We start from the raw sequence: 71766 nt of genomic DNA on the forward strand, positions 1-71766 counted from the left end.
TGAAGATTCTCAAAGACATCGCGGTCTCTCCTGGGGACTCTAGGTTGATGCAGACTGAAGTAAACACTGACTGTCCCTCTCTGAGCACTGCAGAGTTGGATTTTAGAAGCAGGACTTGTCCAACCATGGCATGGCAGCCTCTGAGAGGTTCAAATGTTCCCCTCTCTTAACTCCCTTAATCCCTCTCCCTGTCCCATTGCCAGGTAGGGCAGTGCAGCAGTGAGAGGGATTCAGTGGTGTCCATCAGGTATCTCCTCTCCAGTGAGTAGTCTGGAGATGGGAGTGGGATTCAGCTCTTCCCAAACACCCTATGCACCTACAGGATGGTGGGATTCCTCTTGTCCAAGCTCAGCATGCACACCATCCAGTCAGTTTAAAGGAATGACCATTCTTCTCCCTCAGCAAGAGCTGAAGCCAGCAGGATGGTTTCACCTCTGCCAACTGTCTTCATTCAACTTCTCCTTTGGCAGTTTCTGTGACTTGTCATTGAGGCCTCTATAGAGCAGCCCTCCACCTCCGTTGTTTCCCTCACAGGAGGGGGTGCAGCTGTAAACAGGGTCTATTGCTTCTTAGTGGCTGGTAGTTTCTTACACAATGGGGCCTCTTCAGCATTCATCATCTCCTCCTCTGGTGACATTCCAAGGGAATCCCTGCTCAGGAACATGTCCTTCCCTACACTGGAGAAACTGTCAGAGTCCTTCTGAAAGAAACTGCAGTCCAAGCGTGTTTTGCACATCTTCTCCTGCCTAGACTGGCCTGAATGCTGCTGCTAAAACTGTCAGCTTGTTGCTGCTCATAGCCCCATTCAAAGCCATTTTTCTGGGTCACTTGAGAAAAAGGCCTTATGATCAGACCTGGAATGGGCATTCTCCAAAACCCCACTAGACTTTGGAAAGCTCGTGCTTCTGGTTCATGAGTTGGTGTTGTCAAATCTGTTAGTTTATTGATCTGATCACATCCATTGGGCTGTAACAATGTCCATCTCAATATTTTATTCTTAGAAACTGGATCTCCTGTGCAAGTCCTTTGCTCGTCCTTTATTTCATGGTATAAAAGCTTTTAGGAGAATCTAGATGATTCTTCTCCCTTTCTCAAACTCTTCCTCTTCTGTGGTGCCCTAGACAATGATCAATATGCTGTAGGTGTTCAGGAGGCTCAGCCTGTACCAGCGCAGTCTGGATCAGACCAAGGCCAATGGCAAGACTCTGTTTCCACCCCTGGGCAGTCAGTTCCAGGTGTACCGGACACCTCTCCAGGTCTACCTTTGACTCCAGTTGGGATTGGAGGCCTGGCATGTCCAGCGTGGCAGCACACAGCAGCAGCATGACTTTGTTCAGACCACGTTAGTCCACGGTTTCCCCTACTTCCCCTTCCATCTTCACACTGGCCACATGGGACTGTTAAAGGGGGAGTGAGTTCTGCTGATCACTCCCTGCCTCTCCAAATGCTGAATCAGCTTTTGGATGGAAACCCAGAGATCTCCCTTGGTGCAATGTTGTCACCAGTGTACTGTCATGGTCTCAAATGGCACCTGCTGTTGTTGAACCCACAGCAACCCCACAATAGAAGGATCTACCTAGGGACCTGGCAAGCTCACCACTCATCATCTTCTCCTTGCTCAAGGCAGCTACACCAAAAGCCTATCAGTGCCCTTTTGGGTCTTTCGTGTACACTCTTGAGAGGTGGCCTATGACAAGGGTGCTGCTGAACTTGTCACAGTAACATGCTTCTGTCACTCTTTCCCTGTTGGCTTTTCCTCAGCCTCCAACACTTCACTGAGCAGAGAAAGGCCAACTATTAATAGGTGAAGCGTTGGTTCGTATGAGAGAGGAAGACATTTTCTTTTAAATGCTGGGACAATTGTTAGGACAATAAAATATTTCTATAAATACATTAACAGGAGGACTGAGGGGAATCTCCATCCTTTCTTGGATGCAGGGGAAAACATAGTGAGAAAGGCTGAGGAAAAGACTGAGGTGCTTCATGCCTGCTTTGCCTCAGTCTTTAGCAGTAAGGCCAGTTGTTCTCTGGGTATCGAGCCCCTAAGCTAGAAGACAGGAATGAGGAGAAGAATGAAGCCCCCATAATCCAAGGGGAAATGGCTAGTGCCCTGCTAAACCACTAAGACACACACGAGTCTGTGGGTCTGATGGCATCCACCCAAGGGTACTGAGTGAGCTGGAAAAATAGCTCACCAAGACACTTTCCTGGAGGTTAGCCAGGGATGTCTGTCTCCAGGAAGAGCTGGAAGGAGGATCTGGAGATTGACACTTCTCTCAGTTTGACCTTGCTGCCAAGGAAGGTTATGGGGCAGATCATCTTGAGTTCCATCAGGTGGCCTGTACAGGAAAACCTGGGGATCTGGCCCCCTCAGCACGGATTTATGAAAGGGAGACCCTGCTTGATTCACCTGATTCCCTTCTGTGACAACTGTACCTGCCCAGTGGATGAGGTAAAGGCTGTGGCTAATGTCTACCTAACCTTTAGCAAAGCTTTTGACCCCGTTTCCCACAGCATTCTTCTGGAGAAAGTGGCTGCTCATGGCTGAGATGGATATACTCTTTCCTGAGAGGAAACCTGGCTGGAGTTGTTTGTGGCTGAGCCACAGATTCAGCTGGTGGCCGGTCACAAGTGGGCTTCCCCAGAGCTCAGTACTAGGGCCAGTTCTCTTTAGTATCTTTATCAATGGTCTGGAGGGCAATCGAGTGCATTCTTAGTAAGGTTGCAGATGACACCAAGTTGGTCAGGAGCGTTCATCTGACTGGAGGCAGGGAGGCTCTACAAAAGGATCTGATCAGGCTGGACTGATGGGCCAAGGCCAACTCTCTGAGGTTCAACAGGGCTCAGTGCCAGGTCCCACTTTTTGGCTTAACAACCCCCTGCAACACTCCAGGCCTGGGGAAGTGTGGCTGGAGAGCATCCCAGAGGAAAAGGGACCTGGGTGCTTTGGTCAATGGCCATCTCAATATGAGCCAGCAGTGTTCCAAGGTGGCCAAGAAGGCCAAGAGCATTGTGGCTTGTATCAGAAGCAGTGTGGCCAACAGGACTAGGGCAGTGATGGTCCTCCTGTGCTCAGCACTGGTGAGGCCACATCCTGAGTTCTGTGCTCTGTTTTGGGCCCCTCACTACAAGAAAAACATTGAAGTGCTGAGGTGTGTCCAAAGAAGAGCAACAGAGCTGGGGAAAGCTCCAGAGAACAGGTCTGCTGAGGAGCAGTGGAGGGAACTGAAGGAAAGAAGGTTGAGAGGAGACCCTCTCGCTCTCCACAGCCACCTGAAAGGAGGCTGCAGCCAGATGGGGGTCGGGCTCTTCTCCCAAGGAACAAGCTGTAGGACAAGAGGAAATGGCCTCAAGTTGCACCAGGGAATATTTAGAGAGGAGAATAGGGAAACATTCTACACTGAAAGGCTTGTCAATCACTGCCTGTCAATCAGGCGACCCAGGCAAGTGGAATACAAACATCCTCACAGCATATGCAAATAGGATCCTTAACACTGTGTCACTTTGCTGTCTAATTAACCACACACTAAGCTGAGCAGTTCAAAAGGAAGATCTTCCAAGTGGCTTTGGACAATTGCCAAGGAAATATTCACGTCAGCTGCCTTCAATCTTCTCCCAACTGATCCACAACAGATCTCTTGTTCATAGCTAGCGGCCCGTGAAGATAGACCCATAATCCTTAAAAACACATATAATGTCAGTGAGGAGTCCCAGCCAGGCTCAGTTCTCATGCCCCACTTACCAGTGTATTTTTATTTCTGGGAAGCCACCACAGCAGCCCGTATCATCATGGGAACAAGACCAGTGACTCCTTGGTTTCACTGAAACTCCAGCGAACCTCCCACTGACTTCAAACCCCAAACCAGATTTTTGCCACCAGCCTGTGATTCCCAGCTCAGGTCTCATAGAAACCAACTCTCCTCGCAGCCCCAGAGACACAGGCTGGTCACTACGTGTGGTCACTTCTGACCCTCAGCTACCAAAAGAGACACGTCAGTGTGTGCTGCATCTCCTGAGACCTTCCAGCCCCACCTCCTCCCAGGGCTCTCTCACACCACCAGTAAACATGCTGGTCTCCTTGAGAGGTGGAAATAACTAAGCACAGACATGTCCTGGTAGCTGTCTCTTCTGATAGCTGTGGGCATCTATGGGGAGGCAAACCAGGGGTGCCTGAGCTTCCTGATCCGGAATATGCCCACTGCCATTGTGAGCATGTCCCTGTTCACAGAGGTACCGGCTGTTCCCTCTGCTCCTTGGGGCACTTGCATCCTTGGGGGTTGGACTCGATGATCTCTTGAGGTCTCTTCCAACCCCTACAATTCTGTGATCCTTGGAGAGAGCAGTGATGGCAGCTGGTGTGAGTGTTCCACTGGCACACGATCCCACACTGCCCTTAACCAACACTGGTAAAAGATGCACCCCAGTCCCCCAGGATGGTGATGGTTGGACCTAACCCTATACCTGACCCTAACCCTGACACTGACCCTGACCCTAACCCTGATTCTGAACCTGAGCCTAGTCCTAACTCTAACCCTAACTCTGACCCTGACCCTGACCCTAACCTAACCCTAACCCTAACCCTGACCCTGACCCTAAACCTAACCCTATCCCTGCTGTGAAGGAACCCCCCATGAAAGCCTGGCTTAGCTGCAGGGCAGGCAGGGGGTCACAGGGCAAGGGACACAGTGATCCTGGGACACAGCTCCATCTGTTCAGCTGCTCTGAGCTCCACTCCCACAGATCTCCCTTGCCACCAGGCTTTCCCCAAGGACAGCGACACGCTGGCTGTCATGCTGCTCCCCTGGGACTGCCCCCACCTCTGGGCCCCAGCCTGTCCCCAGGGGAGTAAGGGAGTCCCAGGGGTGCTTGCTGCCTGGGGACCTGCTCCTCCCCAGTCCCCCCATCACTGTCCTCATCCTCGGGCTCTTCCCATTCCAGGGCTCGAGGGAGCCCAGACAACCAGGCTGCTTCACCTCCTCAGGGTTTAATGCCCAACACGGGGCATTCTCGTGAAGCACCAAGCTTGCTGAAAGGGTTCCTTGTGCCACAGGCCCAGGGCAAACACAGCTTATCAGAGATGCTGTGGAGACAAACACACCTTCTCTTGCCAGGGGAATTCTTTCCCCAGAATTATCTCTGAGTGGCTGCCTGGGGACAGTCGCCCACTTCATTGTGTCCCTCTGGACAGCCACATCCTGCTCAGGGAAAATGCTGGCCTAGGCTGAGTATAAGGGCATTGAGGGGACACTTCACGGGGACATGAGCCTGTGGTGAGCTGTGGACAAGTCCCAGCCAGGGACAGGGCTGGAGCCAGAGTCTTGCTGGGGACGGGGTCACTGGGACCCACTGTTTGGGGGCAGCCCTGCAGATTAGGACCCATATTATCTGGGAGGGCATGGTGGTCCCAGCAGTGGCAGGGTGAGAGCCAGGGCTGGGGATATTCCCCTCTGTCCTTTGCTCTGGGAAGCCTGTGGCTGGGGACTGGACCAGTTTGGGGGCTGCTGTGCAAGGGAAATGGGGGGGCGGGGGCTGGAGCTGGGCACTGCAACCACCACAGCACTGCCCCCAAGCTGAGCCATTTTCTCCCCATGCCCAGCATCCTCCAGTGCTGCCCACTGCCTCCAGTGACTGAAGATTACAGTCACCTGGCTGTTCTCACTGCCCATGACCCAACTCTCCGCTCACCTCCCAGTCTTTCCTAAGCCTTGGGTCCATGGTGCACCAAGAAGAGGGCTCAGTCTGAGGGGCTGGAGAGGGGTCAGAGACAATTCTGCTCAGAGAACTTTGCTTTGAGGTTGGCATCATGTCTGGGAGAGTCCCAGAGAGAAAGATTGTCCTGGGAGGTGAGGGGCACTGGGAGATGGCAGCGCAGGGAGGTAGAGGGGGATCTGGCATTGGGGGGGCTGTGAGAAGAAGGTCTTGTGTTGCAGCAGTGGGTCATCTCTGTAGAGTGTCTGGCTGTCAGAGGTGCAATGCCCATCCCCCTTGCAATGTGCAGATTCCTGGGCCCTTCCCTGGGCAGCTGCCCCACGTGGGAAGCTGGGCTGATGCTGGGGATGGTGGTTGGGTCATCACTGGAAGCAGGAGTGACTTAGTGCTGGGCTGGCTGCCAGGGCTGGTGTCTCTGCCAAGCCTGGCTTTGCCCTGGGGCTATCAGGTGTGGGAGGGGCAAGAAGGAGTCTGGGGACAGATAAATCTGCCCCTCACCTTCTCCAGAATCACCCAGGACTCACCACACTGCAGAGGAAGATGAAGGTCGCAGTGCTCAGCGTGGCCATACTCTTCACCATCCTGCTGTGCACCCCAGCAGATGCCCAGGTGAGTCCCCAATGCTACGGGGAGGGGCTTGAGGCTGGGATTGGGTCTAGATCAGCCTGGAGGTTGGTGGTCCTGCCTGTGTCAGGGGGGTTGGAACTCTGTGATCCTTGGGGTCCCTTCCAACCCAGCCTGTTCTATGACTCTGTGATTCTATTGCTGCAGCACAGCAACTCTCCTGTAGAATGAAATTGAGTGGTGAGCATGAAACCCCTTGACTTGGCCTTTCCCAAGCAAGGAGCTCCTCCAGGCTCCCCTGCACCTCCAGCCCTGGGCAATGCAGCTCTCTCCCTCCCACAGTTCTGCCTGTTCCCTCCCTTCCCTGCAGTTCACTGCTGAATGGTGGGACCTGCCCCTCCATGGCAAGGTCCACAGCCATCACCTGAGAGGGTGTTATGTTTTTTCTTGGTGCCCCTACATCTCCCTTTTCCAGTTTCCCCATCCCATCCTTTTGGCCCCACCAGACTTCTCTGTGGGATCTCCTCTGTATCCTATTTAGGGTCTCAGCATGGCCTCCCTGTCATCGTTCCCAACCCCTTTCTTTTGTCCTTTCCCTCAGTCCTTTACTTTTCACGCTGTCCACTGCAGCAGTGTCCCCAGGTCCCTTTCCTTGAACCCCCCCTTCCAAGCACTCTCCCAATCCCCTGGTTTCTGTCTACTTTCCTCTTCCTCAGTCCCCAACATGTACCTTGTTTCATGTCTTTATGTCCTCTCCAGTTCAACTCCTTTACCTCTCCCTTGCATCCCACACAGACCTGTCCAATCAAGACCTTCATCCCAGTCCCTGCTGCTCTGTAAATTCACACCAGAGTCCTCTCTTTATGTCCCCCCAACACTCCCATCCATCCTCTTTGGACACCCTGCATTCCTCACATTACCCTTGTCTCCATCCCATCCACTGGTCCCTTCATGAACAGGTATCCCACGTGAAACGTGGAGGAATGGGGCTGGTGGGGAGCAAAGTGAATTCTCCCCCTCAGACCAGGGGGAAGCCATGGCCGTGGGGCACAGGAAACTTTTGTGTCTCAACTACAGCCCCACCAAGGTCCAATTCAGACCAGCACTTCTCTCTTCTTCCCTAGGGACTCTTGGAAGGAAGTGAAGATGACGTCCTGAATGTAAGTAGTGGGGTAGACTTGGAAGGCATCCAGCCTGAGGAACTCTAGAGCACTTTGATCCTCCCATCCCTTGCTGGGACCAGGGATATCACAGATCAGTGAGGTCTCATTCCCTCTACAAGTGGGGTTAATCAAAGACAGGTGAATGAAGAGGGCTGAAGTGGGTACCAGGAGTTCTGTTAGCCCCAGACTCTCCCCTCCATGGCTAAAAAACTCCAGGGCATCCCAGTGTGTGCCAGTAAACCACACTTTACCCCACTGCAAGGCCAGAAGACACCCCTGCACACCAGTGGTTTCCCATCCCCTTCCCCAGGGCCCCACTGAATTCCCATTCGTCCCATTGAAACCCAGAAGACCCCAGGATGCCCCAGTACCCAACCGCACACCATGGCTGGCCCCTTCCCCAGGACCCCACTGCCTTGTGTGCACCACCAGACCAACTCATGGACCCCATCTTCCCCAAGCACCTCATTGCCTGCCACCCCAGTGCCCCAAGCCTGTCCTTAACCTCCCTTTCTTCCCAGCGTCCCGTGCTTGACTCCGAGACTCTGAGGCATTTGCTCAGCAAACGCATGGTCCCACCTGTAGACCTGAACGCGAAACACGTGGCTGCATCTCTTGATGTCTAGGTGAGCAGCACCAGGGCATCTGCACCCCTGAGCCCTCTGGGGTGGGCAGAATGGGGGGACTGGAGAGGGAAACAGAGGGACATGGAATTCCATGATCCAGAATGAGCTGGTCCCACCTGTGCCCCTGCCTTTTCTGGCACCCAGTAGGGCTGTATGGACCCAGAGGGTCACCGTGCAGGCCAGGCAGGGCATCTGGTGCCAGAGAAACCCTCAGAATCACCATCAGGGCTGGGCTGTGCATTGAGAGATTTCGGGCATCCTGGGGTAATGTCAGACTGGGCAAGGGGCACCCATGTGGACCTCAGGAGAGCGAAGTCCTGTCCTAGCTGTATTGTGGTCTGCAAGTCCTGTCTCCTGCCATGTCTCTGCAGAGAGAAATGGTGAGGGCAAGGCCCCTCACATGTCCCTACCAGCGCTGGGGGTCACATTTTGGTCTCTGTCTTTCAGCACTGGGAGTGGTTCTTTCCTGTCCGCCCCTCCAGAGGCATGAGGAGATGATCATCCCTGGATGACCCCACACAACCCCTTGGGAGCCCTGGGCCATTTCCCTCAAATCAATCAAAATCAATAAACCCCTTCAGCAAAGCCTTGCTCTGGGTGTCTCTGTGTCCATGTCCATGTCCATTTTCTCTGCAAATCCTGGACTCTGGGGTCCTTTCTGTCTTCACCACCACCATGAAGAGAGTGGCTGAGGGAGTCCAGACACCTGCAGTGACACTGTAAAGGAGATCCCCTTGCACCCATCACATGCCCCCAGAGAGTGGCACATTAGGGCAAACTAATATGGGCTGCAGATGCTGCACAGACCTCTTCCTGCCACGTGTGGGACTTGGTGTTCATTCTCTCTTGGCCGTGGTTTCCCCTCTCCGGGCACTGAATTACCACCGACTTTTCCATCAGGAACTGTTGGCTCAGCCCACTGCCTGTGATGATCTGAAAGGGCCTTTTCCAACCCCAGTGACTGTACGAATCTCTGATTCTCTGACTTCATGTCCTCAGTGGGGCTGCCTGCTGGGAATATTTCCCTGAGGGCTGGGGGGGACCTGACAGTCTTCAGGGCAGCAGATGGCACTGAGGATGGAGTGGAATGGAGATGCCACTGCCAGGCTCTGTGATATATGGGCACTCTGGACACAAGCTCCCAGTGCCAGCTCAGGCACCAAGGAGTGCCAGCAAATGGTTGCTACTGCCCCGTGACACAGCACAGCCAGGGGATGGGGTAAGCAGGATTGGCTGAGCAGAAGAATGCTGCCTGCACAGGCCTGTTTGCCTGTGCTGGCTCTCATGGGGTGACACTTGAAGAGCCATGAAGTAGCCACAGGCCAGCCTGTTCCTCTGCCTATGCCCAGTGCTCCTCGTTTCTGAGCAACCCTTCTGCTTTGGGGCACTCTTATCTTCCAGGGATCACAACTGAAAAGGCCCCAGACAACTCTGGGCCCTTCCCTGGGGCTAGGAGTGGCTATGTGAGCTGCTCTCAGTGCCCTGGCATAGGGGAACCAGGTCTCAGGGCTGCCAGACAGCTCCTGTGTGAACAGAGGGAGAAAGTTTGGAACCAACAAAACTGCAGGCCAGGATGGGCACCCATCTCCCTGCCCCAGGTACCCACAGAGGGCGGGATGAACACAGCACCACCTCAGGGGGCAGGCAGTGCAGGTTCCCACTGGGCTTTCCTCAGGGACCAGGGAAACCAGCAGTGACAGACCCAGCTCAGCGGTGTGACCAACCACACGGAGCCCTTCTCCAGTACCACTTTGTTTCCCTGAGGGCACAGCCAGGTCCTTCCCCTACAAAGGTGAGGAACTGGATGGGCCCCTTACCTGAACATGTCACTCCAGCATCCCGACTGTGATCACAGTACTGTTGAGCTGAGCCTCTCTTTGTGCACTCAGACAGGACAGACTTGGCGCCATCACACTTAAACATCCAAATCGGGCCAGATCCTTCTCCAAAGTGTGCATACCAGTGGATTTCAACAGCAGACCCACAGCCCAGCTGCTTATGAACCACTGCAGCATCAGCCTTCTCCCATAGCGCACCACACACAGTCCCCCACTTTTCCTGTTGTTTCACCTCCACTCTTCCAGTACAGCGTCCACCACCATTTTCCAGCCTCACCTCTGCAGCCCCTTCAATCACCAACATAGGACCAGTCAGTAGAGCAGTGAGCCCCAGACCACACGTCTGAAGATGCCTCCTGCTCAGGCTGATTCACAGGAACAAGCATGGAAGCCCAGTCCACACAGTCCTCAGGGCAGTGTGGGGGTCCTTTTTCTCCCCAGAATCTGAAAAGTGATAGAGGTGGCCAGCTATGGCCCTCCTGAGCCATTTAACAACCAGAAGCATGTGGCATCTTCTCCCACATCAACCGCCCCTGCCAATGCCCACCTGCACACCGTGCCTGGTCCTGCACAGGGTACCATCTCCTCACCAGCCCAGACACCCCTGCACAGCCCCATGCCTCCAGGCCCACAGCTCCCTCTACACCCAGAGAGGCACAGGGAAAGGTACAATTTGACTTGAGAAATGTCTGCCTTGAGAGTAGATTTGTTTTGGATTTCAGTAGGATGTGGCTGTACCTGTGTTTTAGAAACTATTGAGAAAACTGCAAAGAGCACATGCTGAGAGAGAAGACATCCAGCCTTCAACCCTGAAGACCACCAGAAGACCCCCTGAGTGTCACTGAGCATGCTCTGTCTGGGAGGAGTTAATGTAAATGGATTCCTGGAAGTAATTTGCATAACCCTGCCTTTCCTTAGAAATGTACTGACTGTGTATATAGATACAAGTGCAACAGCAGCTGAAATAGATTTAACTGCTTTCCACATGCTGATCCTTCTTTTATAACCAATTAGAGCCAGTCCTAAGCAAAGTGCATGAGAGAGAGCAGAGGGGATTTGTCAGCACCGCTCAGGTACAACCTCCAGAGCTCTGTCTGGCTCCCAGCTGTGGTCAGGGTGTCCCACGTGATCCCTGAGGGGCAGGATGGACCGAGACGAACGCTGTTTCCAGCGACCTTCTTGCTCGTGGGAATGAACCAGATGCTCCTGGACCCCCCAGCTCAGGCAGTTTAGTTGGAATAAACTTTGGAACTGAAATGGGTGTTGGGTGCTTTTTCCCCTCCGTGTTTTCAAATGCAAACAGGAAAGTGTCATAGTGTGGAGACTCCCTTCTAAAGGGAACAGAGAGCCCAATCTGCCGGGCTGAGCCTCATCACAGGGAGGTCTGTAGTCTTCCTGGAGCTCAGATCAGGGCTGTTACTGAGAAACTCCCCAGCCTAGAGCGATCATCAGACTATTACCCACTGCTCATCTTCCAGGCAGGGGGGAAGGAAGCTGCATCCTGTAGCCTGAAGGGATTGAAAAGAGACTTCAAGGCCTTGGGATGGTTGGTGGAAGACTCTGGGGTGCAAGTTATTTTCTCTTCCCTCCTTCATGTTCTGGGAGAATACATGGGATGTAATGGAAGGATCATGTCTGTAAATACATGTCTCAGAGACTGGTGCTACAGGCAGGGTTCTGGCTTCTTTGGTCATGGCTGATTTATTACACACTAGGCCTGGCAGGGGTATGTGGGAAGAGCTTATCATCCAGGGGGAATAGCGTTCTAGGCTTGCTCCCTGAAATGCCTGTACAGCAATGCACGCAGGATGGGGAATAAACAGGAGGAGCTGGAAATCTGTGTGTGCTCAAGGGGTGATGTTCTAGTTGCAATAACAGAGACTTGGTGGGACAACTCACATGACTGGAGTGTGGCCACAGATGGCTAAGTCCCTTTTAGGAAAGACTGGCCAACAAGGAAAGGAGATGAGAGTTGCTCTTCCTGTGAAAGAACAGCTGGGATGTCTTGAGTTCTGTCCAGGGGCAGCTAAGGAACGAGTTGAGAGTTTGTAGGTGAGAATTAAAGGACAGGCAAACATAAGTGATACCGTTGTGGGTGTCTATTACAGGCTGCCTGATCAAGAGAGCCTTCCCCTCATCCATTTACCCACTTAATGGACAAGGGGAAGGCTGTGGATGTGTCTACCTGGACTTCAGGAAAGCCTTTGACACAGTTTCTCACAGCATCCTGACTGAGAAACTGGCTGCCACTGGCCTGGACAGGGGGACCCTCAGCTGGGTTCAAAAGTGGCTGGATGGCCGGGCCCAGAGGGTGGTGGTGAATGGAACCAAATCCAGCTGGAGGCCGGTCATGAGTGGCATCCCCCAGGGCTCAGTCCTGGGTCCAGTCTTGTTCAACATATTTATTAATGACCTGGATGAAGGGATTGGATGTTCCCTCAGTAAGTTTGGACATGACACTAAACTAAAGAGGAAGTGTTGATCTGCCTGAGGGTAGGGAGGCTCTTCAGAGGTGTCTGGACAGACTGGACCAATGGGCTGAGACCAACGGGATGAGGTTTAACAAGGCCAAGTGCAGAGTGCTGCACATGGGAAAGAACAACCCCCTGCAGCACTACAGGCTGGGGGAGACTGGCTGGAGATCTGTCAGGCAGAGAGGGGCCTGGGGGTATTTGGTGACTGTCAACTGAACATGGCCAGAAAGGCCAATGGCATCTTGGCTTGTATCAAAAATAGTGTGGACAGCAGGTCTAGGGAGGTGGTTTTGCCCATGTACTGGGCACTGGTGAGGCTGCACCTTGAGTACTGGGTCCAGTTCTGGGCTCCCCACCATAAGAAGGACATTGAGGTCCTGGAGTGAGTCCAGAGAAGGACAACCAGGCTGGGGAAGGGGCTGGAGGGCACATCCTCTGAGGAGTGGCTGAGGGAGTTGGGGGTGTTCAGCCTGGAGAAGAGGAGGCTGAGGGGAGACCTTATCACTGCCCTGACAGGAGGGTGCAGAGAGGTGGGCGATGGACTCTTCAGCCATGGGACAGGAGATGGGACAAGGGGAAATGGCCTCAAGCTGCACAAAGGCAGGGGCAGAGCAGATGTTAGGAAGAAAATTTTTACTGAAAGAGTAGTCAGGGCCTGGAACAGGCTGCCCAGGGAGGGGGTTGAGTCACCTTCCCTGGATGTGTTTAAAAAATAGGTAGATGAGGTACTTAGGGATATGGTTTAGCTTAGGATGGACACAGTTGGACTCGATGATCTTAAAGGTCTTTTCCAACCTTGTGATTCTGTGATTCTTTTCAATGTTTTCAGAAATGACCAGACAACTGGACTGGAGGGTGTTTTAAGTACATTTGCATATCACACCAAATTGGGAGGAGCTGTTGACTCTGCTGAGCGTGGAGAAGCCTTGCAGAGACCTGGACAGATCAGAGAGCTGGGCATTCACTAACACCATGGAGTTTAACAAGTGCAAGCACCAGATCCTGCACCTGGGAAGGGGCAGCCCTGGCTGCACATACAGACTGGGGGGTCAGACGCTGGAGGGATTTGGGGGTCTTGGTCGACAGCAAGTTAAACACGAGCCAGCAGTGTGCCCAGGCAGCCAGGAGGGCCAAGCGTACCCTGGGGTGCATCAAGCATGGCATTGCCAGCTGGCCCAGGGAGGGGTTTGTCCCGCTCTACACTGTACTGGTGCAGCCTCAAGTTAAGTGCTAGGTGCAGTTTGGGGCACCACAGTACAAGTGGGACATAAAAATATTGGGAAGTGTCCAGAGGAGGACAATGAGGATGGTGAAGAGTCTGGAGGGGAAGTCTCATGGGGAGAGGCTGAAGTCCCTTGGTTTGTTCAGCCTGGAGAAAAGGAGGCTGAGGGGAGACCTCATTGCAGTCTGTGGAATCCTGAGGACGGGGAGTGAAGGGGCATGTGCTGATCTCTCCTTGGTGGCCAGTGATAGAAGCTGAGAGAACAGCATGAAGCTGTGGCAGGGGAGGTTTAGGCTAGATATTCAGAAGAGGTTCTTTACTGACAGGGTGGTCAGGCCCTGGAACAGGCTGCCCAGGGAAGGGGTCACAGCACTGAGCTTGACCAAGTTCAAGAAGCATCTGGATGATGCGCTCAGTCCCGTGATCTGACTTGGCTGGCCCTGAGTGGAGCCAGGAGGTGAACTTGATGATCCTTATGGGTCCCTTCCAATTTAGGAGATTCTATGACCATGACTGAAACCACCACTTAGCAGTGGATCTGCACACCAGCACTAGTGGTTGCTCTCTAGATTTCCCTTCCCCTTGGACCACTGAGACACCTCTCAACCATCCAGCTGCTGCTCTGAGTTTCAGGGAGTTAAACCCTTGCCTTTCTGGAAGTTGTCTGACTCATTCTGTCTTCAGCCAACACTTGAGTTGTGGTGATTTCACAGTCTCCTTCCTCACTAGAACATCTCTCACATGGTTAAGCTTTGTGGCAGGTGAACCTCATGGGTGGCATCTTGCACTTGGCAAAGAGTGAGGAGTGTTGAATGTAATGGTGAGTCTTGTCAGGTTTCTTATGCTGTTGGGAAAATAACTCCCTGTGTGCTGCCTGTGTGCAGCCAGTTCTCTAAGGAAAGCAGGGGAGCTGGTACAGAGGGGCTGTAATGCCCCACTGTGGAGTGCAGCAGAGAGACCTGATGTAAGGACAAGGGATGCAAGTCTCAGTTGGCTGGTGAGAGTCATGGTGGCCTTGTGGAGATGTGCAGCAAGGTTGTCCCCACTGCCTCAAGGGACCCTTTTTCAGAGCAGTCCAGACCTCCTTAGGAGGCACCCTGGATCAATCTCAGTCAGAGGTTGTCACCTCTCCTCTACAGTGAAAATAGTAACCTACACCCTTAAAAAGAAATCAATTTTACTCTGAGCTCCCTTTGAAACAGCTTCAATGGTCTGTACATCTCTTGAAGACTTGAAGAAAATTACATCAAGAGACATAGCTCATTAGGGCTTGCTTTTTATTTTTAATGAGCCCTGGGGTGCATTTGGTGCTGAGTCCTTGAAGCTCAGGTACTGAAAGGAAATTACACAAAAAACTCCATGTCAAAAGCAGAAGCCAAAGTACCCTGAAGTATTAATGAGTCCCGCCGAGAGCCATTGCTGGCTGAGCCTCCCCAGGGACTCGTTAGAACAGGTAATTGGAGGCCATGTTGGCTGGTAGGCAAAGGCAATGTACAAACAGCTGAAATGCTGAAGAAAGCCCTGTGTTGGTTTGATGAAGCAGAAAGGCCAAGCCCTGACCTCCAGTCCCATGGAAGACAGGTCCTGTCCCACAAGCATTGCTCAGGCTCTTCCTGGGGCAGCGTGGGGTGTGTAATGCTGAGGGAAAAACAACAGGATGAGAATTTCTCCTCATTGTTGGTCCAAAGCCCAGCTAGAAATTCATCTGTCCTTCATTTAAATATAAGAAAGAGCAGGGAGACCCTCCATCCCCTATCAGATTCAGGAGGAAACATTGTTGAAAGACGAGGACAAGTCTGAGGTGCTTAATGAAATCTTTGCCACTGTCTTTAGTAATAGGAGCAGTTGTACAGAGAGAATCCAATTCCCTGAGCTGGGAGACAGGGACAGGGAGCAGAATGAGCTCACCTCAATCCAGGAGGAGATGGTCCTGCTGCACCACAGAGACGTGCACAGATCTGTGGGCCTGAATGGGATGCACCCAAAAAGGTGCTGAAAGAGCTGGCAAGCCACTTCCCATCAGTCCTGGCTGACTGGAGAGGTACCAGCAGACTGGAAATCAGTCAATGTAACCCCATACATAAGAAGGGACAGAAAGATGATCAGGGAAATTACAGGCCTGATAGTTTGACTTCAGTCCCAGAGAAGGTGATGGAGCAGATCATCCTGAGTAGCATTAATCAGTTCATGAAGAACCCCCAAGTGTTCGGGTCCAGTCAGCTTGGGTTCATAAGGGCACGTCCTGTTTGACCCACTGAATCTCCCTCTATGACAGAGTTACCTGCTTCTTGGACAAGGGAAGGGCTGTGCATGTTGCCTACCTTGACTTTAGCAAGGTCTTGGACACAGTTTCCCACCACCTTCTCCTAGAGAAGCTCACTGCTTGTGGCTTGGAAATGTGGTGGTTCAGCAATGGTTGAGCACCACATGCTGCTCACTCACTCCCGGAGGAGAAACAGACAGAGCCCCTGTGGGTTGGGATAAGGACAGTTCACTGACAAAAGCACCATAAAAGGGGAACAATTACAACCCCAATTGCACTCACACCCAGTGATAGCACAGAGAGTACCTTACAAACCCAACAATAACAGAGTGCTGCACCTCTTCAGCACGTCACCTTTTCCTCTGGTAATATTCCAAAATCTTTGCCTTCTGGCCAGTTTGTGATCACTTCCAGGGTTCCTGGGTGATTGGGGTTTCTTATTCCAGCCTACTGTGTGGTAAATGTGACCCACTTGCTCCACGAAGCAGGAGTGGCATGTTGTGTAAGAGGGGCCTTCCCATTGAACATCCAGCCCAGCACCAGCAGTTGGGGTGCCAGGAAGAGCTGGGCTTCAGTCCCAATCACTTCTTAAGTGGCTCAAACCCCTTCCTGTGCTGCCAGTATTTCCTTTTCTGTTAGAGTGTCAGGATCCTCTGTAACCTCGACTCCAAAACCCCAGAGACTGACCTTGAGCCTCCCCTCTCTGGCTTTCTGCCAGAGACTCCAGGTAGGACCATTCTCCCAGGCTGACCCGTAGAACACATTTTTTACATCTGGCCCAGTCTGGACAGGCCCAAGAGCCACTGCATGGACCATCTCCTGTTTGATCTCTTCAAAGGCTTCTCACTGCTCATTGGAAATCGTTCTCTTACCAGGTTACACAGCAGAGAGGGCTGACAATGAGACTGTGGTTTGGGATATGCATTCTCCAGAAACCCACAGTGCCTAGGAAAGCTTGTGTCTCCTTTTTGTGGGTGGATGGAGACATAGCTGCTATTATACTGATAACATCCATCGGGATCTGATGACACCCATCCTGCTATTTTATTCCTAAGAAGTGGATTCCTTAAGCAGGTCCCTTGCCCTTACTTTGTCTGATGGCAAAACCAGCTTTAGCAGAATTCAGATATTTTCTTTCTCAAAAAATTCCTCTGCTGTGTTGTCCCATGCCATGAAACATCAGTATACTGTAGGTGCTCTGTGGCTTCACCCTGCTCTAATGCAGACTGGATCAGTCCATGGCAGATGGTGGGGCTGTGTTTCCAGCCCTGGGGCAGTCAATCCCAGGTGTACTGGATTCCCTTCCAAGTGAAAGCAAAGTCTGGCCTGCACTCTGCCACCAACGGAATCAAGAAAAAAGCATTTGCAATGTCCATTGTGGCGTAGCATCTGGCTGCATCTGAGTCCAGTTCACACAGGAGTTCCAGCATGTCTGGCACTGCAGCACTCATAGGCAGCGTGACCTCATTCAGGGCACGATAGTCCAGCCTCAGCCTCCACTCTCCATTGGACTTCTGCACTGGCCGGATTGCACTGTTGAAGGGTGAGCGGGTTCTACCAATCACTCCCTGACTCTCCAGTTGATGATCAGTTTATGAATGGGAATCAGGGAGGCTCTGTTGGGTGTGGTATTGTTGCCTGTGCACCATCATGGTAGCAATTGGTACTTGCTGTTCTTCAGTCTTTAGAAGCCCCACAACAGAAGGGTCTTCTGATGATGCAGGCAGAAGAGAGAGTTGTTCAATTTATTCTGTCTCTGAGGCAGCTATTCCAAAAGCCCTCTGGTACCCTTTTGGGTCTTTGAAGTGCCCTCTCCAGAGGAAGTCTATGCACAGAATGCACAGTGCTGCAGATCATCAGGATCATACTAAATCATCTCTCACATGGCTAATCCCCTCAGATAATGGATATCTCTCTCCATGGTCATCCACTGGTCTGGACAATACACAACATCTTCAACGAACTGGTACCGTGCCCTTACACTTGATAGAAGTCACCTCCAGAGGCTGAGGGCTTGAGAGTTCCTTCCAATTGCCTTGTTACTGCCTCCTTCTCTGGACAGGGATCCCAGCTGCTTGGCCTCCCTGCCTTCTCCCTGCTGCGTGCCCCATTGTCCCAGCATCAGAGTAGCCAGGTGATGATACACTCCCCTGGAAGGTAGCTGAAGTCTTTTCTCATGTCTCTCAGCTCAAGGACAAGGATCAGATGATAACCTCTGGTATTGCCTTCAGGTCCTTGCAATGGTCCCAGTTCATCATCATCTTTCACGATGAGGACTGATTTCTCAATGTATTTCTTCTTCAGGATAGAAGTGACTGAGAGTCGTACTGGTTGGCTGTCTGGATCAGCTCTGGGGTTGGCCTCTGAGGTTTGAGTAGCCATGGTGCTTGTTGGGGAGACTGGAGGAGCTGCACTCTCTGAGGCCTGGGTAGCTCCAGTGCCTGTTGTAAGGGTTCTTTCTGGCTCAGCTGTGGTGTTGGTTTCTGAGACCTGGGCAGCCACAGTGCCTCTGGATCTGTTTTTCTTGTCTAGGTATTTTTTCATGCCCTCTCACACACCATGCCACCCCTGACCCTTCAGTGCAGGGAAAACCTCTTGGCAATATGCTGGTCTGAACATCCCAGGGATAGTCAACATTCTCAACAGATGCTCTAAGAAGCCTAAAGGGAAAATGGGAGGAGAAAGCACCCCTCACCTCATCCTCTACCGTTATCACAAACCTTCAGGCCCCACCTTGGGCTCCAAAAAGGGCTGTGGTGGTCCAGCTCCAACCAGTGGCTGAGCAGCACATGCTGCTCTCTCACTCCCACAGAAGAAACAGACAGAACTTCTGGCCTAAGGACGGTTTACTGACCAAATCACCATGAAAGGAGAACAAAAACAGCCCGCAGTGAATTTCACTTATACCCAGTTATGACTCAATAGCTGCACAACATGATGACCAACCTGATGAATTAGCTGCACTTGGACTGCCCAGGAGGCACCAGGAGTGCCCCTCCCCAACAAGCCCTTTTTATAGGGGAGTGGTGTCAAGTGGTGTGGAAAACAGCCTGGGCTAACTCAGCTCACCTGTGCTGCCTGCCTGGGGAGGTTAATTCTGCCCTGGCAAGATCCAGGACAGATGGGATGGGATTGGGATGGGGAGGGGATGGGATTGGGATGATGTAGTCAAGGCACCCATCAATCAGGTGGTGTGTCAGTTTGCCAGGGTCGTTTGCCTGTGCAACTGAAAAGTCACAGGCTGTAGGAGGTGATAACTGCCCTATGACCTGCCAAAATCCTTCCACAAACCCTGCCATCAAGGCACTGGCTGCTGAGGGAGGGGAAAATGTTGGAAAGACTGTAACAATGATTGTTAAATTGTTGCCCAGAGGAGCAGCCAAGGAGATTTCCAGGAAGAGCCAGAAGTGCAAGAGCTGCAGCTCCCATGTGTCTGCAAAGGCCAGGAGAAGGAAGCAGCAGGTGGAGCTGCTATTGGACATGTGGTGTTCTGGGTATGGATGGTCCTAACTGTGATCATTCGCTGTCATGTTATTTGGCCAAAGGAATTCCCCACCAGGCTCAAAAATGCTGCTCCCAGGCAGCATTGCTCTATTGGACCTTGAACTCACCCATGTCTCTTGGAACACCTCTGGCCCTTCAGGTGACAAAAGGGGTTGGTGTCTGAGCAACTCTCTCCTGGCCTCCACCCTCAGTAATTCCCATGGACACTGGGACCAGCAGGTCCCAGGCAGCCATGCTCCTTAACCTACGCAGGGGGTCAGAGACCCCTGCCTGTCCCTACCTGGGTGTCCTGTCTCATGGGGAGACAAGAAAAGGGGATTGTCCTGCCCAGCTCTGGTTTGATCAGGAGAATGGACTCTGCTGGACAGAAGGATTTCTCCCCAGCCAAGGGAGGGAAACTCAGTAAAGACTTAGTGTCTTTCCAATTAGGTTCCCTGGAGCTCCAGGGAGGAGCTTCACCTGCTCCTCTGCTGAGATCTGGGCTGGGCTCCTGGGATGGACAGTAGGAGCTCAAGAAATATTGCAGTACTGCAGAGAGACAGCTCTGGCCAGGAGCAGCTCCTCTGCCAAGCACACAGGGCTGGGGACACTGCCTGTAGGCACCGAGGGGAGACCTGTGAGGCTGAGAGAGCTGATGGATGCTGAGAGCTCACTGGAGGAGAAATCCCCACAGCACTCTGCCTGGTATGTCTGTGGGTGCAGGGCAATGCAGGTTCTGCTCCTGGAGGCATCTCCTAAAGCTGGGACATGGGGACAGTGTGTGGGGTCTGTCAGGAGGACAGGTTCTCCATAGGACCAGAAAGTGCTGCCTGGAAGAGATGCCCTTCTGCCCCATCAGAGGGACAGGGCAGGACAGCTGTCTTCTCCTGGGCATGGCTGCAGAGGTGGGAAGCAGCGTGTGCACCCAGGGGTGCCCAGGGCTGTCTTTGTGAGCAGGGTCCCTGCACCCCAGGGCCTGTGTGCTGGGGCAGGGACTCTGCTGCTGCCAGGGTCAGCACCCAGCCTGCCTGGTGAGCTTTACAGAGGGATAGAGAAGGACCTCTGGGTTGAAGGAGTTGAAGGAGTGACCCAGAGAAGAGCAGTCCTTCTGCAGTAAGACAGTGCTGCCTGGTGCGCTTTCCACAGTGATAGAGACAGCAGCTGTGGGTTTGAGGAGAGACACAGGGAAAGGCAGTGTAAGGTCCTTCTTCTATAAGAAAGTGCTGAATGGGTCAGGTTTGCTCCAGGATCCAGCTGATCCTTGAGAAATTCCAAAGGGACTTTGAAGAATAACACCAAGGAAGCATTTTCCTGCCAGGCTGAGTCTTTGCTTTGACTTTTCCTCTCCTGTGGGCTGTGCTAACTGTGGATGATGAGAACTTATTTCTCCCCTCAAGAATACGCAATGAAAACTTGATTCTCATGAAGATGTTTGAGCTTCCCCTGAGCCCTGCACACACAGAGGTTCCCTAGGGCAGTGCCCTGATGCCAGGAGGGGTCTGCAGAGCAGAGCTGAGTGCAGGGTAGATTGGGTGAGGTCTGTGAGCACAGAGCAGGAGGTGACATGAGCAAAGAGAAGCAGCTGCAGGGACAGCTCCAGGCAGCAGAGACATTGTCAGGGAGGGAGAAGCAGCTGCTCCCAGAAAGGCCCTGGCAGTGGGGATTTGGGACCTCCATGACATCCCCCACAGTGTCAACATTTTCCCTCAGTGACACCCTGGTTTCTTCCACCCAGAACAGACTCTGACCCAGAGTTCCAGGGTTTCAGGCTGTATCCTCTCCTTCGCAGTCCAACCAGCAGTGAGGAGAAAACCCTGAGTGCCTGTCTGTCTGTCCTTGTCCTTCCAGACTTGGCTGGAATTTTTCTCCTGTTTCCCCTCCTGTTCGTTTTACCTTTGTCCCACCATTACCTGGGGCATGTCCATTAGTGGGGCTGGCACTGAGCAGACCCTCGCTTTCAGGACCCCCATCTATAGGACTGAGGACTGGATTCCTCGGCTCTCCGTGGGGTCCAGTTTCTTTTACAGGGAACACCAGGGTGTGATCACAGAGCACCCAGCACAGGGAAGCTGAGACCAGGACAGATGGACACAGCAGCTCTCCCCACTCTGCACTCAGGGGAAGGTTTCACTGGCACTGCAGCAGCAATGTCAGGGGGTTCTGGGAGAAGAAACACTCCTCAGGTACAGTCAGAAGAAAACCAAAGCTCCAAAGCTCTGCTCTGCCTTCGGGTGAAACTGGAGTGACAGTGCTGAAAAGCTCATTCCTATTCACAGGGGATTTAGTCTGAGATCACACCATCCTTCTACTTACTGACTGCTGCCAGGCAGGACTGAGTTCTTGAGAGTCCGCAGCTGACCCTCCTCCCAGCAGTGGCATGGAATACAAAGCAGAGCTCCCAAAAGGGACCTGCCAAAATTTTTCCTGAATACAGAGAGTCAATCTCAGGTTATTCAATAAGAATTGGAAGATGTTTTCCTCAAAGAAGAGTTCCTGAATTCTCACTGTGCCTTTTCCTCCTTGGACAGGTCTCCACACTTGATGGCAGCAGATGTCCAACAGCAGCTCCATCAGCCAGTTCCTCCTCCTGCCCTTTGCAGACACACGGGAGCTGCAGCTCCTGCACTTCTGGCTTTTCCTGGGCATCTACCTGGCTGCTCTCCTGGGCAATGGCCTCATCATCATCACCATAGCCTGTGACCACCACCTCCACACCCCCATGTACTTCTTCCTCCTCAACCTCTCTCTTACTGACCTTGGCTGCATCTCTACCACTGCTCCCAAATCCATGGCCAATTTATTGTGGGACACCAGGGCCATTTCCTACACAGGATGTCTGGCTCAAGTGTTTTCCTTTGTATTTTTAATTGCAACAGAGTACTATCTTCTCACTGTCATGGCCTATGACCGCTACGTTGCCATCTGCCACCCCCTGCACTACGGGACCCTCCTGGGCAGCAGAGCTTGTGTCCACATGGCAGCAGCTGCCTGGGCCAGTGGGTTTCTCCATGCTGTGCTGCACACAGCCAGTACATTTTCAGTCCCCTTCTGCCATGGCAATGCTGTTGACCAATTCTTCTGTGAAATCCCCCAGATCCTCAAGCTCTCCTGCTCAGATGCCTACCTCAGGGAAATTGGAGTAATTGTGGTCAGTGTCTGTTTAGATTTTGGTTGTTTTGTGTTCATTGTGGTGTCCTATGTGCAGATCTTCAGGGCTGTGCTGAGGATCCCCTCACAGCAGGGACAGCACAAAGCCTTTTCCACCTGCCTCCCTCACCTGGCCGTGGTCTCCCTGTTTCTCAGCACTGCCAGTTTTTCCTACCTGAAGCCCCCCTCCATCTCCTCCCTACTTCTGGACCTGGTATTGGCATTTCTTTACTCAGTGTTTCCACCAGCAGTGAACCCCCTCATCTACAGCATGAGGAACCAGGAGCTCAAGGATGCTGTGTGGAAACTGATGAGTAGATGTTTCTAAGCAGCAACAATCTCCTCATCTTCTGCATATCACTGACCGTGTAACTCATGTTACAACCAGCCTGTATTCTGTAGTTTTTTTAGGGTTTGGGGTTTTTTCCTTTTCTTTTCTCTGCCATGTAATGGCATATTTCATGTTCATCCCATTTCTAATGCAGCATCTTCTGCTCTCGTGTGACCCAGATGATGCGTAATGATGGATATAGAATCATAGAATCATAGAATGATATGGGTTGGAAGGGACCCCAGGGATCATAGAGCTCCATCCCCGATGAGCTGTGGTCTCTGTGCATTCTGTCTGTCTTCAAAGAGCCACGATTCTTCTGACTTTTTCTTTTCTTCTTCCCTTACATTTATAAAAATCTTACAAGCACTTCTTCATCAGCTGAATCATTTGACTACTTCTCTGGCATGGCAATGCTTCCTCACCATGATAGACCATGAATTTCCAGGATTGGAACTGATGGCAGCTGAAGAAATACTCTCCTTCCCCTGTACCTGCATTACCTCCAGTGTGTCTCTTTCATCTCCCTCATCATTCAGGTGTTTCCACCTATCCTGATGACACAGCCATGCCTAAGGACATCTTTTCAGCAGGCTGTCTGGATGTCTGCACTTTACTTTGATCACAGGATTCCACCTCCACTTGCTCTTTGGTCATTCAAATGCCACTCAGGTCTCTGGTTTCTGCTTTGAGCTTCAGAGAGTTGGAAAATGTCCCATCTTTCAGAAGTCTAATGAACTGTTCTGTCAGAAGGTCAGTGTGTTGGTAAATGACCTTTCTGAATCTCCTTTGAAAGCTGACCCCCTTCACACGCTGCTTGGCTGTAGCAGGCAGCTGAGGAGAGAGATTTCATGGTTGTTAAACCATGAAATCATGTTTAACTGCAGTTTGTTTTCAGAGAAATCTGTCTGTGCCTGTGAGCACAGATGTTGCCAGGAAAAGTGTTGGGAGTCCCAGGAGGCCAGTGAGGGAGCTGCTGGGTTTGGGAAAGAGCAAAGTTCTCCGTACAGGGTTGGATCTCCAGAGACTGCTTTTCCTGCCTGTCCAGATCTCCTTAGAAGACCGATATCCATCCCAGAATGCTGCTGTCACTTCTTCTATCAACTGAGCCATGCCAGAAAATACCTGTGAAGTTAAAATATCCTCTGTTGTAATATTCCTTTGAACTGTTCATCATTAAATACCTAACTAAAATCCAAGTAGTTGTACAAGTCCTGGGTTCTTTAATGAAAATGCCTTGAAGAGACACGCTTGACATCGTCCAGGCATTTTTTTCCACTCTCTCTCATCAGTGTTTCCCTTCCTATGTGAGAATTCCTCCTCATTCCTCCAGGCCAGGGAGCCCCACACTGAGTCTGACTGCTCCAGAGATGTCCACACCAGCGCTGACTCCAGATGCACAATAAAGGTCTTTGTGGCCAGGCTCTTCCAGGTGCAGACCAATGTGCTCAGGGCCAGATCCCTGTTCAGCACCTTTGCCTGCTACAGCACCCCCTGCAATGCCCAAATTCTTCCCCTAGCAGCCTGTTCTCCACCCCTCATGTCTCAGGCTTGATGTGCAGGGGTTGTGCTGGAACCTTTTGTCCTGTTTTGTCCCCAGCCGAGGGCTGAGCGCCGCAGCCGCTCTCCCTCTTAGAGGGTGTGGGGGGGTAATGGGGTGGAGGGGAGGGATGGAAAAGGAAACCAAAAAACACCAAAACTCATGGGTTGGGATAAGAACAGGTTACTGGGACAGCAGAGAGGAAGCAATAACAACAATAGGATTTTGTAGGAAAATATACAAACTGGTGCTGCACAATGCAGGTTCTCACCAACCCACACAGCTCAGACCTCACAGCTGTCCTGAAGCTGGACAGTCCCCAAAATCTTGTGTACCCCACATATGTCACCAAAACACCACCTTAAACCCGTCCTATGCTTCCCTTTGGCAATCATGGGTGCTGCCCTATGCCTTAACCCGGCCCCCCAGCCTACACTTAACCTTTCAAAGCAACCCTGGTTTTTCCCTAACACCCCCCCTTATCTCTGTCAAACCACCTTTACCCCACATACCCCCCCATTACATCTATTGCTGCCCCCAAGGTCCCTCACACACACATGGGTACCCCACCTCCCTCCCCAGGCCTATCATAATCTCCCAGCCCCCCTAGGTGTCCCCCAACACCCCCATACACTCAATGAAATGTGAATGCTGATATAGATGGAAAATATAGCACCATATGACTCCCCTAAACTTCCCCTTTTCCCCACCAAATCCCCCCATATCCACCCCCAGTTCCCCCCTACAACATCCCCACGCCCCATCCCAACACCCATGGGTGCCCCCCCAACCCCTTAAAACCCTCCCCCAGCCCATCCCAAAACATCTCATCACCCCTGGCTGCCAGCCACCATCCCCCATAATTCACGCAGACCAGCCCTTCTCCCCCCAAATTCTCCAATATCCCCCCAGAATCCCCCTATGCCATCCAACGCTCCCCCACATGCCAATGGATTCCCCCACAGCCATATAAACCCCCAAACCCCAACCTTACCCACCTAGTACCCTCTTTACCCCCCAGCCTCATATTACTCCCCCAAACCCATGCCTTTTCCCTTCCAAATACATACATATCTCTTTCAACCTGTTAAATGTCCAGCAGTACGTCCCAAGCAAAAGGTGTGAGGGAAGACACATGTTCCTGGCCTGAAACCTTCCCAGGTAGCACACTAGGAGCAACAGTAAGCTTTGGACTCAGGGCATTCCTAACCATGAGAAAGGTCTTAACAGTTCCTGATGTCATTTTCTGGGTTTTCTGTAGGCCAACATTGAACATCCTGAATGTCCAGCAATAGAGTCCCAAGCTCTTTACCACCTCTTGCTGTCAATTTGTTAGAGGCACCACAAGTTGGAGAGCCATAGGCAAGCACATGTGAATGGTTAACAAAATGGAACTTCCCTTCAAACAGACCTTGAGAAACTCTGAGATTGGATGAACAGGAATATCAAGAAGGTTTCCAACGAGAAGAGATCTTCTCCTTCTGACCTTATTTTAGTTGGGCTGGAATTAATTTTCATAGTGGTGGCTCCCATATTTGGTGGTTTGGATTTGTAAGCCAAAAAGTCTAAAGAAATGTGTTTCTTCCTTGCTGAGCAGGGCTTGCACAGCATCAAGGGCTTTTGTCTAATTCTGCTCCAGAAATGAGTCACCTGGGAGTGCACAAGTGCCTGGAAGGGGACAGAACAGCCCCAGATGACCATAACTGATCAACGGGATTATCCATACTGTATGACTGCAGGAGTGAGCCCACCATTGTTTTGCACATATTGTTGTCTACAAAGGTGGTGAATTTTCTGTCTAGCAGAGGATGGACTGGCATGTTTGGGAGTCTGGGTGAGAGCAGTGCTGATAACACAGGGATGGCTTAGTTGTGTCCAACCAGTCATGGACTTTTCAGCTTTTCATGCTGCCCTGCAAACGAGAAGGCAGGGGGCACTCAGGGACCTGGGAATCACAGAATCACAGAATGACAAGGTTGGAAGAGACCTTTGAAGATCATCAAGTCCAATCATTCCCATCCTATGCTAAACCACATCCCTAAGTACCTCATCAACCCTTTCTTTGAACACATGCAGGGAAGGTGACTCAGCCCCACCCTGGGCAGCCTGTTCCAGGCCCTGACAACTCTTTCAGGAAAAATTTTTTTCTAATATCCAATCTGCCCCTTCCCTGGCCCAGCTTCATGCCATTGCCCCTTGTCCCATCCCCTGTCACCTGGCTGAACAGACCATTGCCCACCTCTCTACACCCTCCTGGCAGGTCAGTGTAGGTGGGGAGAAGGTCTCCCCTCAGCCTCCTCTTCTCCAGGCTGAACATCCCCAGCTCCCTCAGCTGCTCCTCAGAGGATTTGCCCTCCAGCCCCTTCCCCAGCCTGGTTGTCCTTCTCTGGACTCACTCCAGGACCTCAACATCCTTCCTATGGTGAGAAGCCCAGAACTGGACCCAGTGCTCAAGGTGTGGCCTCACCAGTGCCCAGTCCAGGGGCACAATTACTTCCCCAGACCTACTGGCCACACTGTTTTTGATACAGGCCAAGATGTCATTGGCCTTCTTGGCTGCCCGGGCACACTGCTGGCTCATACTCAGCCTGCAGTCACCCAACACGCCCAGGTCCTTCTCTGCCTGACAGCTCTCCAGCCAGTCTCCCCCAGCCTGTAGCGCTGCAGGGGGTTGTTCTGTCCCATGTGCAGCACTCTGCACTTGGCCATGTTAAACTTCATCCCGTTGGTCTCAGCCCATCGGTCCAGCCTGTTCAGATCCCTCTGAAGAGCCTCCCTACCCTCAGGCAGATCAACACTTCCTCCCAGTTTAGTGTCATCTGCAAACTCACTAAGGGAACCTTCAATCCCTTCATCCAGGTCATTAATAAAGATGTTGAACAGAACTGGACCCAGGACTGAGCCCTGGGGGATGCCACTCGTGACCGGTCTCCAGCTGGATTTGGTTCCATTCACCACCACCCTTTGGGCCCGTCCATCCAGCCACTTTTTAACCCAGCTGAGGGTTCACCTGTCCAGGCCAGTGGCAGCCAGTTTCTCAGTCAGAAAGCTGTGCGAAACTGTGTCAAAGGCTTTCCTGAAGTCCAGGTAGACACATCCACAGCCTTCCCCTTGTCCATTAAGCAGGTCACCTTGTCATAGAAGGTGATCAGGTTAGTTGGACAGGAATGAACACAGTCAGGACAGATGACCCAAACAAGCCAAAGAGGGTCTTCCATGTCCATTACATCACACTCAGCAGATGATGAGAGGCTGGTGGGAGCTGGAGGGTACCCCTCCAGGACAGGTGGTTTTGTGTACTGCCCAGGTTCAGGACAGCTCTGAGCTGTAGGGCCTGAGCTGTGGGGTTCAGTGAGAACCTGCATTGTGCATCACCAGTTTTGTATGTTTTACTACCAAGTGCTATTGTTGTTTTTTCTCTCTCTACTGTCCCAGTCAAATCTCCTTATCCCTACTCAAGAGGTTTGGGTATTTTTTCGTTTCTTTTTCCCTCCCTTCCCCCTGCCACAATTTCCAACCACATCCTCTTAGACAGCGAGCAGCTGCAGGGTTCTTTCCTCTCAGCTGAGGCAAAACCAGAACAGGTTCCAGCAAAACAGCAAATCTGTAGCTTTGAAGGTCAGAGGCTGAGAGACCCGGGTGTCTTTAGCCTGGGGAATGGAGGCTGAGGGAAAGCCCACCTTGTGCTATGTGGAAAGAACATAAGAGAAGAAGTCCATGTGAAACTGTTGCGTTAAAAATCAAAGAGGACGTGAGGATAAAGAAATGTCATGCTGAGGGTAGTGTTGTGGTGTTAAAAGTCCCTCAGAGGAGGTATGGATGAGCTGGTGGCTTTGTGTTGTAGGAACATCTGTCAAGAAAAGAGAGACAACAGTACAGGCAAGGTGTGAGAACCAAGTGGAGAAGGGCGTTGGGTGCCTGCAGGGAAACAGGCAGAGGTGTGGGACAGTGTGGATGGGCTGTGGTGCAGATGTCCAAAGGTGCTGGCCAGGCTGAAAGGGCCTGATAAAAACGAAGTCTTTACCCACTTGTCTATGGCTGATGTCCCTGCCACAGAGGCCTTAGGGGAGACACGTTGTCCTCATGGCCATGGAGCATCATTGCCTCCTTGCACCCGACCCAGGGAAGGCCACTATGTGTCTTGCCACTCTTCTTCCCTTGGTGTCACACTCCCCACATCCTAAAGAAGAGACCTGAGACACAGGTGAGGGTCAGGATTTCCCTGCCCAGGGGCTGGGGGACAGCTCTGGGCATTTCTGATTCACCAGACCAAGCCAGGGTAAACTCAGCATCAGAGCTGCCTCTGCTTTGCCTGTATTTGTCCTCATGGCCTCCAGCTGTCTGCTCTAAGGAGCCCATGGAGAGGCTTTGTGAGTGATGGCTCCTCATTGGGCCTGTTAATGCTTCAAGGTACTTTGGGCATTACTCCTGACTTGGACTTCTGGAGAAGTTTCTTCACTTTCCTCTTGGTATCTGAGGTCTGTGGATTCAGAAGGAAAAGTACCATGGGGCTCACTCACATCCAGAAAGCCCTTACAAACATGTCTCTCTAACTCACATTCATTAAAAATCTCAGCACTTCTACAACTACTTGGATTTTAGTTAGATCCTAAGAAGATCTGGACAGGCAGGAAAAGCAGTCTCTGGAGATCCAACCCTGCATGGAGAACCTTGCTCTTCCCCAAGCCCAGCAATTCCCTCACTGGCCTCCTGGCACTCCCAACACTTTTCCTGGCATCATCTGTGCTCACAGGCATAGAGAGATTTCTCTGACAACAAACAGCAGTTAAACATGACACAGTTTAATACCCATGAAATCTCTCTCCTCAGCTGCCTGCTACAGCCAAGCAGCGTGTGAAGGGGGTCAGCTGTCAGAGGAGATTCTCTCCCAGGACAGTTTTAACCAGATACATAGAAAGGTCACTTATCAACACACTGAGCTTCTGACACAACAGTTTATTGGACTTCTGAGAGATGAGATGTTTTCCACCTCACTGAAAATCAAAGAAGAAACCAGAGAGCTGAGCAGCATCTGAATGTCCAAAGAGAAAGAGGAGGTGGAATCCTGTGATCAAAGGAAAGTGCAGACATCCAGCCAGTCTGCTGAAAAGATGCCCTTAGGCACGGCTGTGCCATCAGGAGAGGTGGAAACACCTGAATGATGAGGGAGATGAAAGAGACACACTGGTGGTGATACAGGTACAGGGGAAGGGGAGTGTTTCTTCTGCTGCCATGTCTGAGTCAAACAAGACCAGGAGATACTGCATGAGGAATGGGATGAACGTGTTTTTACATCAGAGACAAAATAGAAGGAGAAAGCCCCACAGCACCTAAAAGTCCCAACTAAATACAGAGTGGTCCTAATGTGAGTTACATGACCAGTGATACACAGAAGAAGATGAGCAGTTTGTTGCTGCTTAGAAACATCCAGTCATCAGTTTCCACAGGGCATCCTTGAGCTCCTGGTTCCTCATGCTGTAGATGAGGGGGTTCACTGCTGGTGGAAACACACAGTAAAGAAATGCCAATACCAGGTCCAAAAAAAGGGAGGAGATGGAGGGGGGCTTCAGGTAGGCAAACACACTGGTGATAATAAACAGGGAGACAACAGCCAGGTGAGGGAGGCAGGTGGAAAAGGCTTTGTGCCGTCCCTGCTGCGAGGGGATCCTCAGCACAGCCCTGAAGATCTGCACATAGGACACCACAATGAACACAAAACACCCAAAAGCTAAACAGATACTGGCCACGATGGCTCCAATTTCCCTGAGGTAGGCATCTGAGCAGGAGAGCTTGAGTATCGGGGGGATTTCACAGAAGAACTGGTCAACAGCATTGCCATGGCAGAGGGGAAGTGAAAATGTACTGGCTGTATGCAACACAGCATTGAGGAACCCACTGCCCCAGGCAGCTGCTGCCATGTGGACACAAGCTCTGCTGCCCAGGAGGGTCCCGTAGTGCAGGGGGTGGCAGATGGCAACGTAGCGGTCATAGGCCATGACAGTGAGAAGACAGAGCTCTGTGGAGATCGAAAAGAAAAAGAAAAAGATTTGACCCACACATCCTGTGTAGGAAATGGCCCTGGTGTCCCACAAGGAATTGTCCATGGATTTGGGAACAGTGGTGGAGATGCAGCCAAGGTCAGTAACAGAGAGGTTGAGGAGGAAGAAGTACATGGGGGTGTGGAGGTGGTGGTCACAGGCTATGGTGATGATGATGAGGCCATTGCCCAGGATTGCAGCCAGGTAGATGCCCAGGAAGAGGCAGAAGTGGACGAGCTGCAGCTCCCGTGTGTCAGCAAAGGGCAGGAGGAGGAACTGGCTGATGGAGCTGCTGTTGGACATCTGCTGCTGTCAAGTGTGGAGACCTGTCAGAGGAGGAAAAGGCAATGAGAAGTTAGGGAACTCTTCTTTGAGGAAAACCTCTTCCAATTCACATTGACTCTCTGTGTTCAGGAAGACTTTTGTCAGGTCCCTTTTGGGAGGTCTGCTTTGTGATGGCTTGCGCGTGCCACTGCTGGGAGGAGGGTCAGCTGCGGACTCTCAAGAACTCAGTCCTGCCTGGCAGCAGTCAATAAATAGAAGGATGGTGTGATCTCAGACTAAATCCCCTGTGTGTAAGAATGAGCTTTTCAGCACTGTCACTCCAGTTTCACCTGACAGCAGAGCAGAGGTTTGGAGCTTTGGTTTCCTCATGTCTGTACCTGAGGAGTGTTTCTTCTGTCAGAACTCCCTGACATTGCTGCTGCAGTGCCAGTGAAACCTTCCCCTGAGTGCAGAGTGGGGAGAGCTGCTGTGTCCATCTGTCCTGGTCTCAGCTGCCCTGTGCTGGGTGCTCTGTGATCACACCCTGGTGTTCCCTGTAGAACATATTGTTGGCACTGCAGGGGATGTCAGAGATTTACCAAATCCCCACTTCCATGGTATTTCTGGGAGCTGCTACCTCTCCCTCCTTGACAATGACTCTACTGCCTGGACCTGTCCCTGAAACAGCTTCTCTCTGTCCATGTCACCTCCTGCTCTGTGCTCACAGACCTCATTCAACCTGCCCTGTGCTCAGCTCTGCTCTGGAGACCCCTCCTTGCATCAGGGCACTAGACATGCTCTGACAAGTCCTAATGACCAATGAGTTTGCACTGCCTTCTGTAGAGTTATCAAGAAAGGCTCAGCTCTCACTTCCCACCCAGTCCACAAGAGCAGAAAATTCAAAGCAAAGTCTCTTTACCTGGAGTAGAAAATGCATCCTTGGTGTTCTTGAAAAGTGTCTGGGAAGTTGCCAGGGATCCACTGGAGCTGGGAGCAAACCTGGTCCACACAGCACACTTTGACAGCAGAAGAACCCTACTCTTCCATGGGTCACACTTTCCACCCAGAGCTTCTTTGTGGACCAACACGGATGGAAGCCCACCAGGCAGGGTGAGTGCTGATCCTGGTAGGAGCAGGGTCCCTACCCCAGCAAACAACCCTTGTGGTGCAGGGAAAGCCCTGGGCACCACTGGGTGCACACGCTGCTTCCCACCTCTGCAGCCATGCCCAGGAGAAGACAGCTGTCCTGCCCTGTCCCTCTGATGGGGCAGAAGGGCATCCCTTCCAGGCAGCACTTTCTGGTCCTAGAGAGAACCTGTCCTCCTGACAGACCCCACACACTGTCCCCATGTCCCAGCTTTAGGAGATGCCTCCAGGAGCAGAACCTGCATTGCCCTGCACCCACAGACATACCAGGCAGAGTGCTGTGGGGATTTCTCCTCCAGTCAGCTCTCAGCATCCATCAGCTCTCTCAGCCTCACAGGCCTCCCTTCGGTGCCTACAGGCAGTGTCCCCAGCCCTGTGTGCTTGGCAGAGGAGCTGCTCCTGGGCAGAGCTGTCTCTTGTAAGGGCTGCTGGGTTGCAGTGAGCTCCCTCCATCCCAGGAGCCCAGCCCAGCTCACAACAGAGGAGCAGGCGAATACGTCACGTACTCCATTCCCCAGAGTCTCCTGTGAGGTGTCCCTGGAGCTCCAAGTAACTAACTTGGAAAGACACTAAGTCTTTATTGCCTTTCCCTCCCTTGGCTGGGGAGAAATCCTTCTGTCCAGCAGAGTTGTTTCTCCTGACCAAACCAGAGCTGGGCAGAAGAATCACCTTTCCGTGTCTCCCCATGAGACAGGAACCCCAGGCAGGGACAGGGAGGTGACTCTTTCCCCCTGTGAGAGTCACTCCAGACCCCTTATCCTTGCTTTTCAGCCCTGGGGCTGGAAGGGGACGCAGCTCTGACCTATGACTGCCACAAACCCATTGCAGCTGGGATTCCTCTTGCCACAGTTTCAGTGGCACAAAAATCAAAACCTTCTGCCATGGAGCTGCTGGTCCCAGCTCCCATGGGAATTACTGGGGGCAGAGGCAAGTTTCCAAGATCCTCTTCTCCATGACAGTGGACTTGATCTGATGGAAACTGTGTGTCACCCCCACTCACCTGTACCCATATCTGAAGACCAGGAATGACTCCTTGGGATCCCATGGGAGAGGCTTCTGCTCCTCATACACACCTGGGAGTTTGTGAGACAAATGAAGATTGTAGTTTTCCTTGTTATAAATCTCTCCTAACTCCTGTCTTTTACTTCTGAAAACACTTTCCCATACCCAGAGTCAGCAGATGTCCAACAGCAGCTCCATCAGCCAGTTCCTCCTCCTGCCCTTTGCTGACACACGGGAGCTGCAGCTCCTGCACTTCTGCCTCTTCCTGGGCATCTACTTGGCTGGTCTCCTGGGCAGGAGTTTAATGATCATTATTGTAGCCTACGACCTTTGACTCCACATGCCCATGTACTTCTTCCTCTTCAACCTCTTTTAGAATTGGAATGACCCAGGTGCTCACCAAAGCTGCTCTATCACTCCCCCTCTTCAGCTGCATAGGGGAGAGAAGATGTAACAAAAGGTCAGTATAAGGACAGGGAGAGATCATGCAGCGGTCACTCTCCTGAGTTACTCTCAATAAACCCATGTAATTCATTACCCAATCAAAGAGAGCAGAGGAATGAGAAAGAAAGAAAAAAAAAAAAAACCACCCCCCACCATCCCTCCCTGTTTTTCCCAGGGTCCCCTTCACTCTCTAATTCTCTCCTTCCTCTAATTGAGCAGCACAGGAGGATGGGGAAATGGGCACTGGGGTCAGTTCATCACACATTGTCTCGGCCGCTCCTTCCCCCTCAGGGGAGGACTCCTCACAGTGTCCCCTTGGTCCAGCATTGGGTTCCACCCACAGGACACAGTCCTGCATGAACCTCTGCAAGTCCTTCCCACATAGCTTCAGATCATCACCAACTGCTCCAGGGTGGGTCACTTGAATGGGCTGCCCTCCTTCAGCAACAGAATGCTCCAGCCTGGGTCCTCCACAGCCCTTCCAGCAAACCTGCTCCAGCACAGGCTTCCTATGAGGTCACAGCCTCCTTCAGGTGTCTGCACCTGCCTGAGCATGGTGATGTCTACAGGCTGCAGGTAGAATCACTGTTCCACATCATCCAGCATGGACTGATGAGGAATAGCCTCATTCACCATGGTCTTCTCCATTGGCTGCAAGGGAATATCTACAGCCGGGCTTGGAGGACCTTCTCCCCCTACATCAGTGATCTTGTTGTCTGCAAAGTTCCTTACACTTTCTCACTCTTATGTCTGACAGAATAAAGCAGCAGATAATTTTTATTTCCTTATTAAATATATTGTCATAGCAAATATATTTTCACTCCCCCTCTGCCAGGGCAATGCTGCTGACCAGTTCTGTGAAATCCCCCAGATCCTCAAGCTTTCTTGCTTACGGGCCTCGCTCAGGGAAATTGTGGTCAGAGCTTCTTTAGCTTTTGGCTGTTTTGTGTTCATTGTGGAGTCCTATGTGCAGATCTTCAGGGCTGTGCTGAGGATCCCCTCGGAGTAGGGATGGCACAAAGCCTTTTCCACATGCCTTCCTTACCTGGGAGTGAACTCCTTGTTTGTCAGCACTGACATGTTTGCCTACCTGAAGAGCCCCTCTCAATCTCCTCCCTATTTATAGATTCACTGATTCACAGAATTGAGGTTGGAAGAGACCTCCAGAGATCATCGAATCCAACCCCCCTGCCAAAGCAGCTCCCCAGCACAGATCGCACAGGTCAGTGTCCAGACAGGTCTTTAATACCCCCAGAGAAGGAGATTGCACAACCCCCCTCGTCAGCCTGCCCCAGGGCTCTGTCACCCTCACTGTGAAAATTTCTTCTCCATTTAGGTGTTGAAACTCCTATTCTCCAACTTGAAGCCATTGGCCTTTGTCCAGTCTCCACAGACCACTTAACCTGGTAGAGGTATTTCTTTAATCAGTGGTTCCACCAGCAGTCAACCCCCTCATCTAAGGATGATGTTCCAGGAGCTCAAGGATGCCATGTGGAAACTGATGACTGGATGTTTCTAAGCAGCAACCAACTGATCATCTTCTTCATTGTATGGCTGGCCCTGTTGATTCAATGAAATGTAATCATGCTGAATAGATTGATGTAGATGTCGCTTAAGAGACAATTAATATAACTTTAATATAAGAATTTTCATGTTTTTAAGAATAGATTTGTTTTGGATTTTAGTAGATGTGGTTTTGCCCCAGCTGAGAGCTGAGCACCACACAGTCACTTGTTCTTTAAAAGGAAGAGGGTGGGGGGACAAGTTGGGGGGGAGGGAGAGGGAAGGGAAAGGGAAAAAACCCAAATAAAAGGAAACAAAACCTCACAGGTTGGGTAAGGATAGTTTACTAGGTTAGCAGAAAGAGAGATCTAACAATGATAACAGGACTTTGAAGCAAAATATATGAAACAGGTGATACACAAATGCAGTTTCTCATTGAATCACACAACTCTGGCTGTGCACAAAAATGCACGCCCTGGAGCTGCCTCCTCCTCCTCCCACCAGCCCCCCTTTTATATACTGAGCATGATGTAATTGATATGGAATCATAGAATCATAGAATTGTAGGGGTTGGAAGGGACCTCAAGAGATCATCGGGTCCAACCCCCCTGCCAAAGCAGCTCCCTAGGACATATCACTCAGATAGGTGTCCAGACGGGTCTTGAATATCTCCAGAGATGGAGACTCCACCACCTCCCTGGGCAGCCTGTCCCAGGGCTCTGTCACCCTCACTGGGAAAAAGTTCTTCCGCATGTTGGTGCGGAACTTCCTGTGCTCCAACTTGCAGCCATTGCCCCTTGTCCTATCCCCACAGGCCACTGAAAAGGGGCTGGCTGATTCCCCCTGAATCTCCTGCTTAAGATAATTATAAACTTTAATTAGGTCCCCCCTTAGTCTTCTCTTCTCAATGCTGAAGAGTCCCAGCTTACTCAGCCTATCCTCGTAGAGGAGATGTTCCAGGCCCCTAATCATCTTTGTGGCCCTTCTTTGGACTCTCTCCAGGAGATCCCTGTCCTTTTTATACCAAGGAGCCCAGAACTGGACACAATACTCCAGGTGGGGCCTGACCAGGGCAGAGTAGAGGGGGAGGATCACCTGCTTTGACCTGCTGGCTATACTCCTCCGGATGCACCACAGGATCCCATTGTCTCTCTTAGCCACCAGGGCACACTGCTGGCTCATGGCCAACCTGTCATCTACCAGGACCCCCAGGTCCTTCTCCACTGAGCTCTTCTCCAGCAGGTCATCCCCCAGCCTGTACTGATACAAACGGTTGTTCCTTCCCAGGTGCAAGACTTTACACTTGCTTTTGTTGAACTTCATCTGGTTTCTAACTGCCCAGCTCTCCAGCCTGTCCAGGTCTCGCTGGATGGCAGCGCAGTGTCCTGCGTGTCAGCCACTCCTCCCAGCTTTTTATCATCGTGTACTTGCTGAGGGTGGGTGCTATTCCCTCATCAAGGTCGTCAATGAAGATATCAAACAGGACTGGACCCAACACTGAGCCCTGGGGAACACCGCTAGTCACAGGCCTCCAGTCAGATTCTGCTCTTCGAATCACAACCCTCTGGGCTCGGTCCAACAGCCAATTCTCAACCCACCTCACTGCCCACTCATCTATCCCTTGTTCCCTCAGCTTTGCTATCAGGGTGTCATGGGAGACAGTATCAAAGGCCCTGCTGAAGTCAAGGTAGATGACATCCACTGCTCTCCCTCCATCCACCCAGCCAGTGATGACATCATAGAAGGCTATGAGATTGGTCAAGCACGATTTCCCCTTCGTGAATCCATGCTGACTGCTCCTCATGACCTTCTTCTCTTCCAATTGCTTGGAGATGGCATCCAGAACAAGCTGTTCCATTACCTTTCCTGGGGCAGAAGTGAGGCTGACTGGCCTATAGTTACTAGGTTCCTCTTTCTTGCCCTTTTTAAAGATGGGAGTGACATTGGCTATCCTCCAGTCCCCAGGCACTTCTCCTGTCCTCCAAGACCTGTTGAAGATGATAGAGAGCGGCTCAGCAATCACCTCCTCCAGCTCCCTCACCACACGTGGATGAAAACCATCAGGGCCCAAGGATTTGTGTGCATTAATCCCTTTGAGCTGCTCCTGGACCTCCCCTACTTCAACCAGAGGGAAATTCTTCGTTTCCCAAACACTCCAACTTTCATACAGGATCTGTGGGTCCCGAGGGGCCTTTGAAGTGAAGACCGAAGCAAAGGCAGCATTCAGTATCTCCACCTTCTCAGCATCCCCCGTTACCAGGACACCCTCCTCATTCAGCAAGGGTCCTACATTATCCCTGGCCATCCTCTTACTATTAACACATCTAAAAAAACCCCTTTTTATTATCCTTTATGTCCCTTGCCAGCTTCATTTCCAAGAGGGCTTTAGCCTTCCTAGTTGCATCCCTACAAGCCCTGACCACATTCCTGTATTCTCCCCAGGTGCTCAGACCCTTTTTCCACAATTCATAGATCTTCTGCTTCCCTTTGAGTTTACTCAATAGCTCTGTGTTCATCCATGCAGGTCTTCTGCCTCTCTTTCCCAATTCCTTACTCAAAGGGATGCATCATTCCTGTGCTTGGAAGAAGTGCTGTTTGAATAATAGCCAGCTCTCACAGGCTCCCATTCCTTCAAACAGAGCAGCCCACGGGATAGCCCCTATTTGATTTCGGAGGAGATCAAAGTTAGCTCTTCCAAAATTCAGGGTAGCTATCCTACTTTTTGGCTTGTTTCTTCCGCCCAGGATCTTGAACTCGACCATTTCATGGTCGCTTTGTCCCAAGCTGCCCCCGACCTTCACTTCCCTAACGAGCCCGTCCTTGTTAGTGAAAACAAGGTCCAGCACCCGCCCTCCCCTTGTAGGCTCCTGCACCATCTGTAGCAGGAAATTGTCTTCAACACACCGCAGAAATTGTCTGGACTGCATACGACTGGCCGTGTTGCTTGCCCAGCAAATATCTGGGTAATTGAAGTCCCCCATAAGGATCAGTGCCCGGGATCTTGAGGCTGTTTCTAACTGTTTATAGAATGCATTATCAACCTGCTCCTCTTGATCAGGGGGCCTATAGCACACTCCCACAACAATGTCACACATAGCAGTTTGCCCCTTGATTTTAACCCACAAGCACTCGACGGATGGTTCATCCTTCCCCAGGTGGAGCTCAATGCATTCTAGGTGCTCTCTCACATAAAGAGCAACTCCTCCACCTCGCCTCCCTAGCCTGTCTTTCCTAAAACGCACGTAGCCATCCAGGACAGCATGCCAGTCATCCAGGTTGTTCCACCACGTCTCTGTGATTGCAATGAGATCGTGGCCCTGCGACCGCACAAGGATCTCTAATTCTTCTTGTTTGTTCCCCATGCTACGTGCGTTTGTATAAAGGCATTTTAGTGGGGCAGCAGATGTAGGTACCCTCAACAGCCCACAGCGAGATTTCTGACAGGGGATTGGCAAAAGTGGCTCCACTGAGGAGTAATCAGGGCAATCCACAGAATTTTCCCTACTGCCACGTGGAAAAATGTCACAAAGTCCACCATTGTGCTTTTGGTATTTACCTTTTTCCACCATCAGCTCCCGTTGTGACTCCCGAAGTACATGCCTAACCCCAGCAGCCTTCGTGGTATCCCCTTCCCCCTTCCTAACTAGTTTAAAGCCCGATCGATGAGCCCTGCCATCTCCTGGGCAAGGATCCGCTTTCCTTTATGGGAGAGGTGAGCCCCCTCAGCAGTCATCATGCCAGGAGCCGAGTACACCATCCCCTGATCAACAAACCCAAAGTTCTTGTGTGGGCACCAGCCTTTCAGCCACACATTCAACTCGTGGGTTCTCTTGTCCTGCTCTGAGCCCCTCCTCCCACAAGTGGGGATAGAAGAGAATATTATTTGGGCTCCTCCTCCCTCAATTAAGTGTCCCAGGTCCCAGAATTCCCTTTTGACAGCTTGCAGGCTACACTTTGCGATTGCGTCCCTGCCTGCTTGAACTATCAGTAATGGAAAATAGTCAGTTGATCTTACCATCCCTGGTAGCCTTCTGGTGATGTCCCTTATCCGGGCTCCAGGGAGGCAACACACCTCCCTGCATGTAGGATCTGGTCTACATATAGGGCCTTCTGTCCCTCTAAGAAGGGAATCCCCTACTACAACTACCTTTCTCTCTTGCCCAACAGAGGCAGTCTCAAGGCGTGTGGATGGTCGCCTCACTCTAGGCTTCTGCTTTCTCTGAGGCAGAGGGGCTCCATTCACCTCCTCACATAACTTCTCCTCAACTACTAGGGCCCCGAACCTGTTGCTTAGGGAAACCTGGGGGAGTGGGGAAGGTAGGCAGGGGGAGTGCCTACAACGACAATTTGGGACTGTCTTCCAGGCACCCTCGGGGTTTGGGTCCCTCCCATTTACCAGGCTAGGGCAGGTGCGAGGTGTCTTCCCGACTCTCATCTTTTTGGGATGCCAGGGAGCTACTCCACCAGTCAATCTGTCGCTCACAATCCCTGATTGCTCTCAGTCTTTCATTCTCCTCCTTTAGTTTTACTACCAAAGCAAGCAGATCATCGACCTGCTCACACCTCCCACAGGTTAGGTGCTTGCCTCTTTTCTCTGGCAACTGCAGACTCCAGCATTGCCTGCAGCCTGAGACCTGAACCGCAGCATCTCTAGGCAGGCCCTCCGTCAGGGTTGCCCCAGATTTGTAGGGGGAACCTCTCCGCCTGGTGGAGACCATGGTTCGACAGTCTGAACGCAGAGCAAACAGGAATCCCTTGGCTCCACCTGTGTACCCTGTGAGCACTAGCCGGTCCGCTCAGTTTACCCTGTGAGCCAGAAGGGTGGGCTCGCCCTGCCTGCTCGCCGTGCCACGGCCTTCTGACATGCCAAGCCCTGTTTGCCCGTCCTGGTCGCCCCACTCCTGGTCGCTGGCGCTCCCAGAGGACCCTCTTGTATAGAGAGGGATAATTGCTGTCGCCCCTAGCTCCACCCCCGATGAGTCACCGCTCCAGGCAGAGCAATGGCTGTTGATGGGTGCTGATGGCCGCTGATGGGTGCACCCCCTGCCTCTCTCCTTTTGATCTTTGGTGCTTTAAGATTAGTTGCCCTCGTGGATCTATGTCCGGGGGTTGCTGCTTGCAGAAAGGGGTCCCTCAACAGAGACTCCCGCTTCAGAGCCTCTCCCCAGCAGCTGATTTGTACAAAACGCGGGCTGCTTCATTGTGCAAGGCCAACGACAGTGATACCAGCTCGCTATTCAGGCCGTATTATCAGCGTACAGGCAGTCAGAGATCCTTTCCAGCTGTCGTACAGTTACGTTACACCAGCACGTCATGTTAGACTGTAATTACCTCTCGCCGATGTCCAGTGAGTTTTGCACGCAGAGGAATCGCCAGACGGAATTGCAGGGGTGCTTGAGACTTGCATGACCAGTGAAGGCAGAAGTTACTCGCCACTTCCACTGACCTGCTTTCTCAGCGCCCTCCCTGCTGTATTTTTATTTACATGTGAACTAAGTTCAACTCCATAATCTAGGGAAGGTTAATATTACAAATGGAAAAGATCTTAAAAGTGCCTTTTTGTTCCCTTCCCGACAGTCGCTGGGAAAAGAAGTCCTCTCTAAGAAGCGACCACAACTACAATAAAACTGAGTGGAACTGAAGCCGTTTTGGGAAGCTGTTTAAGAACTGGGGCCTCTTGTACACGAGGCAGAGCAATAGGCTGGTGTTGCTTACAATGAACTTGTTCCACTTTGAGTGCAGATGCAGAAAGCAACTCTGGTGACAACCTGGTATCGATGGAAGTAAATTAGTAATATCTGAAACTGGGATTTTTAAACTAATAATAAATCTCTGCCCTAGAGAATTTCACAGTCATTCTAAGCTGTCGGTAGATAGGGCCTGGCGGTCGGAAGATTTCGGGCTGTAAGGAAAGGTAGGACCCCCCCCTCTCTTTAGGTAACCAATAGTAGGTAGCCGGTGAGGTAAGCGGACGGAAGTGACATCTGATCCCTGGGGTATAAAGCCCCGCGCCCTTCTCTAATAAACGCCATTTGCCGTCCACCACATTGGTGTCTGTGAGCTGAATGGACCATGCGGCCAGAGTGTGGCGCCGTTGTCGTTCCTGAACCAGGTCGCCACGCCGTGAACGGCGACATCTGGTGCCGGAAACCCGGGAAACTCGCCTGCGTCAGGTGAACGGCGGCCGGGCGGCAGGACCAGTCCGGCAGAGGGGACGCCCTCGGACCCGCAAGGAGGATGGAAGCCCTTGTGAAGGTCGTATTGGAGTTGCATAAGCAGTGGGGTATTGAGTGTAAGGTTAAAGATTTTACTCTCGCCGTTGCGAGGCTTTTGAAAATCGGGGTCATCGACCAGCCGGTTGATATTCTCCATCCTGAGGTGTGGGATAAATGTACTAAAGTTTTAGCCGAGGAAACTATGTCCTCCGGCAGTGGGAAAACTCTGAAATCGTGGGGGAGAGTCGTGCAGGCACTCCGAAAAGCGATACAAGAGCAGGACACTTGGAGGGCGGCGAAAGAATGTTTGTTGGTCACCCCAAAATTGGGCATCGGGGCGGCCACACAAACTTTGCAGCCCCCAGACGGTGATAAGCCTGCCGAGCCCAAAGATCGAGAGGGCGATATGCCGCCTCCATACCCGAACCCTGATCCGCTCGCGGAGAGGCAGGAGCGAGATAAATCTTTCGCGGAGAGGCAGGAGCGAGATAAATCTTTCGCGGAGAGGCAGGAGCGAGATAAATCTTTCGCGGAGAGGCAGGAGCGAGATAAATCTTTTGCGGAGAGGCAGGAGCGAGATAAATCTTTCGCGGAGAGGCAGGAGCGAACAAAAATCTTTACAGAGGGGCAGGAGCAAACAAAAATCTTTACAGAGGGGCAGGAGCGAGCGAAATCTTTCTGGGGCGGGCTAACTGAGGAGGCTAGGGCAGCCACTAAGATATCAGAATCTCAGGAATGGCCGCCGCCATGTGCTCCCAAAGATGGCGCCGGCGAAGAAGGGTGGGGACCGCGCGCGAAAACGGAGAAAATTCTAGAGCTTCTTGGATCACAGGAAAAGGAAGGGGGGGAGAAGAGCGGTAGAGATAGAGAAGGAAGGGACAAGAACAAGAGCGACAGGCGGAGAGCCAATCGGAACCCGCTCAAGAAAAGGGGCGGGTCGAGGGGGAGGGAACAAGGATCCACCCACAAAGGCGGTGGGCGGGGTCGGAGCCCGACAAAAAGAAGGGTAACACCGGAAATGGCCAGTCAGTCGAGCTCCGGCTCTGACTCGGACTCTAGTCAGGACAAGCAGCTCACAACCGATTCCGACTCAGAGGAGGAAATGAGAATAGACAAAATCATACGCCAAAATATTCGCATCCAAAATACAAAAGAATCATTAGAGGAAGATATTCCTCTTACTGATTGGAAAAAAATACAAATTGCGTGTGCCGATTGGGCACCATCAGCCACGTTAGCGCTCCCGGTCCGGGTGATGCCCAGGGGGCGGAGGGCTCACTCGCCAATAAACCCTAAGGATATACAAGCCATCGTTAAAGCAATTGCGGATAAAGGGCTTAATTCGGCCATGGTCTCCACTCTCATAGATGGGGTTTTTGGAGGAGATGACTTACTTCCCTTTGATATAAAACAAACTTGTAGATTGATTTTTGACGGGGCAGGAATTATTGGTTTTAAACAAGAATGGGAGGATAACTGTGTGAGGCTACTGGCTCAAGCAGCTGGGAACGGTCATCCTCTGAGTGGCTCTAGCCTGCAGCAGCTAATGGGTACAGATCCAGCAATGCTTACCCCTCAGGCACAAGCACAGGGCTTACGAGCCTCTGAGGTCGCGGCAACTACTCGTGCAGCCAGAGAAGCTATTAATGCAGTCTCTAGAACTATTGCTAAGCCATCACCATGGGCCACAATAAAACAGAGTGAAAGCGAAAGCTTCACACAATTTGTGGACCGCCTCCAATCAGCAGTAGATTCGTCAGCGCTGCCTCCGGAGGCTAAAGGCCCGGTCGTAGCAGAATGCTTACGTCAGCAGTGTAACTCGGCAACTAAAGAAATTCTCCGATCACTGCCAGCAGGGTTAAATATTGCAGACATGATCAAGCATGTTGCGAGGGAAGAACATTTAGTGCCAATCCAGGCAGCTGTTCACGCCCTAGTAGCCAGCGCAGCGGTGTGTTTTAAATGCGGTCAGGCAGGTCACATCGGGAGAAATTGCCCCCAATCTGGATGCTTGCAAACAACGCTTCCCCCGCACCAAATTCGGCCCAAGGGACAGTGCTGGGCTTGTGGAAGGAGGGGACATTTTGCCAAGGATTGCAGGAATAACAATCAGGGAAACTTCAAGGGGAGGGGACTGCCGGGCCGCACCCAGCCCTCTCCCGAGTGGGATATGAGGCGGCCCAATTATATCAGCCACAAATGGAGCAAGGCAATTCCAAACTCCCTGCCACCTCAAGTGACCAATTATATAGCCCAACCACCATTGCAAGCAAACCTGCCTCCACCTCAGGGACAACAGAAACCACCCTCCAGGGACGGGACCCCAGGGTGGCCTTGGCTGTAAAATGTGACAACCCACCAGTGGTGTGGGGAGTCTGCTCCCTCCATAATACTTTAAATGACACCACCATCAGTGTTCCCTTTTTAATTGATACTGGAGCAGATGTCACAGTTATCCCCGAAACACACTGGCCCCCCCACTGGAAATTGGAAAATGCTCCCATGGTAGGCGGGGTTGGGGGACTAACCCAAGCCAGAAAGAGCGCTCAATTGATAGCAATCACACTCCATACTGAAAAGGGACCAGAAAAAACTATCAGCCTTTTTCCATATGTCATGTCAGGAGTTCCACCCTTGTTAGGAAGGGATGCTTTAGCCCTACTGAAAGCCAGGGTAACAAATTTATTGTAAGGGCCACTACAGTATACCCACTCCCACCAATTAAGCTAACATGGAAATCATCCGACCCGGTGTGGGTCGAGCAGTGGCCCCTGCCAAAGCCTCGAATGGATGCGCTTATCGAGCTAGTTGACCGCGAGCTACAACGAGGTCACATAGAGCCTTCTACTAGCCCATGGAACACTCCAGTTTTTGTAATACCCAAACGAACTGGTGAGGGGTTTCGCCTCCTACATGACCTGCGGGAAGTAAATAAGAGAATTCAACCCATGGGTCCTGTTCAGACACTGCTGCCTATGAACTCTATGGTACCAAATGGGCAACCTTGTGCCGTCCTTGACATTAAAGACTGCTTTTTCTCCATCCCTCTACACGAGGAGGACAAGGAGCGGTTTGCTTTTTCTGTTGTGTTCCCAAATAGCCAACGCCCTAACCTGCGCTTTCAGTGGAAGGTGCTGCCTCAAGGAATGATCAACTCGCCCACTATCTGTCAGATCACGGTTGATCGAGCACTGGCACCGGTCCGGCACAGCGACCCGACTGCGACCATCATTCAGTACATGGACGACATTTTGATTGCTGCACCAACAGGAGGTCAGGTAGACCAGTTAGTCACAACAGTCTCAGAGACCCTGAAATCGAATGGGTTTGAAATTGCAAGCGCAAAAATCAAAAAGGGGCCATGTGTAAGTTTCCTGGGGGTGGGGATAACAAGTTCCTACGTAACCCCACCTCTAATAAAAATCTGCCGAAACATTAAAACGCTCCATGATGTGCAGCAGTTAGTGGGATCCTTGCAATGGCTCCGTAACATTGTTCTAATCCCTCCAGAAATCATGAACCCCCTGTACGATCTCTTAAAGGGAAAAAACGCATGGGAGCAAAAATCTTTGACAGCAGAGGCAACGAACTCTCTCGATTTTATCGAGCAGCAGATATCATCGGGCACGCTCACTAGATGGAACCCAGATGTACCACTTGATTTGTATGTACACTTCACAGAGGGAGGGGGTGTAGGGGCGTTAGCCCAAGGCCCCCCTGAAAAAGCTCAACCAGTGCAGTGGGTAGTCCTGGGGAAGTCGTCGCGTGCATTCTCACCAGGGGTCAAATGCCTCGGTAACCTCATCATGAAAGGTAGAAAACTTGCCCTAAGACACCTAGGTATTGAACCAGACAAAATATACCTACCTTTCCGTAAACAGCTCCCAGCACAGTCAGTGGCAATATCAGAGTACCTAGCCATAGCCTTAGCGGGATTTGGCAGAGAAATTAGGTACGCTACAAAGCCCCCGTGGACTCAGATGCTAGCGGTTATCGACATGGACCTTCCACAAAAGGTCTTGGACCGACCCCAACAGGGACCAACGGTCTTTACAGACGCATCCTCAGTAACCTCAACGGCAGCTGCGGTATGGCAAGCAGAAGAAAAATGGCACTGCGTTAAAATGACTGACTGTGGGCTTTCAGTGCAGCAGCTGGAAGCAATGGCCATTGTGCTGGCGTGCGAACTGTTTCCAACAGAGCACCTCAACATAGTGACTGACTCAATGTTTGCAGCAAAGCTTTGCTTAGCCATGTCAGGACCTGGTGTGTCAACATCGGCAATAGCCTTAATGTTAGAAGAAGCGCTTTCTTTTCGAAAAGGCACCGTATCAGTCATCCACATCAACAGCCACAGCCCGGTAAAAGGTCTTTTCCAAACAGGCAATGACAAAGCAGATGCCGCCGCAAAAGGGGTGTGGACGCTGAGAGATGCTCGTCAGCTACACGAGTCTCTCCATATAGGAGCTAAAGCGCTAGCAAAGAGATGTGGGATTTCAGTCACGGACGCGAAACATGTAGTAGCCACGTGCCCTCACTGCCAGAAATCACGGCTATGGTGCAGTGGAGTCAACCCTAGAGGCCTTAAAGCCTCCGAGGTGTGGCAGACAGATTTTACACTCTGTCAGCTGCTGAAACCTCGAGCATGGCTAGCAGTAACTGTAGACACATTTAGCGGAGTGATCGTAGCTACGCAACACCTTAAGGCAGACTCGAAAGCGACCATTCAGCACTGGTTAACTGCCATGGCATGGCTTGGCATTCCTAATCAGATTAAAACAGACAATGGCTCAAACTTTGTCTCCAAAACAGTCAGGGCATTCGCTCAGAAATGGGGTACTACCTTAACGTACGGCATCCCGTATAATAGCACAGGGCAAGCCAAGTCGAGCGAGCAAACCAAACAGTAAAATCTAAATTAGAAGTGCTAGCAAAGGCAGAGGGTTTTACCAATGCCATTCCTACAGGAGACCAAACACGCCTATTGGCAACTGCTCTGTTAGCGCTGAATCAGTTCCCCAGTGGAGAGGAGGTAAACAGTCCTACCCAAAAACATTGGGCCACTAGAGCACTAGAGGAGGGCCCACTGGTTGTAATCAGAAATGAGCTGGGAGAATGGGAACAGGGATGGAGGTTGGTCCTAACGGGGCGAGGGTACGCTGCCATTAAAAAAGATGGCAGAATTAAATGGTGTCCACTTAAGTCCATTAAGCCAGACCTCCGGAATAAGACTAATGAAAATGGTGAGTCTTTGTCCACAGGACTGGATCATCGGGCGCCCCTGTGACCAATACACCCCGGTGGCTGAGAAGGACAACAACCCAGCAAACATCCCGTCTGCGCCCAAGACTCCTGAGATGGCAGAACCTAAACAACGGCGAAACAGTCCCCGTGGCAAAGGGCCACAATGTCTCTGTGTAATTTTACTTTTAGGGTTTGTTGTGCCAACTACAGGTCTGTATGATCATCGGCCGCGGGAATGGACGTTAGGAAGATGGGAGGATGAGAAAATGGAGGATCATAAAATACTCCAGAAAATCGTCACCTCAGGCCCTCCTAGCTTTAAGGTACACCTTTGTAACCTTTTCCCAGTGAACCCGTGTCGATGGGATGCAAGGTACTATGTATGTCCTAGCTTTAATCCAGGCAGACCTCAGTGCTACTCCCCTAGTCAGTACCATTGTCCTCTTTGGGGATGCGAGACCATAGCCTCTGACTGGACACCAGATGCAGGACCAGACAGGTACCTCCAAATGCAACTCGGACCTCACAATTGCGTTAGGTACAAGAAACCGGTAGTGGGGAGATCTTGGAGGGCTCCGGGTGTGAGAAGACCCAAGGAGGGAGAGTTATGTAAATACTTCATACTCAATGTAACAAATGAGAATGACTGGGGATGGACCAATGGCAAAACTTGGGGCTTTAGGTACTGGGAAGGTGGCGTTAATAGGGGAGGACTATTCTTCATTAAAAGAAAGGAGCTGAGAACTACCCCAGCGATTGTTCCCAATGTCAAGATCGAAAGTAGTAACCAACAGAGAAAAGAAAACTTGACAGTTCCTACTTCAGCCCCAACCAGTCCCCTACCAGCCGAACAAAAGGTTCCCTTCGACAATTCGATCCCAGACTTTCACCCTTCGGCTGTCAAATCGTTCTTAGATGTGTTAGATGCTACTTTCCTATCACTGAATCGATCCAACCCCAATCTTACTAAGGCATGTTGGCTATGTTATGATGCTTATCCCCCTTACTATGAGGGTATTGCCCTCAACACTCCTTTTAGCTACTCATCGAAAGATAACCCGACTCAGTGCAAGTGGGATACACCACGGAGAGGAATCACTTTGGACCAGGTTAAAGGCCAAGGCATATGTTTTGGTAATGCTACCTTAGCGAGCTGGAACAGCGCGGTCTGTGCAAAAACGGTTGCGATCGATAAAACCCATAAATGGGCGGTTCCATCCGCATCAGGGATGTGGATCTGTCATCAGACAGGTCTAACCCCCTGTGTGTCCATTAAGCGTTTTAACTCATCAACTGACTTCTGTGTACAAGTTTTGATTATTCCCAGGGTCCTATATCATACGGATGAAGAAATGAGCTATTACTGGGGAGAAGCAGACAACAGGATCCAAAAGAGAGAAATACTGACAGCACTGACAATAGCAACACTGCTCGGCCTGGGAATAGCTGGCACAGCTACAGGAGCGACCGCTATGCCAAGACCTGGCTCGACTACAAACTGCCATCGACGAGGATCTGCAAAGACTCGAGGAATCTATGACCCATCTAGAAAAATCTGTCTCTTCACTCTCAGAGGTTGTCTTGCAGAACAGAGGAGGACTAGACCTCCTGTTCATGCAACAAGGAGGCCTTTGTGCCGCCTTGAAAGAGGAATGCTGCTTTTATGCTGACCACACAGGATTAGTCAGGGATTCGATGGCTCAACTGAGAGAAAGGTTAGCTCAGAGAAAAAAGGAAAGAGAGGCCCAACAGGGATGGTTGGGATCATGGTTTAGTTACTCGCCATGGCTAACCACCTTAATATCTACCTTGTTGGGACCAGTTGTAATGATAATAGCACTGATTTTCGGACCCTGCGTACTGAACAAGCTCACAGCATTCGTCAAGAGTCGTCTAGAGAGGGTTAACATTCTCTTTGTAGAAAACAGACAGATGCTTTGAGAAAGCAACCACTGAGCATTACCCCTACTGTTCTGTAGTTGTCCCTAGTATACCCTACTGTCTAAGCTACCCCTGACTATCATTCACTTAATGTGCCTTATGCTACTAACATTATAAGCTATCACTATTATAAGCTATCAATATTATAACTTACCACCATTATATTATTACTAACAATATATTATCACTATTATTATCACTATTATGTATTATCACTATTATATATTGTCACTACTGTAGTCCAACACTGTTATAAGCTATCACCATTTTATATATCAGTATTGTATGTCACTTTTGCACTTTGCACTATAAGTAGTTTTAGTGAGCACAGGGAGGGGGGAAATGTCGGTAGATAGGGCCTGGCGGTCGGAAGATTTCGGGCTGTACGGAAAGGTAGGACCCCCCCCTCTCTTTAGGTAACCAATAGTAGGTAGCCGGTGAGGTAAGCGGACGGAAGTGACATCCGATCCCTGGGGTATAAAGCCCCGCGCCCTTCTCTAATAAACGCCATTTGCCGTCCACCACATTGGTGTCTGCGAGCTGAATGGACCGTGCGGCCAGAGTGTGGCGCCGTTGCCGTTCCTGAACCAGGTCGCCACGCCGTGAACGGCGACACTAAGCTAACTGGAAACAAATATATCTATATTTTTAAAAAGTTAACTTGTGAAATGTTTCTGAAATTTACTTTTGAATTGATTTAACAGAGCTTGGTAAAATACTGATTTAAATTTACACCTCCCTTCACCCAGTAAGTGCTTCTGAGAAAACGTATCAGGAAAGATTGCTAAAAACTCTGTGTCTTACAAAGGATTTATTACACCATTTAGTTTCCAGTCAACTCATAGTTCTTTATCAGCATTGTGCCTTTTAATGCTCATTATTTATCAGTTTGTAGACAGCTATCATAATTTGAAAATCAGAATAAGATTCTAACATGTAATACAAGTTGCAAAAGTAATTCGTTGTCTATAAAAACCTAAATAGAGAAACTAAATAGAGAATATGAATTCTCCATCACTTTTTTTGAACAGTTTAGGTTGGAAAAGACCTTTAGGATCATCACATCCAACCATTAACCTAGTACTGCCAAGTCCACCGTTAAGTGATTTCCTTAAGCAACACTTGGCACTATAGCACTTTAAAAACATGGAAAAACCATTTTCCTCTGACATGCAAGTGTGAAATTTGCATTTGTTTCAAGTGAAATGTAACTTTTTTCTATAAGAGTTCAGTATTTTGTTTTTATCAAGAAAAATAACCAAAATTGATAATAGCTTTAACCTAGACACAGAGTAGTGTGTCTGGGTTCTGTGTCATTATCTGATTTTTTAAAAACCTTCTAAAAGAACAGTGCCAATGATGAAGGCTAATATTGGAATTTGATGGCTTGCTGTCATCACATGCTAATACTAGCTTTCATTGTTGTTCTGGCCTTTTTGAATTATTCTCCTTAAGCTTTGTGTTACATTCTTACTACGTATAAAGGAAAACAGCAAGTGGAACGAATCACTAATAGTTAATAAAAATCTATATTCCAAGCAACTGAAGTTCACGTGAAAAGACTGGAATCAGTAATCGTAACTCTTGTATTCCTTCGATTAGTACAGGAAAAGTTACCTTATATTTGACAGACAATAACTTAGGATTGTAAAAGATTTTTTTTTTAACTGTTAACTTAAATATTTTATTTGTATTAGGTTTTTTTTTCTCTGAATTTTAAACACTATCCAATAAAACATTTAGTAACAAATGAGTAATTTTATCCTTTGTCACTAGGTGGTGCTCTGCTCCGTGTTCCAAGTTCCAAGGCAGCGTTTCGGGTTGCTGAGGTTTATGCTGTGGTTAGCCAGTGCTAATAAATGAGGATTTTCATGCTACAGATGAAAAAATACCAGGAAGCAAAACTCAGATCGGACAAGGGATTTAAATATTCACTTTTAAAATGTAATAAAGAAAGCTCTTACTTGTTATTTGTCTGGTCCCACAAGTACCCGAATTACCAACACCAATTTTAAACTTTGTCTTACCACTTTCACAGGAAGGAGCCTGGTTCTGTGGCTGAGTAGTTCAAGCTCTCAGTGGGCACTAGGGAGTTTCAGAATTGATCTTTTTGATCCAGTTTAACCTAAAATAGAAGTGAGATTAAAAAGAGTTCTGGAAAAAGTGTACTGGTTTACAGGACTGTTCCTTTTATGAGAGCACTAATGACTTGGCCAGAGAGGTGTACACCGGCTTGTGCTCTGCCTGGTAAGAAGCCCAGATGAGAGCCTTTGGTCTACATGCACAAGATACTGACTTTATAATATGCATCATCTAAGTGTTGCATCCAACGACAGCCATTGTCCTTGGAGATTAGTGTGATGAGGGCTGACATTCACCTATGAGTCTTCACTGCTCTTTTGAATGTGCAATGTTTCCTGTAAAGGCAAAAAAAAATATTTTAAATCCTAGAATACTCAGGAACTCACAATGATTTAGTTGTGAACAAAGACTGTAACCAGTCAACCTGCTTGGAGTATTGTGGTAGGGGAACCACAGGAAGGGCAATTAACATTTATATTTTCAAGACTACTTGCAGTTTTGAAGGTATTTTACAATACTGCAGCAGTGAAAACTCATGGCCATTTTTCTCTGATATCAATTCTTTGTTTTTCGAAGTCACACAGAATATACAGAAGAAAACCAGACATAAACTCAAGCTTCCTGACTCTGAGGCTCTGCTTTAATCACAAGGTTCTTGTTATTTCGTATGAATGCTGCCTATACCTAAGACTTGACTTTCTTACCTGGGTAAAACTGGGGCAGGAATGTGGGTTGGGAGAGGAAGGTCTTAAATGAAGTCACAGAATCACAGACTTACCAGGTTGGAAGAGGCCTTTGAAGATCATCGAGTCCAACCATTCCCATCCTAAGTTAAACTATATCCCTAAGCACCTCATCTACCCTTTTTTTGAACACATCCAGGGAAGGTGACTCAACCCCCTCCCTGAGCAGCCTGTTCCAGCCCTGACAACTCTTTCAGTATTTTTTTTTTTTTCTAATATCCAATCTGCCCCTGCCCTGGCCCAGCTTGAGGCCATTGCCCCTTGTTCTATCTTCTGTCACCTGGCTGAAGAGACCATCGCCCACCTCTCTACATCCTCCCTTCAGGTAGTTGTAGGTGGTGATAAGGACTCCCCTCAGCCTCCTCTTCTCAGGGTAAACATCCCCAGCTCCCTCAGCCGTTCCTCATAGGATTTGCCCTCCAGCCCCTTCACCAGCCTGGTTGCCCTTCTCTGCACTTGCTCAAGGACCTCAATGTCCTTCTGATGGTGGGGAGCCCAGAACTGGACACAGTACTCAAGGTGTGGCCTCACCAATGCTGAGTACAGGGGCAAAATCACCTCCCCAGACCTACTGGCCACACTGTTTTTGACACAAGCCAGGATGCCATTGGCCTTCTTGGCTGCCCGGGGACACTGCTGACTCATATTCAGCCTGCAGTCACCCAACACCCCCAGGTCCTTCTCTGCCTGACAGCTCTCCAGCCAGTCTCCCCCAGCCTGTAGCACTGCATGGGGTTGTTATGTCCCATGTGCAGCACTCTGCACTTGGCCATGTTAAACTTCATCCCATTGGTCTCAGCCCATCGGTCCAGCCTGTTCAGATCCCTCTGAAGAGCCTCCCTACTCTCAGGCAGATCAACACTTCCTCCTAGTTTAGTGTCATCTGCAAACTTACTGAAGGAGCATTCAATCCCTTCATCCAGGTCATTGATAAAGATGTTGAACAAGACTGGACCCAGGACTGAGCCCTGGGGGATGCCACTCGTGACCGAGTGGACTCAGCTGGATTTGGTTCCATTCACCCTTTGGGCCCAGCCATCCAGCCAGTTTTTAACCCATTTGAGGGTTCACCTGTCCAGGCCAGTGGCAGCCAGTTTCTTAGTCAGAATGCTGTGAGAAACCGTGTCAAAGGCTTTCCTGAAGTCCAGGTAGACACATCCACAGCCTTCCCCTTGTCCATTAAGCAGGTCACCTTGTCATAGAAAGTGATCAGGTTAGTTGGACAGGATCTACCTTTTGTAAACCCATGTTGACTGCGCCTGATCCCCTGGCCATCATGCCTGAGCTGCATGACAGCTCCCAAGATGACCCTCTCCATGATCTTCCCCGGGACTGAGGTCAGGCTGACAGGCCTGTAGTTCCCTGGATCCTCCTTCTGCCCCTTCTTGTCTATGGGTGTCACATCTGCCAGACTCCAGTCGAGTGGAACTTCCCCAGTCTGCCAGGATTGCTGGTAGATGATAGAAAGGGGTTTGACAAGCACATCTGCCAGCTCTCTCAGCACCCTCAGGTGAATCCCATCAGGTCCCATTGACTTGTTAGTGTCTAACTGGCCAAGTAGATCACTCATCATTTCCTCCTTAACCATGGGAATTATGCTATTCTTCCCCTCTCTGTCAGCCAGTTCCTGAGGATGAGTACTCAGGGAGTAACCATCTTTACTACTACAGGCTGAGGTAAAGAAGGAATTAAGGACCTCAGCCTTGTCCTTCTCCCTTGTCACTAGTGTTCCCTCAGTATCCAATAAGGGATGGAGATTCTCTTTGATCCTCCTCTTACTGTTAATGTACCTAGAGAAGGACTTTTTATTCTCTTTTACAGAACTGGCCAGTCTGAGTTCCAGTTCAGCTTTAGCCCTTCTGACTTTCCCCCTACACGATCTCACTAAATTCCTATAGTCAGCCCAAGACACCTCCGCCTTCTTCCAAAGCTCATATTTTTCCCTCTTTTCCCAAAGATCTTCCTGGATCTCCCTCCTCAGCCAAGTTGGCTTCCTTCCTCACTGACTCCTCTTCCAACAGACCGGGACAGCCTGTTCTTGTGCTGCCAAGATTTCCTTCTTGAGGAGCAACCAACCCTCTTGGGCTCCTTTGCCCTCCAGGGATGCCGCCCATGGAATCTTATTGAGCAGCTTCCTGAACAGACCAAAGTCAGCCCTGCGGAAGCCTAAGGTGCTTGTTCTGGTGTTTCCCTTTCTTACTTCTCCCAGTACTAAGAATTCTGTCAGCTCATGATCATTATGCCCCAGGCGTCCTCCAACCTTCACATCCCCCACTAGGTCTTCACTGTTTTCAAACAACAATTCCATCAGGGCACCATCCCTGGTGGGTTCAGTCACCAGCTGGGTCAGGAAGTTGTCTTCCAAACACTCCAGGAATCTGATAGACTGCTTCCTCCCTGCTGTACTGTACATCCAGGAGACATCTGGTAAATTGAAGTCCCCAATAAGGATGAGGCCTGGTGATCCTCATGACAGTTCCTTGCTAGACAGGTGAAGTGATCACCCCTATCTGTAACCCCTTCTGGGTCTGACAATGGTCAGACAATAATTAATGTAATAGCAGGGCAAAGCAACTGAGAAAGTCAACCTGAAAGCAAACATCTTCTGCCTAATTAGAGAACATGCAGCTCAGCATAATTCCCATTGCTCTCAACTGATCTTGCTTGTTTACACTAACTTAGCAAGTAAGCACTATTCTACAGATGTAGCTGTGTTCCTTGGAATATCCTGAAACACTCAGAGACTGAATATAATGATATCTAGTATGCTAAAGCTGCTAGTCAGGTTCTGACAATTGCCACCCAAAGACCTAGTGGTTATGACGTTGCCTCACTTAAATCATGTTTTGATTTTTTGACAACTTCAGCAAAAATTATTCTGTCATTTCTAGGAATGAAATTGGACAAGCAGACAGTATGGTATCCTCCTGACAGTATGCTTAAAAATGCAAAGTTAACTGCTCTGATATCCATATAATCATGAAAGTTATCAAACTTTCAGAAAAAATATTTAATCTTTTGTGCATTTTATGTGCTCCACTTCTCAGCTTTAAAAGTCACTTGAATTCATAAGTTAATAACCAATTAAGTCAGTTATTTCCATCTTCCAATGAAGATCACTCCCACCTTCTGCTGGATATCTCCAATGCGTTACGCTTTATTTTTATTTTGGAATATTGGTTAATGTGTAGATTATCCAGGGATCTAGAAGAATAGAGTTTGCACATCTTATAGCCCAGCTACATAGCTTTATCTTACTTGTGCTAATGACCACCCCTCTTGTGATTTACAAACTCACTCATTCACTCAAGGAAGGACTACAATGCCACTAAGTTAAGTTGTTCCACTTTCCACGCAAGCAGGCAGGGATTGGTACAAAAAGCCCTTTCATCCCTATCAGAATGCAAACTACAGTACAGCCTGACCCTAAGAAAGTGCTTTGGGTGTGTTTGCTGAACTGAATCCAATAAAAAACTTTAGAGCTGACTCACTTCAAGGTTTTAGACCAGAGCAAGAGGATTGGTGTTTCAGGATTTCATGGTACTTTATATACCAACCTGGATGAGAAACAGTACTAGAGCTGTAGTTTTGTGGAATGTCAGAATTACAATGCACTTACTCAGTGTTCTGACTGGTAAACAGCATGCACAGCATAAGATGAAAGAGTTCAAACTGGAACTGCTCCTGTTATTCAGGAGTGTTAATGTCCCTCTTCAGTTCAAAGAGTAGATAAATCAATACATCTGAGTGCATCAATGGAGACAACAGATGTGATTTTGTTGCTCTTCACAACACCACCACACCCCCCACCCTCTCACCCCCCAAAAAAACCCCAACACCATAAAACCCTCAAAAAAACCCAAAAGCAAAAAGGGAAGGGAATTGTCTGAGTTTCAGAGTAATTGTAAAGTGAAAGATGATTTGTAAGGTAGGAGAAGCATGGCTTGTTCTGAAAATTTTGTAAATGAAAGGATGAATGGCATTCTTGGGAGCAATGAAGAGAACAGAATAACCTAGGATAAACCCAAATCAAACAGGCAGCTAGCAAAAGGCATCATGTTGGGCCACACAGTCTGTAGAAATATCTAGTTCTGAGCGAGAAGGACAAGAGTTTTTCCATTAATGAGGTGAAGACCAAGGCAGTGCAGTTTTTATCAGCACTGAGATAAGCAACAGATTCATTACACTGATTAGAAGGAAGCCTTTACCATGAGCACAAGATCCTTCTTTGATAGTTTAGTTCTTACAAGGAAAATTTATATTAATGGATTCATCTATTAAAAAAAACCCACATCGAATCGAGACAGCCTGGACCACGGGCTTGACATTAGGCCCTTTCACCAGTGCTGCCGCTACAGGTTTCCCCGCATGATGTCACTCCCGGGCAACTTTGGCAGCTCTGATCTTGGCCTCCAGACGGCAAGCTGTATCTCCGGCATCACTTGATTTACAGATTCTTCTAAGTGGCTGTCCTTGTTTCCGTCAGGATGGAGTTAACTTTGTTTGTAGCAGCGGATGGAATGCTGTGTTTGAGAGTTAAAATGAAAGCAGTGCTGATAACACCCTGATGTTTTTAGTTGCTGTCAGACAGTCAAAGACTTTTTCAGCTCTTCATATTTCCCTAATCATGAGAAAGGAGGGGAGAAGCCAGGACAGGTGACCCAAACGGACCAAGGAGTATTCTATGCCAATTCCATCCTGCTCAGTATAAAGGGGGGCTGATGGGAGGAGGAGCAGGGGCAGCTCCAGAACATGTGGTTTTTTGGGGGACGGTCGGGTTCTAGGACAGCTCTGGGTGGCACGGCCTGAGCTGTGGGTTTGGTGAGAAACTGCATTGGGTATCAACAGCTTCATATATTTTTTGCTCTAAAGTCCTGTTAGCATTGTTATATTTTATCTTTCTGCTATTTTATATAACTGTCCTTATCCCAACCCACGGGCTTTTGGTTTCTTGGTTTTGGGGTTATTTGCCCCTTCCTTTTCCCTTCCCTAACACCCCCCTGCCCCCTCTGCTCCCCCTGCTCTTTTCCTTTAAAGAGCAGGCAGCTGCATGGATCTCAGCTCTCAGCCAGGGTAAAACCACAACAGCCTATAACAGTCACCTGCAATGCAACACTGGCCCACTAGGAATGACTCACCTGGCCCGAGTGGCCTTCCCTGGAAATGGCCCCCTTTCCTCCACACTTCGCACCTTCAAAAGAGGAACAGCCACACACAAGTCTTAAAGGTGGCACAGAGCTGCTGACCATTTCATCACGCTGACACCACCGGCTGACCTACCTCCTTGGGGTCTTCCCCTTGACTCCTCTGTTGCTGCATTGGTATGCATGGCATCTGGCCCCAAGCAAGTCACCCTGATGCCACCTCATTGCTGCAACATTGCAGACCTCTCGCTTCCATTTAGGAACCCTATCTGGAGTCTAACTGCAAGCAGCCATTAAAACACAAACAGATAGAAAACCAGCAGGCATACCTCGGAGCCCTGCAGCCTTACACCCCTGCAAAATCCCATCTGCTTTTTCCAATGCTGAAGGGCCCCACCCAAGCATCTCCATCATCTCCCAGGAACAGGATGGAAAGGATGGTCTGCACACCCTGCTGATGGTACCACCTCTACCAAAGCCTCCCAGGCAGAATCCTGCACGGTAACCCTGGACTCTTACTGCTATGCCACATCACCCCAACTCCACAGCCCTGGGCAGAGCAGCTCCAAGCCAAACATGCACACAGAATGACACAATGCAGAACCCTGTGGACAATGTAGAACCCTGTGGACAATGTGACTCCAAGATGGCCAAAAACTGTCAGCAAGAAGGGCTCCTGACAGACAACACTGTCAAACAACACCACCAAGAGCAGACAGGAGGGAGCTCTATGGCAACCCCAGAAGAGAGGGGACTGGAACAGCTCGTTGGAAGGACTTGCTGTCAAAATTGTGACAACAGATGCACAAGACAACTGCCTTCAATACCTAATGATGGAAAGATGCAAGGAAAAAGCCTCAGAATGTGAAAACAGGTGAGAGCAGAGCTCCTGGCAAAGCTGGTGATGACGCCGCAAGAGAGGACCGACTGGAAATTTCCAAGACACAAGGACAAACCGTGCTGTGACCTTGCCGGGCAAATCAAGAAGAGCCCCATGGTCGCTATGCTGATGAGCAAGCATGGGCATTCAAGACCCTAGAGACCATGCCCGAGAGGCACGCTGTGCCCCTCTGAGCACAAAGAGGATGCTGACGCCCAGAGAAGGACTAAGACAGAGAAGACACACCAAACAACAAGCATGCAGACAGATATGGGCTGGAGCTACCCTGCCTGGCACAGACTGGCGTTGTGCTGACAAGTGACCTGCTCCTCCCTGTGCAGCCTTACACACCCCTCCCATTCTTGCCCCTTCTCCAGCTCCTTCTACATAGCTTTGAGGAGTCTGGAGATGCAGAATCCTTTCTTGATAGGGTAAAATGTCTACTGGATGTCTGCTTACTGGGACGCTTTGCTGTGTCAAGCTTCAGGTATCACCTGTAAATCAAGGGAGACAGTTAGAACTTCAGACACAGTTGCCCCTGAAAAAGTGATTACTGATTTAGGCTGCTAGTCTCAACTCACCTGGCTGAGGTCACTACCAGTGCTGACATCTGGCTTTGCTTGGCACTTTGAGACTTCAAACAAAAGAGTTACAGACTGAAATGGGTAAGCTAGTCATACAGCCACCAGTTGCATCTTACCTTGTGTAACATATGCTGACCTGCTTTCTTATGGCACTCTGCTCATCCCTCTGCATCTGCAAAGAGCACTGAGCGAGTCACCAGGATGCAGACCAACAGTTTACCAGTTCCTAAGATCTCTGCAGGAAGCCTCCCTTCCTCCCAGGCTCAAGTCCATTCATTATTTATCTCCCTTGCTCCCCCCTCCCCAGTTGGCACACTGCCTCAGAAACTGCATTTGCAAGGCATACCTTGGGTTTTGCGGACAAGTGCTATGTTTGGTCTTCTACTGAACTCTGGGCTCTGCTACAGGCCCATGAAATAAAGGGCTAATACTTACAGTCCATGAGGGGCCTGCTGTGACCTCCAAACAAACTAGAAAAAAACCACAGTGCTTTGGAAACCGCCAGGAAAGCCATGACCTCTCCTGGAACTGAGAAAAGGTAGCCCATTTGATCCCTGTTACTGTATTGGGAAAAGCTAAAGCCCTATAGGCTTTACCTGACCCTAGCTAGATGATTTGTAAGTCAGGCCTGTTATGAGAAGCAATGCTTATAGTTTACACATGATAGGGGAAAAGTGGTTAATAAAAGATGAGGTTCTATCCTCCATCCAGTCAAGAACATCAGTAAAATGCCACACACTTAGAACCAAAGACCAATAGATAACTATGTAGGGTTATCTTACAAACCCTTAAAAATACAATAATAAATCAATTCAGAAACCAAAACTAAACCTCAAACCCATCTATGAGTACACTCTCTAACATGTACACACTGTTTAACACAGACTACTCCTTAAGCTCTTACCTCAGATGCATCTTCTCAAAAAGCCAAGCTGACTACGAAGCTGCATCTGCTAAATGAAAGCCAGAGCACTAACATTAGAGAAAGCCAGCAGCAGAATAAGCTGCCTAGTGCAAGACCAGTGGTTTATATACCCCTGGCCCCACCCACTGCCCTTCCCGCAGTCCCTTGGGAAAGGGGAGTGTCCTGCCTGCTGAAGGATTAAAAGCAGCTGGAGGAGCAGGTGTTGGTCTTCTGATCTGAGTTGTTTATCAGTGGCTGCAGAAGATATAAAGGCACTGAAGGAACTGGAATGGGTTTTCTGACTGGAGTTAGCTTTGTGGGATGAAAGGTGCTGAATGGGGAAAGTGACTGTCACTGAAAACAATGATCCTGGTTTTTACAGTGGCTGTATCTGTTGTACTGGTATGTAAATAGTTTTCAGTTTTCTAGCATGTAGGTAAAAAAAGATAAATATTAAGTGAAGCTTGGTAGGAAAATGGCTACATATGCGCTGTAAAAATATTGTTGTTAAAGCCTATGTGCTTTAGCTAGGTATCAAAAAAGCCAAGGTGTTAGACAGTTATCCTTTGCATCTAGTGATGCCACATGTATTGCCATGCTTCTACCAGAAGCCCTAGGCGAGTGGAAATCCTTGCGAAGAATATGCAGTCGGTCCTTGGAGGAACACGAAGCCATTTCAGCCTGGAAAACTCCATTTTATTATGGGGAGGGAAAAAAAAGAAACCTAAAAACCCTGTAAACCAGCACTTTTATTCTATAAAACCAAATTTTTGTCATACAGAATAAAGTGGTGATTGTGTAAAAGCACCATGCTTCTTTTCTATAAAACACCAATTTACTCTAAAAACAGCTCTTTTTTTCCCTACAAAACCACCATTTGATTTCTAGATATAAAATGCTTTTTGTCCTACGAAATGCTATTTCTGTGCTGTAAAGCACATTTTTAAAACACTGTTTTATTCAGTAAATGACCATTTTGACTCTTTAAACCACTGTTTTAGTCTACAAACCCACCGATTTTTCCTCCGTGCCCAAGGGTGAGGGGGTTGTGGGGGATGATTTATCCTGGGCAAAAGCAATTTCCCTGCTGAACCCAGGGCAGTGATAATTCTCGATCTATAGGTGTCAGGACTGAAAGATGTTCCCGGCCTGAAATCTCCTGAGGCCACAGAGAGATGGAGAAATGGAAAATGAGGGAGACAGAGAAAACAGTGGTGGGTGCGATGCATGGGACCATATCAATATAAGGACGAGAAGTTAATCACAACTATACATGTGTACTCAAAGAGTGTGGTCATGGAACTTAGCCACGTAGCCATGTAGTTTGGGGGGAACAACTAATGAAGGAGGAAGCCTGTTTTTCTTTCCCTGACAAAAGGCTTACTTGTGAGGAGTAAGAAATTGTCTCATGTTGACTCGAAGGAGTGATTATAAGAGGCAGGAGTTGGAGGACAGGATGGCATCTGTCATGAATACATCCATAAATCTCCTTGCTAAAGGAAAATAGATGGTTAATGAGGACACATAGCTCCTTAACAAGGACATAAATTAGCTCAAACTGATAAGAACACTGCAAGTCTGCAAGATCCTCACATTCCAGGCAAAAGGCGAAAAGTGCATCATGAGGAGGACTCATGCTCTTCCTCCCAAAGACCACTGAAGACCCTCACCCACAGTTTTTGGAAAGATCTGTGCAAGTGCAAAGGACTGATAAGCTAATTAGCATGAGAAGTGTCCTGGTTTTGGTCAGGATGGAGTAAACTTCATTTGTAGCTGCGGATGGAATGCTGTGTTTGAGAGTTAAAATGAAAGCAGTGCTGATAACACCCTGATGTTTTTAGTTGCTGTCAGACAGTCAAGGACTGTCTCAGCTCTTCATATTTCCCTATTCATGAGAAAGGAGGGGAGAAGCCAGGACAGGTGACCCAAACAGGCCAAAGAGAGTATTCTATGCCAATTACATCATGCTCAGTATAAAGGGGGGCTGATGGGAGGAGGAGCAGGGGCAGCTCCAGGACATGTGGTTTTTGGGGGACGGTCGGGATCTAGGACGGCTCTGGGTGGCACGGCCTGAGCTGTGGGTTCGGTGAGAAACTGCATTGGGTATCAACAGCTTCAGAGATTTTTTGCTCTAAAGTCCTGTTAGCATTGTTATATTTTATCTTTCTGCTATTTTAGTAAACTGTCTTTATCCCAACCAACGGGCTTTTGGTTTCTTGGTTTTGGGGTTGTTACTTACCCCCTCCTTTTCCCTTCCCTTGGGATAATGGTAGATCTGATCCTGACATGACTGTAATTAAGACAAAGTTGTGATAAGCACTGTTGTTTAAGCAGTCTCTGGTCATGATGCTGTGGTATTTATCCACAAGTTTGTGGTCACAGCTGTGTCAGTAAAACCACTGTATGCTGCTGTCGCTGCGGCTCCTGTTTTTGTTCCCATACTTAATTTTAGTGTATTTTATGATATCAGTCTATGATACAATAGTATCAATGACCATGAGCTTGTGCTGGTACTTGTATGAGATTTTGCTGCCCTGTCTATTCTTTGGAAAGGAAGGGGTTAATAACAGCAGCTGGTATGGTGGGATACAGAAAGAAATAACTACACTGCTTTCTTTTCCTTTGGGCTAAATACAACAGCTTTTATAACAGTTTTTGAAAATCTTCAATATTCCTGGGATATTCAAACTGGCATTTTACTGTTGGTAGGTTCGGTGCAAATGGCTCAGTTTTTGTTAAATATTAAGCACATGTTTATGAATACCACTCAAGAGCTTTCTCTGAGGCCAGGTAATCACGAGTGGCAGGACACGTGGCAGAGTATGGGCAAGTACCTAGGCACTTTCTCACACCCAATGGTTTGGAACTTCACTCCTGAACAGCTACAGGACCCTGCTAATGTGACTGCATATCTGAAAAGAAATTGCTGTAGGTTTCCCCGAGATGCACAACTTACTGCACTGTGCTGGGCCCTGGCCACTATTTACCAAACACTGCTTAATAGCAGGCAGCACTGTCAGGGGGAAAGGAAAGAAAACAGACCAGCACAGACTGCAGCTGCTGCATCCCCTATGACCAGCATGGAGGCCACTGTAACTCCTGTGACTAGCACTGAGGCCACTGCAGCCCCTGTGACTAGCACTGAGGCCACTGCAACCCCTGTGACTGAAATGTGGCTGTTGCAACCTGTCCAACTGACGCTGCAGCTACTGCAATTCCTACAGCAGACACTGCCAATAATCCAAAACATCAACCCACACCAGTGTCTGTTGCTCCTGTACAAAAGAGGAAACACACAAAGAAATGGGTTTGTGTAGTGAAGGATGATGGTGACGAGGATGAGGTGGGGCCATCTCGAGCATCTCAGGATAAGGCGGGGCCAGAGGTTGTTGTCACACGATCCCTGACCCTGAGTGAGCTGCATGAGGTTCAAAAAGATTTCAGCTGCCACCCAAGTGAGCACATCACTTGGTTGCTCCGATGCTGGTATCACGGGGCCAATAGTCTGGAATTAGATGGCAGGGAGGCCAAGCAGTTGGGATCCCTAGGTAGGGAAGGAGGCATTGACAAGGCAATTGGGAAAAAGACGGAAATCCTCAGCCTCTGGAGGCGACTACTGTCAAGTGTGAAGGAAAGGTATCCCATGAAAGAACATATTACATGTCAATCACCCAAGTGCAACAGCATAGAGACAGCTGTCCAGCACCTGAGAGAATTAGCTATACGGGAGGTAATTTATTATGATCTGGACAACTCACAGCTTCCCTCTGATCCTGATGACGTCCTATGCACCCCAGGTATGTGGCGTAAGGTTGTACGGAGTGCACCAGCAGGGCACACCAATTCATTGGCATCAATGGACTGGAATGATACAGATCCACCAACCTTATGTGAGGTGTCCTGCGAACTCGGGAATTATCAAGACAATGTTTCTCTCTCTGTCATCACAGCGGTAGAGAAACTGGTGAAACGACTTGACAATAATGTGTCCAACTGCCAACCCATATGGAACAATGTTGCAGCTATTGGGGGAAAGCGTCCATCATTCCAAAAGGGAGTGTATAGAAGGTACACACCGCAAGAGATGCTGTGGTTTTACCTGCGTGACCATGGTGAGGACATGAGGAAGTGGGGTATGCAGCCCACCTCTGCCCTTCAAGCACAAGTAAATGAGCTGCGAGATAAAAGGATCGCACAACGCGGTTCTGCCAGGAAGAACGTTGCACCAGTGAACAGCCAACATAGTCAGCAACAATAGAGGTGCCCTGCCTCCAGCCAGGTGGAGGAGAGGGATAACCGTGTTTACTGGACTGTGTGGATCCGATGGCCTGGCACGTCAGACCCACAAGAGTACAAGGCTCTGGTGGATACTGGTGCCCAGTGTACGGTAATGCCATCGAATCATGTTGGGACAGAACCTGTCAGCATTTCTGGAGTGACAGGGGGATCCCAACAATTGACTGTGTTAGAGGCTGAAGTGAGGTAACTGGGAAGGACTGGGAGAAACAACTCATTGTGACTGGCCCAGAAGCATTTTAGGTATAGATTATCTCCGTAGAGGGTATTTTAAAGACCCAAAAGGGTACCGGTGGGCTTTTGGAATAGCTGCTTTAGAGACAGAAGAAATTGAACAATTGCGTGCCTTGCCTGGACTCTCGGAGGATCCTTCTGTGGTGGGGTTGTTGAAGGTCGAAGAACAGCAAGTGCCAATTGCTACGATGACGGTGCACGGAAGACAATACCATACTAACCGAGACTCCCTGATCCCCATCCATAAGCTGATTCATCAACTGGAGAGTCAAGGAGTGATCAGCCGAACCCGCTCACCCTTTAACAGTCCCTTATGGCCAGTGCAGAAGTCGACTGGAGAGTGGAGGCTGACAGTGGATTATCGTGGCCTAAATGAAGTGACTCCAGGAATGAGTGCTGCTGTACCGGATATGCTGAACTGGAGTCAAAGGCAGCCAAGTGGTATGCCACAATTGACATTGCAAATGCTTTCTTCTCAATACCACTGGCACCAGAGTGCAGGCCACAGTTTGCTTTCACTTGCAGAGGCATCCAATACACGTGGAATCGTCTGCCCCAGGGGTGGAAACACAGCCCCATCATCTGCCATGGACTAATTCAGACTACACTGGAAAAGGGTGAAGCCCCAGAGCACCTGCAGTATATTGATGACATCATTGTATGGGGCAATACAGCAGAGGAAGTATTTGAGAAAGGAAAAAGGGTAATTCAAATCCTTTTAGAAGCTGGTTTTGCTATAAAACAAAGTAAAGTCAAGGGGCCTACACAAGAAATCCAGTTTTTAGGAATAAAATGGCAGGATGGGCGTCGTCAGATCCCAATGGACATCATCAATAAAATAGCAGCTATGTCTCCACCAAGCAACAAAAAGGAAACACAAGCTTTCTTAGGTGTTATAGGTTTTTGGCGAATGCATGTCCCAAACTACAGTCTCATTGTGAGCCCACTTTACCACGGAACTCGGAAGAAGAATGATTTCCAATGGGGCCCTGAGCAGCAGCAAGACTTTGAGCAGATCAAACATGAGATAGTCCATGCAGTGGCCCTTGGGCCTGTCTGGACAGGGACAGATGTTAAAAATGTGCTTTACACGGCAGCCGGGGAGAATGGCCCTACCTGGAGTCTCTGGCAGAAAGCACAAGGGGAGACTCGAGGTCGACCGCTGGGGTTTTGGAGTCGGGCCTAAAAAGGCTCTGAGGCCAATTATACTCCAACAGAAAAGGAAATACTGGCCGCCTATGAAGGGGTTCGAGCCGCTTCAGAAGTGATTGGAACTGAAGCCCAGCTCCTCCTGGCACCCCGACTGCCGGTGCTGGGCTGGATGTTCAAAGGGAAGGTCCCTTCTACACACCACGCCACTGATGTTATGTGGAGCAAGTGGGTTGCACTGATTACTCAGCGGGCTCGAATAGGAAACCCTAATCGCCCAGGAATTGTGGAAGTGATCACAGACAGGCCAGAAGGCAAAGATTTTGGGATGTCACCAGAGGATGAGGAGGTAACACGGGCTGAAGAAGCCCCACCTTACAACAAACTGCCAGAGAATGAGAAGCGATAATCCCTTTTCGCTGATGGCTCCTGTCGCCTTGTGGGAAAGCATCAAAGATGGAAAGCTGCTGTATGGAGTCCTACAAGATGAGTAGCAGAAGCCACTGAAGGAAAAGGTGAATCAAGCCAGTTTGCTGAGGTGAAAGCCATCCAGTTAGCCCTGGACATTGCTGAGAGAGAAAAGTGGCCAATGCTCTATCCTTTATTCATGGATGGTAGCCAATGCCCTGTGGGGTTGGTTGCAGCAGTGGAAAAAGAACAACTGGCAGCGTAGAGGCAAACCCATATGGGCTGCTGACTTATGGCAAGATATTGCTGCCCGGTTAGAGAAGCTTGTTGTAAAGGTACGTCATGTTGATGCCCATGTACCTAAGAGTCGGGCCATGGAGGAACATCAAAACAACCATCAGGTGGATAAGGCTGCTAGGATTGAAGTGGCTCAGGTAGATCTAGACTGGCAACACAAAGGTGAATTATTCCTAGCTCGATGGGCTCATGATTCCTCAGGTCATCAAGGGAGAGATGCAACATATAGATGGGCTCGAGATCGAGGGGTGGACTTAACCATGGATGCTATTGCACAAGTTATCCATGAGTGTGAGACATGTACTGCAATTGAGCAAGTGAAGCGGTTGAAGCCCCTTTGGTATGGAGGACGGTGGATGAAATACAGATATGGGGAGGCCTGGCAGATTGATTACATCACCCTCCCACCCACCCGCCATGGGAAACGCTATGTGCTTACGATGGTGGAGGCAACCACCAGCTGGCTAGAAACATATCCCGTACCCCATGCCACTGCCCGGAATACAATCCTGGGCCTGGAAAGGCAAGTCCTATGGCGACACGGCACCCCAGAAAGAATCGAGTCAGACAACGGGACTCATTTCCGAAACGCTCTCATAGACACCTGGGCCAAAGAGCATGGCATTGAGTGGGTGTACCACATTCCTTATCATGCACCAGCCTCTGGGAACATTGAACGATATAATGGACTCTTAAAGACTACCCTGAAAGCAATGGGTGGTGGAACATTCAAACATTGGGATACACATTTAGCCAAAGCCACGTGGTTAGTTAACTCTAGAGGATCCACCAATTGAGCTGGTCCTGCTCAGTCAAAATTTCCACGTACTGTAGAAGGAGACAGAGTCCCAGTGGTGCATATGAAGAGTATATTAGGGAAGACAGTTTGGGTCATCCCTGCTTCAGGCAAAGGTAAACCCATGTCTGGGATTGCTTTTGCTCAAGGACCCGGTTGTACTTGGTGGGTGATGCAGAAGGATGGAGAAGTTCAATGTGTACCTCAAAGGGATTTGATTTTAGGTGAGAATAGCCAATATAATTAATAAGGTAGAAATTGTATTATAATAATTGCTCTGTGCATTCATTATTGCTATTATTGCTGTATGTTGTTCTATTTTGTACCAATGGAGTTACAGCCGGAGTCATACAAGTCAATGAAGGAAGAGTGCCACGATGACGGGACCAAGACCTGGTGTTCCAAGAACTTTTTCCTCCTTCCCTTAGAAAATGAACATCTTTGATTCACAGACTATGAACATGGACGATGTCAGATGTATTGGTCGAGAGCCTGAGATGCAGCATGCAACGATCCAATGGCGCATACTGACACCATGAGAGACTGTTACGACGAATGAAGCCTGAAAATCATCATGGACTAAATGTTCATTCACTCAACAAACTCAGAAGAATGGTCCATAGACTAAGGGAATAATACCTGTATGCACATTTGTGCACACATATATATGTGTCTGAAACAAGAAAGGGTTGGATTTGGTCATGACGTAAATGGTATGGAATAAGGGGTGGATAATGTCCTGGTTCTGGTCAGGATGGAGTTAATTTCATTTGTAACAGCAGCTGGAATGCTGTGATTGAGAGTAAGATGGGAGTAGTGCTGATAACACCCTGATGTTTCTAGTTGCTGTCAGACAGTCAAGGACTTTCTCAGCTCTTCATGAGAAAGGAGGGGCGAAGCCAGGACAGGTGACCCAACTGACCAAGGAGAGTATTCCATGCCAGTTACGTCCTGCCCAGGATATCGGGGGCTGACGGGAGGAAGGCCTGGGGCGGCTCCAGGACGTGTGGTGCTTGGGGGACGGTCGGGTTCTGGGATGGCTCTGGGTGGCACGGCCTGAGTTGTGTGGTTTGGTGAGAAACTGCATTGTGTATCAACAGCTTCATTTTTTTTTTTTTTGCTTTGAAGTCCTGTTAGTATTGTTACATTGTATCTCTCTGTTATCTTAGTAAACTATCCTTATCCCAACCCATGGGCCTCTTAATTTCTTGATTTTGGGGTTATTTGCCCCTTCCTCTTACTTTTTCCCTTCCCTTACTTCTCACCCCCCTTCCCCTTCCCCTTCCCTTTTCCCTGCTTTTTTCCTTAAAGGAGCAGGCAGCTGCGTGGATCTTGGCCCTCAGCCGGGTGAAACCATGACACTCCACCTGCTCTCTGGACATTCAGATGCCACTCAAGTCTCCGGTTTCTGCTTTAAGCTTCAGACAGTTAGAAAATGTTCTACCTTTCGGAATTACTATGAAATGTTCTGTCAGAAGTTGAGTGTGCTGATAAGTGACCTTTTTATGTATCTGATTCAAACTGTTCTGGGAGAGAATCTCCTCTGAAAGCTGACCCCCTTCACACGCTGCTTGGCCGTAGCAGGCAGCTGAGGAGAGAGATTTCATGGTTATTAAACTGTGTCATGTTTAACTGCTAAACTATTTAAATGGCTAAACTGTTTAAACCCAAGTAAAATCCAAGTAGTTGTGGAAGTCTTGAGTTCTTTCATTAAAATTACTTGAAGAGACATGCTTGTAATGGCTTTCTGGGTGCTAATGAGCCCCACGGTACATTTTCTTCTGAGTCCACAGACCTCAGCTACCAAGAGGAGAGTGATGAAACCTCTCAAGAAGTCAGGAATAATGCCCAAAGTACCTTGAAACATTTGCGGGCTCCCCATGGGCTCGTTAGAGCAGACAACTGGAGGCCATGGGGACAAACACAGGCAAAGCGCAGGCAGCTCTGATGCTGAGGACACCCTGGCTTGGTTTGATGAAGCAGAAATGCCAAGCGCAGACCCCCAGCCCCTGGGAGATCTTGACCATCACATGTGTCACCCTCCTTAGGTGTGTGATGCCAAGGGAAGGACAGGGATATGACACATGTGGCCTCCCCTGCAGTGGGTGCAAGGAGGCAATGATGGTCCATGCCTGTCAGGACAATATGGCTCCTCTGAAGCCTTTGTGTCAGGGACATCAGCCATAACCAAAGGGGCAAAGACTTCGTTTCTATCAGGGCATTTCAAACTGTCCAGCACCCTTGGCCATCTTCACCACAGCCCATCCCACCCTGCCCCACACCTGTGCCTGTTTCCCTGCAGGCTGTAGGAACCCAATGCACTTCCCCACCTCATTCTCAGCCCACCATGTCCCTGCCTGTACTGCTGTCTCTCCCTCCTCGCCAGCTGTTCTCACAAACACAAAGCCACCAGCTCAGCCAGGCTTCCCTCAAGGGATTTGTAGCACCACAGCACTACCAGAAGGTCAGAATGACATTTCTTTATCCTCATGTCCACTCTCTGACCTCCAAAGCTGTGGTTTCACGTGGACTTCCTTTCTTATACTATTTCTATGTAGCACAAAGTTTGCTGCCCTCAGCTCTCCACTGGCCCCTACAAAGAAAATTAACTTCATCTTGGCCAAAACCAGGACACCTTTGCAGACAACAAGTGCAACACAACGGTGGGCTCACTCCTGCAGTCATACAGTATGCATAATCCCGTTGGTCAGTTATGGTCATCTGGGGCTGTTCTGTCCCCTTGCAGGTACTTGTGCACTCCCAGCTGACTCATTTCTGGAGCAGAATTACAAAAAAGGCCTTGATGCTGTGCAAGCCCTGCTCAGCAAGGAACAAACATGTTTAGTTAGACTTTATGCTTACAAATCCCAACCACAGAACTCCGGGGGCTGCCAGCACTAGAATTCATTCCAGTCCAGCCAAAATATGGTCAGGAGGAAAAGATTTCTCCTGGTTTAAAATATTCTTCATATTCCTGTTCATCAAATTCCCAGAGTTTGTCAAGGTCTGTTTGAAGTGAAGTGCCATTTTCTTAACAGTACACATCTCCTTGCAGATGGCTCTTCAAAGTTGTGGTGCATTAAAATAAATGACAGCAAGAGGTGTCAAAGAACCTGGGACACTATTGATGGATGTTTAGGATCTTCAAATGTTGATTATGGTAGAGCCTGAAAATGTCATCAGGCATTGCTAGGACCATTCCCATGGCTAGGAATGCCCTGAGCTCCAAGCTTTACGGTGCTTCTAGTGTGGTAACTGGTGAGGTTTCAGGCCAGGAACATCTTTCACCCCTCCCACCTTTTGTTTGGGAAACACTGCTGGACCATTAACATGCTTGAAGGTGGACACTGGTAGATCCCAAAAATGATGTCGGGCAGTGCTAGGACAGTTCCCTTGGAAAGGACAGTCCTGACCCACAAGGTTATTGGGGCTTCTTGTCTGCTTCCTGAGGTGGTTTCAGGCCAGGAACATCTTTCATCCCTCACATATTTTCTTTGTGTGCTATTACTCTACATTTTGCATGTTCAAAATTGGACACTGGTAGAATCTGAAAATGACATCAGGTACTGTTAGGATCGACCCTTGGAAAGGAAAGCCCTGAGGCCCAAATTTACTGGGGCTGACAGTGTGCTACCTGGGGAGGTTTCAGGCCAGGAACATCTGTCATCTCCCCCACCTTTTGCTTGGAATATACTGCTCTATGGTTAAGAGGTTGAAAGGTGGATGCTGGTATAGCCGGAAAGTATAGCACCATATTACTCCCAGAAATCTCCCCTTACCTACCCCAGATCCCCCCATATCCTCCCCCAGACCCCTCCTTCTAAATCCCCACACCCCTCTCCCAGCACCCGTGGTTGCCCACCCACCCACACCTTAAATACTACCTCAGCCCACCCTTAACCCTCTGTGGTGGTTTGGCCCTAGCTAAAGACCAAATGCCCACCAAGCTGCTCTGTCACTCCCCTTTTCAGCCAAAAAGGGGAGAAAATATATATCAGGAGGCTTAAGACTCGAGATAAGGACAGAGGGATCCCTTTCCAATTAGCACAATGGGCAAAACAGACTCAGCACAGAATAAAAGAAAGAAAAGTGATTTATTGCCACTACAACTACACACCCAGTGAACCAGAGTCAGGTAATGAGAAGCGTGGCCAGGTCTTAAAGCACCCTCCCCCCATCCCTTCCTTCTTAGCAGACTTAAACTTCATTCACGATTTTACTCCCTTCTTCCCCCCCAACATGGCACGGGGGCAGGGAATGGGGAGTGGGGTTCCTGCAGTTCCTCACAAGCTGCTTTCCTTCCCCAGATCTTAACACGTCTACTTCCCCCCACCCCTCACCTTTTTGCACACTTGAATTTAATCATAAATTCACTCCCTTCTTCCCCCCCCCCCCCCCCCCCCCGCATCTTTGCAGGGGCAGGGATTGGGGAATGGGGGTTTTCACTCCGTTCCTCCTGAGTTGTCTTCCATCTTAGCTGGGGTGGGGGGTACATTCCACACACACACCTTTCCCCCGTGGCACCGTGGGGTCTCACCCAAGGGAGACAGTCCTCTACAAACATCTGCAGCATGAGTCCTCGCTATTGTGGAGTCATCTCCTCACCACAGGCCTCTCAGCAGGACTCCCTTCCATGGGCTGCTGACCTTTGGGTCCAGCCTGCTCCGGCCTGGTTCCCCACAGAGTCACAATTCCCCCAGAAAACCTGCTGAGGTGTGGATCAATCTCTTCACAGGCCGTAGATGTCTCTGCTCCCCATCCTGCTCCTCCACCATGGGCTGCGAGGGGACACCCGCTCCACCACAGTCTTCTCCATGAGCTGCAGGGCAATCTCTCTTTCCGGCTTCATTCTTCCCCCCCACTTCTCCTTTGGGCCTGGTCTTGCAACACATGCCAAATATATCATGGACAGCAGAAAAGGAGGCTGGTGGAGGGGAGGAGCTCTGGGATGGGAACTTTTGGGGGATCATCTGGTTTCAGGATGGCTCTGAGCTGTGAGGTCTGAGCTGTGAGGATGAGGGAGAAACTGCACTGTGCATCAGCAGTTCTGTATATTTCAGTTCAAAGTCCTGTTGTTGTTGTTTCTCTCTCTGCTGTGCCAGTAAACTGTCCTTATCCCAACCAACAAGGTTTGGGTTTCTTTGGTTTCTTTTTCCCTCCCTTTTCCCCTGCTCCCAATCCCACCCCACAGTCTCTTAGAGAGAGAGCGGCTGCGTGGTGCTCGGCTCTCGGATGGGGTGAAACCATGACCACAGGTTCCAGCACAACACCTGCACATCAAGGCAGCTCAGACAGGACTGGTGGAAAACCAACAGCAAGGAGAAGAATTTGAGCATTCAAGGGGATGCTGTAGCAGCCTGAGCTGCTGAACAGGAATCTGGCCATGAGCACATTGGGCTACACTGGGAGAAGAGTGGCCACATAGACACTGGCCCTTCTTGTCCATTTGGACTCAGCACCGGTGAGGCCACCTTGTGAGCAGTCAATCCCAGTGTGGGGCTCCCCAGTCTGATGGAATGGGGGGGGGCAGGGGGAAAGTTTGCATGGTCAGAGAAAGTCTGAAAGATACAGTTAGGGGTCCTGTGTGGAGAGGCTGAGAGATTGAGGCTTATATAGTCCAGGGAATGGGAGTCTGAGGGAAACATCTTTGTGCTGCATTGAAAGAACTTAAGAAAGGAAGTCCACATGAAACTGCCGTTTTGAAGGTCAGAGTGGACATGAGGATAATGAAATGTCATACTGAGGATCGTGCTGTGGTGCAAAACACCATTCGGATGAAGTGTGGATGAGCTGGTGGCTTTGTATTTGTGGAACCAGCTGGCTAGGTGGGAGAGACAGCAGAACAGGCATGGACATCATGGGGTGAGAATGAGGTGGGGAAGGGTATTGGGTGCCTGCAGCCTGCAGGAAAACAGGCCCAGGTATGGGGTAGTGTGGGATAGGCTATGGTGCAGATGGACAAGGGTGCCAGCCAGGGTAAATGGCCTGATAGAAATGAGGTGTTTTCCCCCTTGGCTGTGGCTGATGTCCCTGCCACAGAGGCCTCAGAAAAGACACAATGTCCTCATGGCCATGAAGCACTGTTGCCACCT

General features: G+C 49.8%; 2 protein-coding genes across 2 annotated transcripts; one reads left to right on the plus strand and one right to left on the minus strand.

Moving 5' to 3' along the window:
- Positions 1–21893: 21893 nt before the first annotated feature.
- Positions 21894–22817, plus strand: LOC311198785 (olfactory receptor 14A16-like; the record flags this gene model as incomplete). Its single annotated transcript, XM_084272786.1, has 1 exon — positions 21894–22817. One exon carries the CDS (start codon positions 21894–21896, stop codon positions 22815–22817), a length of 924 nt encoding a protein of 307 aa, XP_084128912.1.
- A 6960-nt stretch (positions 22818–29777) lies between these two features.
- Positions 29778–30701, minus strand: LOC311198786 (olfactory receptor 14A16-like; the record flags this gene model as incomplete). Its single annotated transcript, XM_084272787.1, has 1 exon — positions 29778–30701. One exon carries the CDS (start codon positions 30699–30701, stop codon positions 29778–29780), a length of 924 nt encoding a protein of 307 aa, XP_084128913.1.
- Positions 30702–71766: the final 41065 nt, after the last annotated feature.

This window comes from Gallinula chloropus (assembly GCF_964237585.1).
Source record: "Gallinula chloropus genome assembly, chromosome: 18".
Taxonomy (NCBI): Eukaryota; Metazoa; Chordata; class Aves; order Gruiformes; family Rallidae; genus Gallinula; species Gallinula chloropus.